The 72,089-nt window shown below is 32.7% G+C and overlaps 2 protein-coding genes and 1 long non-coding RNA gene across 3 annotated transcripts in view; 2 read left to right on the top strand and 1 right to left on the bottom strand.

Annotated features, from left to right (window-relative positions):
* The first annotated feature begins 30,339 nt into the window (after window positions 1-30,339).
* On the top strand, window positions 30,340-30,970 carry LOC107954640 (glycine-rich protein 5). The gene has a single exon (XM_016890255.2). The coding sequence runs from the start codon at window positions 30,418-30,420 to the stop codon at window positions 30,784-30,786; it is 369 nt and encodes a 122-aa protein (XP_016745744.1). The 5' UTR covers window positions 30,340-30,417; the 3' UTR covers window positions 30,787-30,970.
* A 17,968-nt stretch (window positions 30,971-48,938) lies between these two features.
* On the bottom strand, window positions 48,939-50,135 carry LOC121219043 (uncharacterized). Its single transcript, XR_005915561.1, has 2 exons — window positions 49,732-50,135; window positions 48,939-49,214 (listed from the first exon to the last, which is right to left on the bottom strand). It is a non-coding gene; the product is annotated as an uncharacterized lncRNA (long non-coding RNA).
* Window positions 50,136-71,951: 21,816 nt separating this feature from the next.
* The window catches only part of LOC107956147 (co-chaperone protein p23-1), a 603-nt gene continuing 465 nt past the window's right edge, over window positions 71,952-72,089 (top strand). The window contains exon 1 of the mRNA XM_041096494.1: window positions 71,952-72,089. This exon is cut by the window's right edge and continues 465 nt beyond it. Within this exon, the coding sequence (XP_040952428.1) occupies window positions 72,031-72,089 (59 nt within the window). The 5' untranslated portion in view covers window positions 71,952-72,030.

The following is a 72,089-nucleotide window of genomic DNA, read 5'->3' as shown; positions in this document are numbered from 1 at the left end:
CAGCTTCTAATTCAACTCCTACAAATTATGGCGATTTTCCAAAATCACCTTACTGCTGCTGTCCCCAAACAGATTATTACCGAATCAAATACTAACATTAGCATTTCACCTTAATAGCTAGCTTGCCAAGCCTTAATTTAACATATTTTCATTCAATTTAGTCTAATAACGCATAAATGGGTAAATTACACTTTTACCCCTAATATTTCGCACTTTCACAATTTAGTCTTTATTCCACAAAACACAAAATACACAAAGTTTGGTCACACTCCTTAAGGGCCGAATCTTCCTAGTGCCCATATAAGTCCATACATCTCATTTATTTCACCTTTGAGTCCTTCAAAAATTTGTTTTTGTAATTTAGCCCTAACTACTCAAAATCACCAAAAACTTCAACACAAAACATATTAATCTTTAACATATCTTTCACTTTTCATCAACAACTATCAAAAAGCTCAAGCACTCATCAATGGCAAAAATCAAAATCATCATCAATCCACAAAATTGAACCATGGGTTTTTAGAACTCAAGTCAACTACTAAAACATGCATGCATCTCAAGAACAACATCAAACATACCTTGGTCTAGCAAACCACCATAGCCGATTTTCTCAAGCTCTTCCCCTTCCTTTCTTTCCTCTATTCGGCCAAAGGTGTTCAAGAATGAACACACATTTTTTTTTGTTTTCTTTCCTCAACTCACGGCAACAAGGGGGGTATGGATGAGACCATTTTTTTTTTCATCACCCTTCCTTTTCATTGTTTAATTCCTTTCTTTAATTTATTTTAATTATCATGCTTAATATTTTATTTTCCTTACCATACATCACTAACACAACATGTTGGTGACATGTTTCCACCCATAGCATGGCCGGCCACTACATATTAGGGAGGGGGAATTTGACATGCAAGTCCCCTTTTTCTTCCACATGCACTAATAGGTCCTCATGCATTGACCTATCACATTTTAAAATTTTCTCATATAAGTCCTATTGACTAAATTCACATGCAATCGACTAAATCGAAGCTTGAAATTTTCACACATTCATGATTACATATTCTAGATAATAAACATCACATTCAAACCTTTCGGTGACTCGGTTTAGCGGTCCCGAAACCACTTCCCGACTAGGGTCAATTTTGGGCTGTCACAGTGTTTGTCTCAATTTAATTTTAAGACGAGTAATTGACCATGGCTTCCCCAAAATACAAACATTCTAACTTAAATATTTCATTGTATCTGGCTGGTCTACTTCTCAGTAGTCATTGATATCTTAGAATTAAATCCTGAACCCGATGAATCACCAATTACAGAAACACTCAAATTCTCTTCATGTATTCATTTCCAGTTTTTCCTATCTATCGCCTTAATTGGGCTATCTTCTCGATTAGATCCTAAGCCCCTCTAATCAGTTAAATACAGCTTAGTTATTATTCCTTCGCTCCCTCCTTTAGTCAAATAAGGATTTGGTGTTTGGATGACTCTGATATTCGATCCATTAATACGTCCATCCAAATCCATTATGATCATACAACCAATTACCTAAATAGCACCAGAATTGTCATCCTATAACCATTTTCTTGCTTCTGGCGTTGCACTTCATGGCGGTGCTCTCAGGGAGATATCTCACCCGAAATCCACTTCATGTGATCATAGCGTCACCTTTACTAGACAGAATCATTCTTCGTGTCCCAACTTCCCACATAGAAAATAGAACAATGTTAACTTTTCATACTGAAAAACAGCATCCACCGACCGATTCTAATCTAGTGTTATTTTATTTTTCCGTTTCAAAAGCACTCAGACATCCAATCTCACCTTGATTCGCATATTCTCATTATTCCCCTTGCCACCAAAGTTATATCATATTGAAGAAACTAGCCAATAAAATTGCCAATTTGATGTGCCAATCCTTCCGATATCACCCCCAATGGTTAATTATGAATTTGTGCCCAAAATTATGAAAGGAACAACGAAACTTGTAGCGAATCTTCTCCCAGCTCAAATCGATGCAAGATGATAAGATGCAGGTTAAACAACCATGGTGTACCATCAAGAATCATTTTTATGTCTATTTCGTAGTAGAACTAGAAAAACCTTCTCTTCTCTCCTACAATTGTTACAGTAACCCCTCCCAACGGATGCCATAAATCAGCCAAGGTATTCCTAATTGACGGGAAGTGAACCACACTACCCGTCAGAACACGTCCCATCAAACATAATCGTTGATTGTCCTCTACCAAATCTGCTGAGGGCATATTTATTTTGCATATTTTACGTGCTCAAATAGAGTTGTTCTTGAATTAATTCATGTTAATTGGTGAATTTTATGTTTAAATATTGTCAGGAACGAAATTCAGATGCTGTTATCAAAGGCAAGTGAAAAGGGGGATTAAATTAAAGAATGAGAAATAATAGAGGGGCTAAATCATAAATTTGGGACATTTGAGGGAACGGCCAGATTTTTGACCTTGTAAAAGCCAAATTTAGAAAATAATAATTTGAGTTGGGTTCTTCAGAACACAAGGCTTTCAGACTCTTGAATTGCAAACGCGTGTATCACAGTTAGACAATCGGTAAGGGTAAGTTTGCAGGGCATAACGAGATCAACTACGAGAGAATGAATTGGTAGTTAGGACGTTCTTAGCAGCTATAACCAACTTATTGTTTGGAGGAGAAAACTAATTTTCAAGGATCGATTCAAAAACTAGAATCCACCGAGTCTAGGGCTAAGGCTTTATAACTCTGTTTACACAATCCCTGTGAAATCGACCCTACTACTCTTTACAACTAATTAAAGTTAATTTATAGTAGGAATTATTTTTATTTGGTGGTTTCGATGCCCATCAAATTTTGGCACCATTGCCGAGGATTGGAAATATTCTTCTAACTTTTGTTTGTTTTCCTTATGATCAAATTAGAACCGAAGCCTCTAGAATTTGAACCAGAAATAAAAAAATTGGTTTGAAAAATGTGAAAAGAAGGCATTCAGTGCAGTAAATGACCACATCCTGAGTTTGAAATTGTATCTTACACCGATGAAATTTTCTTATTTGACGAACCAGATAGGATGACAGAGCAAACTATACGCCAACTCGCATAGCCCCAAATGAACAACAGCCCCTATGTACAACTTATCTGGTGGGAGGAATGACATTTAAGTCGAAATCGGGTATAATTCATCTATTGCCCACCTTTTGCAGATTACAAAATGAAAATCAGCATACCCATCTCAAGGAATTTCATATGGTTTGCACAAGCATGAAACCTTAGGGAGTAACCGAGGATCAAATTAAACTTCGTGCTTTTGATTTCTCATTAGATGACTCTGTTAGAGAATGACTATTTTATTTAGGATCTATCAATACATGGTCTGACATGTCTCGTTTATTTCTTGACAGGTTCTTTCACAACTCGAGCAGCCGAATTAAGGAGGGACATTGTAGTAATTTGGCAAAAGGAGATTAAATTATTCTATGATTACTGGGAGCGGTACAAAAAATTATGTGCAAGTGTCCATAGCATGGCCTGACTAAACAATCACTACTGCAGTATTTCTATGAGGGGTTACTCTCAATGGAAATGAAAATGATAGGTGCTACTAGTGGAGGGGAAGTTGTTAATATGACGCCTTAGTGAGCAAGGAAGTTAATTTCGACTGTGGCTACGAAATCTTAGCAATTTCGACTATGGTTGCGAACTCTCAACAATTTTGACTGGCAACAGAACCCACGAGATAGGTTTATGGGTTAAGTTTTCTGTCTCTAGAAGATAAAATTGATAAGCTTACTAATGTTGTTCAAAATTTGCTTACAGATAAAATAAGCCCAACCCGGTTGAGTGGAATTTGTGCTATGCTAGATCACCCGATGAACTCATGTCCTATCTTGTACGAGGGTTCGACAGAGCAAGTGAATGTTGTTGGAAACTTTCCAAGGCCACCTTAAAGGCGATATGATCCCTATTCAAACACCTATAATGTGGGGTGGAAAGATCATTTAAATCTGAGTTATGGGCCGAATCCTGGATTCAATCAGCCATACCAATAAAGACAACTTTTGAATCAACAATTACCGCCTCCAAAATCATCTTTGGAAGACATAGTGGAAAGGTTAGCCAACAGTACCAGAAAATTCCAGCAAAAGATTGAAACACATCTTCAAGAGTTGGATAAAGGAATGAGTAGGCTTGCACTTGCAATCAGTCAATTAGAGTCACAAGGAAAATTGCCATCTCAAACTAAACCTAATCCTTGACATAATGTAAGTGCTCTAACATTGGGAATTGGAACATTTTTAGAGTCAGCTAATGACACAACTTGTACCCACAACCCAAAATAGGAAAATGGAAACCCGATTCAGCATCTACTACAGATTTGACTCATCAAAGGCTATTTGCAGTACCGCTTCCATTTCCTAAAAGACTCATCCAATGAAAAAATGAGCAAGAAGAGAAGGAGATCCTTGGCACCTTTCAAAATGTAGAAATAAAATCTCTCTTCTTAATGCGATTAAACAAATTCCATGATATGCAAAGTTCTTAAAAGGATTATGCACGAGTAAGAAGAAGCTCTTAGGCAATGGAGAGGTGAGTGTCGAAAAAAATGTCTCAGCCATTTTACAAAAGAAAATACCACCTAAATGTAATGAACAATGTATGTTTTCTATATTTTGCAAGATCAGTAGTGTTGGGATTAAAAAAAACTACATACGACTTAGGTGCATCTATTAATGTGACGGCTTTGCTTATTTATAAACTACTAAATTTGAGTCCTTTAAAAGAAACATGTGTAATCATTTAGCTTGCAGATAGGTCAGTAGTGCATCCAGAGAGAGCGCTGGAGGATGTTCTTATCAAGGTAAACAAACTTATTTTTCGAACATATTTCTACATTATCGACATGGAGGATGGTAACTCGGTCAATTTTTCTAATATTCTACTTGAGAGACCATTTCTAAGCACCATGCGAACTAAAATTGATGTTTGGAGTGGAACACTCACCATGGAAATTGACGGTGTAGTGTTTAAGTTTAATGTTTATGAGGATATGAGACATCTTAGTGCAATAACAAATGTCTCAAATGTTAATAGAATGGAACCATTGAAAAACTTACATTTTGAAAAGGATAAGTAACAAATCTTGCCTTGCAGGAGTGTAGATCTCGATGTTATGCAAAATTGTCATTCACATGAAGGCCTCAGAATTAGAGCTCAAACTGTTTCTAGAAGATATAACGATTTCGATAGAGGAAAAGACAAACTTGAACGGAGAATTTCAAAGACGCCTCAATCCACCAATGATGAGGGAATCTGAGAAGTGCTTTAAGGATATTGGGAAAAGGTTGAAACCTTTCTACAAGAACGTCCAAGTGTACAAGATGGAAAAATTAATTCTCAATGAGCCAAATGGATAACATTTAAGTTTGTCGAGCTAACAATGTTAATCAAAAGTGCTTTTTGGGAGGCAACCCAAATTTATTTTAATTTATTTAATTTTGAATTTTAGTAAAATTTAGGTTGAAAATAAAATGAATAATAACAAGATTATTATTTAATCCATTTAATATGTTATTTTTTAGGAACGTGGTGAAGGCCATCAATTTTTTTAGAAATCAGATACCGATCGTGGCATGGGCACGCTTTACTCAATACTGTCATTTATTTTATTCATAACCCAACAGCCTAAACCCCAAACACACACAAACACACATACACACACACACCTAACCCAATCCATCTTTCTTCAAATAAACCCAAGTCACCACAATTCTCGCCATCTTGCAAAGTAGCCACTCCCAATGCCGACAACCACATTTAATATACATGGTGTAACACCCCAAACTTGACCTGAAACATTAGGCCAAAATTGGATGAGTTACAGTTAGTGGTATCAGAGTTGGGTTTGTAAAACTCAGGATGTGGTTTTGGGTTCAAAATTCTTTCTGAAAAATATTTTAAGTAACTGACTTCGAAATTTTAGAATTTTGAAAAGTGTATATTTAGATTTTAATTATTTTCGAGTCTGTAAATAGAGAATCTGAGACTTCGACGCCGATCTATAAGTATCCCTACTTTAGCGATGTAAAATGATATAACACATACTGTAGTGTTTGGTTACTCTGTTCTAGTTAAAACTGTGGAAATTCTGTAGAAACCTCAGCTAAAACTTTAGACTTAGGATTGTTGATAAACCTAAGTTAGTTCATAAAATTTTGAAATTATAGATTAATATAATGAGTACATGTAGCCTTGTTCTATGAATACGTGTTGGGTATAATTGAACAACTCAAGTCGAGTCCTCTACTTGGGTAGTGAGCCCAATCTGAGAATATATGAATCTGTAATGACACTCAAATCTAAAGCGATAGTCAGGAAATGTGGGCACTACGGTGCCCAAGTTGTGTTCAGTGATTAGCAAGCGTCAATGAGACCCAACTCGAATATGTGGGTCAATAGTCTACGTTTGAGCAACTCCAGACTATAAGAGGAGTATGAGAGTCATTGATCGGAGTCCACAGTCTAAGAATTCTTCGCAATTTTGTGATGTGTTACTGTGATAGTTTGCGTGAATGAAAAAAGTGTCATTAGAAATATTATTCATTTTTTTGGTATTAAACTTGAGTTACACAGCGACAGCGTGGTGGTCTGTGTGAATAGGAACAATATCAATTTTATGGTTTAGGAATTGATGAGACTATGGAAATGTCAGGGGCGAAATTCTTTTAAGGGAGAGAGAGTTGTAACATCCTAAAAATCGGGTTCGAAGAAATTGGGTTTTGAAATCAAGAGTGGTTATCCCTCAATTTTGAGTTTAGATTTTGGAAATTTATGACAAGAAAATTGATCTGGTTTAGTGGTTAAGTGTTTGGGGTATGTGTGTGAGATTCTTGGTTTGAATCCTATTTCTGAATTTTTTTTTATTTTGCTTAAACCCTTACCTTTAAACGTTGGGTTTATAAGTTAAATTATGTCAATTGATGTCAAGAATGAGTCTGCTGGTTCAATGGTTAAGATTCTGTATACTCTTTGATCCTACTTCCGAATCTCAGGGAAAGCAATAGGAAATATTTTATTTTGAATTTTGTTGTATGGTAGTTAGTTTCAGTTGGTTACTTAAAACCTTTTAGAAACCTTCAACGGGTTTTTCTTTTCATTTTAGTTCTTTCTTTTTCTACTATGTTCCTTCTGTCATTTGTTCTCGATATTTAGTTCTTTGTTTTGGTTTCTTCCTTTCAAAGTAACCTTTCTTTTATTACGTTACGTTGCGTTAATTCTGTACGGGATCTAACTTATCTTTCTAGTTTAATTCGTTGGTCGAGATAAGACCTCATCTTGTTATTTTTCCTTTGAATTTGTATCAGGTGTGTACCGAAAATCCTTGTTTTTGCAAATTTTGGACGCTAAAAAATGGGGCTGTCGACACCACACGATCGTGTGCCAAGTCGTGTGGTAGGCCGTGTGATCCAAACGGGCAAGGACATGGGCGTGTGTCTAGGCCGTGTAACTCACTGTTTATGGTTTAGAAATACATAGCCAGGGACATGGGCGTGTGCCTAGGTCGTGTGAGCCACACGAGCAAGGACATGGGTGTATGCCCTGGCCGTGTAACTCACTATTTATGGTTTAGAATCACATGGGCCGATGACATGGGTGTGTACGCAAGCTGTGTGAGCCATACGGGCAATGACATGGGCGTGTGTCTAGGTTGTGTGACTCGCCGTTTACGATTCAGAATCACACAGGCAGACGACACGGGCGTGTGATCTACATGTAAGTCTGTTATGTTAAACGTAAGTGAATAGAATCTGTCAAAACGTAATGTGCTACTATCTGATGTGTGCGAAATCTACATAAACATGCATGCTCTGTTCTGCTCTGTTCTGTACAACTTTGCTCCATTCTATTATGTTTTTGCTAAATCTGCATTCTGATTTGTTTGAAAAATACTACATCAGCATAAATATGCATGCTCTGTTCTGTTATGCTCTTCTCCATTCTTTTATGTACTGTTCAGTTCTGCTCTACTCTGTACCATTCGATTTTGTTTTGGTCTATTCTATTTTGCTTTGTTCTGTTGTACTACCTTTGATTAAATCTTTGTGATACTCTAGAGCTATCCGTATTGGTTATACAACTGCTTTTAAGTTCTTTGTGTTACTACGAGTTATATAGTATGCTCTGCTTATTTGTATTTTAGTCTGGTTATACGCGGTGCTTGGTAACTCACCCTTTGTCTTACCTTCGTCTATTCAGGAAAACATCTGATTTAGGATTGGACGACGTATAGGAGCTCGAATTCTTTTACACTGAAATAACTGCGAATTGATCTTTTTGGTTTGTAAATTGTATTGGATTTGACTTTCTTTATTTTTTATAATCTAATCCGTATCAGTCAATTTCTAACACGAAACTACAAAATCACCTAAATCGACAAAAATTAATTTTTGGTTTTCAAAATTAAAATCTCGAAAAGAAATCAATTTTCAATGCGTTGGTGTAACTCGTCTAAGTTTGACTTAAACTTTCAGGTCGGGTTTAGGGTGTTACAAGCAGGGAGTATACTTAACCTTTCTCTCTACTATACTTTAATTCTTATACAATATGCTTCAGGACAAGCATAGATTAAATAGAGGGTGTTGAATTAGTAAGTGTGCATGATTGATTTTCTTTTCACTACATGTTTGTTTCTCTTTCGCATGTGTTAATTCTTATGCTGGATTATTTGTTAACTTGTTTCACATTAAGCTTCTAATTCCATTGCTTCATGAAAATTTATATATTTAATTAGATTGTTTCATGAAAATTAACTGTTTATAAATGCTTAGTAAGAATATTGTATTTGCTTGTAAATAAATAAATAAGAAAAAAAAGGGGTAATAATAATAAATAAATATAAAATTACTACTCCATTGATGGCTCAAGTTATGAGCGAAGATTTCAAAAAATTGACTGAATTTAGTAACTGGGATGATGTACTTGGGTTGCCATCTCATCTCGCGTAAAAAGGTTCAAGTGATGAATCGAAAACTTGCAAACATTCCACTAATCGAGCTGTCATGAGTAGGGAAAAATAGTCCATTTAGAGACATGTCAAATTGAGTAACTGGGGTAAGGTGCTTGGGTTGTCATCATAGTTCGTGTAAAAAGGTTTGACTATCTCCCAAATTTATTGTATAATTAATTGAGAATAAATAACTTGTAAATTTTGGTTCAAATTTAATTTAGTGAATGTAACGACCCGATAGTCAGGGGTGACAAAAAGTGAGGTTCGAGACTCTTTTCCCGTGAAACAAACCTGTAAATATTAAAAAATATTTATGAGGTTAGTTTAATAGTGAATTAAATTTTAGATAAGTAATTTTCATGAAATTAGGAGTTATTAAGGTATAGGGACTAAATCGCATTAAAGTTAAAAGTTAAAATATAGATTGAAATAAATAAAAGGGACTAAAGTAACAAGTATACCATTCGATAAATGGTTGTGTGTATGTGGCCGGTCATGGCTAATAATAGTAATTAAAAAAATGAAAATATGAAAGAAATAAGAAAGATAGTAGAAGTAGATAGAATTTATGCATGCAACTAGAAAGAAAGAAAAGAAGAAAGGTAACATTTGGCTAGGGACTTTAGAAGTTCAAACTAAAATTGGTTAGTGCAATTTAGTCCTTTTCTTGTAATTTTTATGTTTTTGGGATCCTGGTACTTAGAGCTACCTGACCCATGTTGTAATTTTTAGTATTGTTCAAGATTTTAGATGTTTCTATTGTTTAATAGTTTAAGTATTAGGGATTAAATAGATATATTTTTAAGTTAAAAATGGAAAATGACTAAATTGTGGAATTAATTGTTGACTTTGAGAATTGCGGAGATATGGTGTGGCTGAGTTTGTGGGTTTGAAAGAGGTTGATCCCTCATTAACTGAAGTTTGGATTGAATCCACTAAACGCATTTTACAACAAGTTGAATGAAACCCGCGTGAAAGCGTAATTTGTGTTGTTTCTCTACTACAAGGAAAAATGTATACCTAGTGGCAGTTAGTGACATGCCACGTACCTACAGAACGAGTCAAATGGGAATTATTCCAAAAGGAATTCCTGAAGAAATACGTCGGAGAACTATATCTCAAAGATAAAAGACAAGATTTTTTGTTGTTAAAATAGAATGAGATGTTTGTGGCTAATTATGAATAGGAGTCTTTGAGACTCAGCAAGTATGCTATTGAATTTGTGCCATCTAAAGTTGAAACTTGTAAACAATTTCTGTGTGGATTACGTGATGAGCTTCAGGTACAGTTTGTATCGCATCAAATTATAGAGTTTTCTGATCTAGTTGAACGGGCAAAGATGGTGGAGCAAGCTCTAGGTCTTGATAAAAAGGTTGAAGTTACTCACACTACTGGAATACAGTTTGGAGCTACTAGCTCACATCCACAATCGAAGTGAGCTAAAGAATTTCATGGTAGCTAGAAGTCCACCTTTAAGTCTAACAAATTTAATAGAACCGTGATCGACCATCGACTGTGTCCACAGGTAGTGTGCGAGGTCCATCCAAGGATACTAATATTCCTAATTGTGAGCAATGTGGGAAAAAGCATCATGGTAAATGTTGGAACCTAACTCGAGCTTGTTTTCGCTGTGGATCTACAAAGTATTTTGCTCGTGAGTGTTCGAGGAATGAGAATGCTACCCTTGTTACTTCTCAGAGGTCTGTACCTACATCTAGGGGTATTGGTGGTTCTACTATCAGAGGTGGTACTAGAAAGGGGAGTGATGTTGTTATTCACTAGTTAGAGGCTAGAGCGCCAGCCCGAGCTTACATTGTGCAGACACGTGGGGATGGTAATGTTACCGTCGTTGTGGCTGATATCTTTTTATTACATTCAGAACCTATTTATGCTTTGATAGATACAGGATCTTCACACTCGTATGTTAATGCTGAATTAGTTAAATTGGGGAGTTTAAAATCTAAGACGTTTAGAATATCAATAATTGTGTCAAGTCTTTTGGGGCAGTCCGTATTAATGGATCAGGTGTGTAGGTGATGTCTGTTAAAGATACAAATATAATCTTCCCTGTTGATTTATTATAATGTCATTTGAAGAATTTGATCTAATTATGGGAATGGATTGGTTTACTGAACACAAAGTGATTCTAAACTGCCAGGAAAAGAAGTTCGAGGTTCAAAGAGTAGATGGTAACATGATTGAAGTAAATGATGTTCGAATGAGTGGTTCAACTAGTATCATTTCAGCAATTCAAGTTAATAAACTTCTTAATCAAGGTTGTGAACCTTTTCTAACTTATGTTATCAACTCGAATTCTAGTGATAGTCAAAGCAGTAAGATTCAAACTATTCTATAATTTCTTGATGTGTTTCTTGAGAAATTATGAGGATTACCACCAGATCGGGAGGTTGAGTTCACAATTAAAGTGTTTCCTCGAACGGATCCGATGTCTATCTCTCCTTATCGTATGACGCCCGCAGAGTTGAAAGATTTGAAGGTGCAATTGCAAGATTTTACTGGACTACGACTTTATACGCCCTAGCATATCACCTTGAAAAGCTCCAGTGTTATTCGTCAAAAAGAAAGATGGCTCGATGCAACTTTGTATAGACTACTGGCAATTGACTAAGTTGAAAATTAATAACCGGTACCCCTTACCTCTTATCGATGACTTGTTTGATAAATTAAAAGAATCTTCTGTCTTTTCTAATATCAATTTAAGATCTGGTCACTATTGATTGAAAGTGAAAGATAGTGACGTACCTAAGACAATATTTTGTATGTGTTATGGCCATTATGAATTCTTAGTGATGCCTTTTGGGTTGACCAATGCTCCTATAGCATTCACGAATCTCATGAACCGCACCTTCTAATCATATTTGGATTAATTTGTGGTAGTGTTCATTAACGACATCTTGATTTACTCAAAATCTAAATCCGGGCATAAGCAACACCTTAGAATCGTTTTGCAATTGTTGCAAGAAAAAAAATTATATGGAAAGCTTAACAAGTGCGAATTTTGGTTATCGGAAGTTGTGTTTTAAGGGCATGTTATCTTGGCGGATCGAGTCAGAGTTGATTCGAAAAAGATTGAGGTTATTTTACAGTGGAAAGCACCAAGGAATATGTCAAGGTTCGCAGTGTTATTGGTTTAGCTGGTTATTACCGAAGCTTCGTAAACAAATTTTTGAAGATAGCTTCGTCAATAACGAAGCTATTGCATAAGAATGTTCAGTTCGTTTGGAGTAATGAATGCCAAGAAAGTTTCGAGAAATTGAAACAAATGTTGACTAAAGCATCGGTTCTAACTTTACAATAATCGAGAAAAGATTTTGTGGTTTATAGTGATGCTTCATTAAGTGGTCTCAGTTGTGTCTTGATACAGGATGGAAAAGTGATTGCATATGCATCTCGTCAACTAAAAACACACGAACGTAATTATCCGATACACGATTTAGAGTTAGCCGTTATGGTTTTCGCTCTAAAGATTTGGAGACACTGCCTGTATGGTGAAAAATGTCATATTTATACCGATCACAAAAGTCTTAAATACTTTCTAACTTAAAAGGAGTTGAATTTAAGACAAATGCATTGGGTTGAACTTCTAAAATATTACGATTGCATTATTGATTACAATCCTAGTAAAGTTAACGTTGTAGTTGACACATTAAGTAGAAAGGCAGTAGTTGAATTGTGAGCTATGTTTGCCCAACTTAGTATCGATGATGATGGAAGCTTGATGGCTGAGTTGAAAATCAAACAGGTATTGTTTGATCAGATCAAAGTAACGTAGTGAGATGATGTTAAGTTGGTGAAGAAAAGAGAAATGGTTTAAAATAGGGCAATAGAAAATTTCAGCATTGATGATTGTGATTGTTTGAGATTTCATAATTGAATTTGTGTTCCAGATGTTGCAGAATTAAAAGAGTTGATACTTCGCGAAGCTCACGATAGTACTTTTGCTTTGCATGCTAGAGGAACAAAAATGTATCGCGACCTTTATGAATTGTATTAGTGGCAAAGAATGAAAAGAGATGTAGTTGAGTACGTAGTTAAAGCTGAACATTAGGTTCCTACAAGATTACTTTAGTCTATTTCTATTCCAGAGTGGAAATGGGAATGCATAATGATGGATTTTGTAATGAGGTTACCTTTATCTTCAATTAAGAAAAATTCTGTGTGGATGATTGTTGATCGACTTACAAAATGAGCTCATTTTATTGTAGTCAGGACTGATTGGTCACTTCAAAAACTTGCTAAAATTTACATTCAGGAAATTATGAGATTGCATGGTGTCCCTATGTTGATTATCTCTAACTGAGATCTGCGTTTCACTTTGAGATTTTGGAAATAGTTGCATGAATCTCTTGGTACGAGACTCAACTTTAGGATAGCTTTTCACTCGTAGATAGACAAACAATCTGAACGTGTTATCAAAATTTAGAAGATATCCTCCGCACTTGTGTAATCGATTTTGAATCAAGTTGGGAACGTTATTTACCTTCGTCTAAATTCATATACAATAATAGTTTTCAATCGAGCATTCAAATGGCTCCGTATGAAGCCTTATATGGTCGTAGGTGTCAAACACCTGTTTGCTGGATGGAATTGTGCGAAAGAATAGTTGTTGGGCTGGAATTGATTCAAGAAATAGAAGATATTGTTAAGATAATACAAGATAGATTGAAAACAACCTTTGATAGAAAGAAATCGTACGTAGATTTGAAACATAGAGATATTAAGTTTGATGTTGGTGACAAGGTGTTTCTAAAAGTGTCATCCTAGAAGAAAGTTCTTTGATTTGGCAAAAAAGAGAAGTTGAGTCCTCGTTTTATTAGACCATATGAGATCATTGAAAGAGTGGGACCATTCGCATATCGGTTGGCATTACCTACGGAATTACAAAAAATGCACGATGTTTTCCATGTGTCAATGCTCAGAAGTTATCGATCGGATCCGTCTCACATTATTTCGACAAAAATATTAAAATTCAACCTAACTTGTCTTATGAATAAGAAGTGGTCGATGTTTTAACTCGCAAGGTGAAAGAATTGCATAATAAACATCTTCTGTTAGTGAAAGTTCTATGGCGTAGCAATAATTTTGAGAAAGCAACCTAGGAATATGAATAGACGATGAGATCTCAGTATCCCCACCTCTTTTTAGGTAAATTTCGTGGATGAAATTTATTTAGGGGGAGAATTGTAAAGACCCAATAGTTAGGGGTGACGAAAAATGAGGTTCGAGACTCTTTTCCTGTTAAACGAATCTATAAATACTTTTATTAAATATTTACAAGGTTATTTTAGTAGTGAATTAAATTTTAGATAAGTAATTTTCATGAAATTAGGAGTTATTAGGTACAGTGTAACACCCCGAACCCGAGGCCGTCACCGGAGTCGAACACGAGGTGTTAACAGACTTCAAACCACTTAAAAAAAAATTTCCCAGACAAGCTGCCAATCTGCGTACTAGTCGCTTTAAAATCATATCTTGAGTTATGAAACTCGAAATCCAGTTCTGTAAATTTTTCCTGAAACTAGACTCATATGCCCATCTACATATTTTTTTCTAGAATTTTTGGTCAGGCAAATTAGTACAGTTTATTAGTAAAAGTCTCCCATGTTACAGGGATCGACTACACTGACCTTTGCGCATTACAACTTGGATATCTCCCTGCACAGAGCTTCAATACTGATTCCGTTTGTTTCTATAGAAACTAGACTCAGAGAGGAATCTATACATATTGGCATGACTCCTAATTATCTCTGGTTAATTTATAATGAATTTCAAAAGTCGGAATAGGGAATCCAGAAACTGTTCTGGCCCTGTCTCACGAGAACCTGAATATCTCTTAACATACTGTCCATATGATCGTTTCGTTACTTTCCTATGAAAATAGATTCATCAAGGTTCGTTTACATAATTTATTCATTATTTAATTCCAATCCTACTATTTTTAGTGATTTTCCCAAATCTACATCACTGCTGCTGCCAGCATCTGCCTTTAAGGTAGACTTTACCTATTTCATAGTTTCCATGATTCAACTAGCCCTTTTTGCATAAATAGCACAAATTATGATAGTGATTAACCATTCCATACCAAATGATTATAACATTATGCTCAAACATATATAAGCCATTTTCGCATGGCTATATACATTAACCAAAATATTCTTCCGCCACTAGTCTATTTTATACATGCCATAAGATAATCCAAAACATAGCAGTACCAAACAGTGGATAGTGATAGTGTGACTAGTTGCTGACGATCCCCGAGCCTGTAGCTTCGCAATGAGATCTATAAAACAGAGGAAACAGAGTAAACGGAGTAAGCATTACAATGCTTAGTAAGTTTTAAGCGGTGTCAACAGATAACAATCAAATTATAACATAGTTGTTCGTATTTTTATTTCACTCTTCCTTCGGGCATACCATCCCTTTACCGAATATGCACATCTCATCATATACAATAGGCAGATAAACTTTCACATAAAAGTGAGCTCATGTGACATAGATATATCGTATGATTTCACATCACCTCTCACACTGATCCGATGTCACATAATCATAGGAATAGTCTCATAGATTACTCTCGTATGCATCACATAACTACCTTATGATTTAGTGCAAATCAAGCTCACATATAAACTTGGAGTACATACCTGTTTAACCTTTCGCATTGAATATATTTATAAGCAATTCTTATTACGAAGTCTTACCCGGACATAATCTCCACACGAAGTTATCGGGTCTTACCCGGACAAAATTCCCACACGTAGTCATCGGGTCTTTAGAGCTCGGATATAGTACGAGCACGAAGCTTACGGACATTAATCAGTGATAATATTCTCGCATAAAGCCTGCGGGGTTTTAACCCGGATATAGTACTGACACAAATGCCCTTCGGGACTTATCACATTTATGCACTTTCGCATCCATCACGTTGGCCACTCGGCCCTGTCACATATATACACTTTCACATTCACACATCGGCCATTAGGCCTTATCACATATATACACTTTCACATTCATCACATCGGCCATTAGGCCTTATTACATATATACACTTTCACATTCATCACATCGGCTATTAGACCTTATCACATATATACATTTTCACATTCATCACATCGGCTATTAGGCCTTATCACACATATACACTTTCACATTCATCACATCGGCTATTAGGCCTTATCACACATATACACTTTCACATTCATCACATCGGCTATTAGGCCTTATCACACATATACACTTTCACATTCATCACATCGGCCATTAGGCCTTATCACATATATACACTTTCACATTCATCACATCGACCATTAGGCCTTATTACATATATACACTTTCACATTCATCACATTGGCCATTAGGCCTTATCACATATATACACTTTCACATTCATCACATCGGCTATTAGGCCTTATCACATATATACATTTTCACATTCATCACATCGGCTATTAGGCCTTATCACACATATACACTTTCACATTCATCACATCGGCTATTAGGCCTTATCACACATATACACTTTCACATTCATCACATCGGCTATTAGGCCTTATCACACATATACACTTTCACATTCATCACATCGGCCATTAGGCCTTATCACATATATACACTTTCACATTCATCACATCGGCCATTAGGCCTTACTATCATTTCATATTCGAATACTCATAAACTTACAATATCACGATTTAGAATTCAAGTATGGGTTTAATCAATAGCTTATGAGCAACTAAAACAAGTTTATGAAGGTTCACAACATAATCTCAAATTCAGCACAAGCTGTTTTTCCTGAGCAATAGTCACTAAATTATTCATAACTGGAGCTACAAAACTCCAAATCACTTTCCGTTAATTTTTCCTGAATATAGACTCGTATATCTTCCATCCATAAAATTTCCAGAATTTTAGGTTTGGCCAATCAATACCAGATTTTTCTTAAAGTTTCCCCTGTTTCACTGTTTGACTAATCTGACCACTCTTCACTACGAATCAAATTTCTCATTTTACTGAATTCAAAATGTGTTGTATTTGATTTCATTTGAAACTAGACTCATTAAGGAGTCTAAGCATATAAATTTTATCTTATAACCATTTTTGTACAATTTATAATGATTTTCTAAAAACAGAACAGAGGATTACAGTGTCATTCTGCGCTGTCTCACACAACTTTAAGTATCTCATTATCGGAAATTCCTTTGCTTACACGGTTTCTTTTATAAGAAACTAGACTCATTAAAATTTAATTTCATGTCTCATTCAGCCTCTAATTCAAATCCATAAATTTATGGTGATTTTCTAAAGTCACGTTACTGCTGCTGTCCTAAGCAGACTATTTCAAATTACCCTTAAATTCCCAAGCTCAAACACTTAAGAACTTACCATTTGAACTTAGAACATATCATGGCCACATCATATCTTATTAAATCAACTCATCATGTCCTATTATAATTGAATTTACTCAACGTTTAATCACTTAAAACTTACCTCGGAAGTGGTCGACGACTAGATATCCACGGCTATTCGTTTACTTTCTCTTTTTCCCTATCCGACTTTGATCCTCTTTGCTCTTAAGCTTTAGTAAAACAATAGATTTGCTTAAGTACTTAACTAATATTATTCACTTAACAATCACATTTGGCAATCACATATCATTTAATCTACATCTAAAACAATAGATTTCAATATGTATCATATTTAATAAAACATGCCATGATTCGATTTCATGCTTATTTAATTTATATCTAATTCACATTCTAAATAAAAGTTTATCAAGCTTCCATCTTCATTTAACTATGTACCATTTAGAACTATCAATACTTTACACCCTTTAACAAATTATAATCAATTGCCAAATGCATCTTTGACAATTTAAACCACACAACTCAAATTCTTACAATTTAAGCTTAGAAATTTCTATTCATGTAAATTTTAGCAACATGGAGTCCATTAAACACTCCAAAATTCCATTTGAACAACAATTGTTCAACCTTCTAGCATAATTTCAATCTGGACAGCAAGCATTATTTAACAACCATTGTTTTCTTTTATTTCAAACATGCAGCAGACCAATTCCTCCACATATTACAGCACATTCAAATCAGCATTTACATGCTGGAACAATTTGTTTTCAAGCTGGAGTTTCCAGCAATCATTTATGCATTTAATTGTCACATTGTTACGTCACTACTAACAACTGAAACTTAGTAAGAATAACATAATATTTTAGCTATTAGACTCAATTTATCAACCCCTAATCGGCATGAAAATAGAACCATTAATTTGTTCAAATTTTGGACAGCATAACGAAGGCACAAAATTGGACAGTAGTAATTTTTACAACTAATCAAAGAGCTTTTCTTTTCTACCACCCGCATCCATGCCTTCCAACCACAATCCATCATCATTTTTCTTTACAAAAAAGTTAAAGATAGAGGGGAGCTTAGAAAACTTACCAACTTAGGATACAACTCTTAAACAAGCTAAATCCTTAGTTTCCTTCAACATGCAAACTGTCTCCATTTTTCTTTTTGTTGCAGCCCTCTTCCTCTTCTTCGATGGATTACCGAGTTACTTGAAATTTCAGCTACCTAACTAGCTAAAATCATAGTTTTTCCTCCTTCTAGCCATCTTCTAAGCCAAAAATTAAAGCAACCAAACTTTCTTCTTCCTCCCTCAAGTCACGGCAATGGAGGAGCAACCTAGCTAATTTTTTTGTTTCTCCCCTACTAACCACTATTATTTTATTACCCATGTTCTTTATTTTATTATTTCTAACATAAAACACTAACATAAAATGTTTATAATACATTTCATCCCATAGCATGGCCGGCCACTACTTGTCATAGGTGAAAATTTGACATGCAAACCCATTATTTTCATAACATGGACTAATAGATCCTTATAGATTAACCCATCACATTTCAAAGTGTCACACATAAGTCCTATTACTAAAATTCACTTTCAATTAACAAAATTCAAACATGAAATTTTCACACATGCATATATACATATAATAAGCATCAAGTATGACGGTTAATTATTTTTATGACTCGGTTTTGTGGTCCCGAAACCACTTTCCGACTAGGGTCACATTAGGGGTGTCACATACAGGGACTAAATCACATTAAATTTAAAAGTTAAATTATAGATTAAAATAAATAAAAGGGATTAAAGTAACAATTATACCATTCAATAAATGGTTGTGTGTATGTGGCCAATCATGGGTAGAATATATTGCATGTAATAATAATAATAATAATTATTATTATTATAATATATTGCATGTAATAATAATAATAATAATAATTATTATAATAGTAATTATAATATATTGCATGCAAATAGAAAGAAAGAAAAGAAAGAAGAAAAAAGAAGGGTAACGTCGGGCTAGGACTTCAGGAGTTCAAACTCAAATTGGTTAGTGTAATTTAGTCATTTTCTTGTACTTTTTATGCTTTTGGGATCTCAGTACTTAGAGTTACTCGACTCATGTTGTAATTTTTAGTATTGTTCAAGATTTTAAATGTTGATATTGTTGAATATTTTAAGTATTAGGGATCAAATAGATAGATTTTTAAGTTAAAAGTGGAAAAGGACTAAATTATGGAATTAATTGTTGATTTTGAGTAATAGGGACTAAATTATAAAAAAGGTAAAAGTAAGGGGTGGAATTGAAAATAGGGAGCTAAATTTAGCTTAAAGTTAAATTAGTATAAAAATATAAAGTTAAATGTGGAGATTAAAATTAGTGTCAGTTTAGGGACTAAATTGAAGAATAACCAAAGTATAGTAGAAAATTTGAAATTCTTGTGAATTGAGTGGCATGTGATTAATCTATTGTAATTATTGCAGTCCCAAAATCTTTGAGTAAGAAAGGGAAAGACAAGCTCGACGTCGAGTAGCTCGAAATATACGGTTTGTGTTTCTATAATCTGAACTAAATTATGAATTACTGCATATTGAGTTGCTTGTGTATGGTAAGTATTTAATGTGAGAACTCTTGTACATTTGGGCTGAATTGAATCAAATGATGATTAAAATGGCTCAATTATGAATATCGTGAAATGTAGTATTTTTATGACCGTTCAATTGAATATATGTGAATTGAGAAAATGCGGTTATTATCAAATTGAATATATGTTTATATGTGATGATATACATTCATGAAATTGAGACATTCGTTGTATCGAAAGTAAAGTGAAGCCCTATTAACTATTTTGGGCTAAGTTGGATATAGGTGACATGTCATAGGATAGGTAGAGTTTAAGGGAAAATTTAATAATAATTTATGTGATTGATTAGGAAATTGTAAAGACAAGAAATGAATATGAGATAAGAAAATATTGAAATAGCAAAGATGAGAAATGAAATATGAAATGATGAAATGAGATGTGAAACTTGAAATGAATTCAAATATTGATCAAAGAGATGAATCATGCCATTGCATGAGTTGAAATATGCAAATGCCATTGTCTTGTACCAAACATGTGGAAACTAATGGATGTGAATACAGAATGAGCAAATTTATATTATTGATTTGAAACATATGTTCATAATATTATTTGATGCATTCTTACATTTTACTTACTTATATCAAGTCTAACTTGTTCAAATTGTAGAAATACCACTGAGTTATACTTAGCGTGCGGTTTTGTTTTTCGTGCATAGGTTAGGTCCCTGCGGTTTTGTTATCGACTCAGCATCCAACAACGATCCTGTACTCAAGTGTGGTGATGTTTATTTTTGTAATGGCATGTACCTAGTAGGTCTTTTTGTCAATGTTATTGATAGGTGATAATATTTTGGGTTTCAAGTGCAATGGTGATCATTTGTATATATATATGATTATGGTTGAAGCTATGCTTTGGTATGTTGCCTAGTTTAATGATGGTATGTCTTTTAGCTTAAATCTTGATAGCTCAAGTAGCTAAAAGTTAGTTCAATATTTGCAAATTTGGTATGAATGAAAGTTTTGAATGGTTGATGCATTCTTGATATGTTTGAAGATATAAAATGTGGTACCAATGAGGGTACATTAGTTAGGCACTTATGACGGTTGTTTTGAGCATGTTTAAACGTGTTTTGAGTAGGTTAAATGATTGGTAATTGAGTTGCTTAGTGCCCAAGTTTTAAGGTACTTTTAGGTGCACACAGCCTGGGACACGGTCTGTCACATGGCCGTGTGACACACACGGGTGTGTGCCCTGAACGTGTTGAAAAATAGTACAAGTGTAAAGTCCACATGAGCTGACACAAGGCCTACAACATAGCCTTGTAACCCAAGTTAGTAAGTTACACAGGCTGAGACACGGGCTGGGACATGGTTGTGTGTCTCAAATCAGTGACTTACATGGGCTGGGACACGGTTATGTGTCCCAATTTCGAAAGTCACAAGGTCTGGGAGGTTTCACACGGCCGTGTGTCCCCTATTTTTAAGTATTTTTGAAATTACCCTAAAACATTCAGAATTGTTCCAAATTAGTTCCTATTTATTCATAGGCTATTTTAGGGATATATAGACTCGAATTAAAGCCTGTAAGAGTATTTATACTCTGATTTGGAGTGAATTAGCAAACCTAAATTAGGTGAAGTAGGCCATTCTACTAACATCATCGAAGGTAGTAGCAGTAGTAGTCGAAGTATGGTTCAATGCTCTGATGCTAATAATTTGAATAGTCTTGTCATGTATCCAATTTCTAGCTTTCAAGTGGAAATAAATAGTTATAAGAGTGTAGACAGTGGAAGACCCAGTTTAACATTGCATAGCATGATTCGTTATTCAACTACTTAAGACTCTAGTATGAAAGTATTAGATTGTCGTGACCTGCCCATCTATATTATAATGTTAATGGTTAGCTTATATGTTTAATTATTATTGATTAATTGTTTTTATTTGTTAGTAATGCTCGTTACTCTAATCCGACGACAGAGAGGGGTTAGGGGTGTTGTAGTGAAATGATTGAATTATATGTTTAAATTTTATGGGCACATGTTGGTTAAACTGAATATTTGAACACTTATTCATTTCTCTCCTAAATAGTTTGCATTCATCATGACTACAGAATAGAGGCATTATTTTTGATAAGTTACTCAATAATTTCTAATGTAGGAACGTACAGTATGCTTTAAGATAAGAATAGGCTAAGTAGGGGGGATTTGATAGCATATTTATTTTGCACATTTTATGTGCTCAAATACTCTTATTCTTGAACTTAATTCCTACTAATTGGTGGAATTTATGCTTAAATATTGTTAGGAATGAAATTCAGATGTTGTAAATTGAAAGACAAGCAAAAAAGAGGATTAAATTGAAGCATGAGAAATAGAAGAGGGGCCAAATCGAAAATTTGGGACATTTGAGGGGCTAGCCAGATTTTTGACCTTGTAAAAGCCAAATTTAAAAAATAAAAATATAATATTATTTCATGTAATTAGTGGGTAGGTAGAACTACCCTAATTTTAGTATATGGTTTATGTATAAATAGGTGGTATGGTACACTTGAAATATCACCCTTAATTACTTGGAATTGAATTGATATTGTTTTTTAATTCTTTCCATTTCCTATGTCAGTAGGTATACTGCCATTTTCATTTTCATTTCCTTTTTCTTAGCAAATTTGTTTAATTATTTCCCAAGTCCCTTCCCCTTTTCATCTTTCTCCATTACCATTAAAGTCACTTCCATAACCAACAAAGCATGATAGATTTCATGCTTCACTAAATTAAAATTAGCTTTAGACCGGCATTCTTTCTGGTCAAGAATCGTGAGAAATTGTATTCGCACTAAAAATCCTTCAAATTAGTATTCACCATCTCTCCGAAATATCGGGATTGACAAATTCTTCCCTTAAAGTTAACTCGATTTCAATTTAAAACGTGCATACAGTTGGAGTCATTTTAGCGTACAGTTGGAAAGACGAGTCGGCCTTACTGTATTCAGATTTCAGCAAACAAGTTAAGGTAGATTGTGATCGGATTTAAATATCCCGAGTGGTTGAGGCCGTTAATTTGATTTTGGTTCTTTAGAACGCAAGGCTGTCGGGGTCTTGAATTGCGAACGCATGTATCACGGTTAGATAATCGGTAAGGGTTGGTTTGCAAGGTGTACCGGAATCAACTATGAGAGGAAGAATTGGCTATTAGGATGTTTTTAGCCGTTATAACAAACTTATTGTTTGGAGGAGAAAACTAATTTTCAAGGATCGAATCAATAAACGAAATCCACCGAGTCTAGGACTAAGGCTTTATAACTCTGTTTACAAAATTCGAATTTATTTCCCAATTTAACTTATTTTTTTATTTATTTAATTTTTTATTTTTGCTATTTCATTTATTTAATTTCCAATCATTTCGAAACTCCCCTAATTTGTTTATTTTTCAGCAGGTCGTTTGTAGTCGTGGGCATATCTATTGCCACGATTATCGGCACGACAAAAATTCTGCTCACGAGAAAAATACGAAAGTTGATCATAATCACCAATCCCTGTAGAATCGGCTCTACTAATCTTTACTATTGTTTAGAGTTATTTTATTTTAGGAATTATTTTTATTTGGTGGTTTTGAGGCCCATCATCTGCATTGCCTTGAAATTGCAATGGCTCCTCTTCCTCATCAGCGATGTTGAGATTTGCCAATTTTTCCTCTATAATCACTATTATTTACAACCTTTGGATTGGTCAACTGAACGAAAAGAACAAAACCCTAATGTACAAAGAAAAATTTGCTAAACTAGCAGACAGAGAGAAAACATGCTACACTAGCAGACCAATTTTTCTGACATTACATTCTACTTTGAATGACTATCTTTGTCTCTTTCAAGGGTTAAATTATTCATTTTGCTACTTCATTGAAGCAAATTTCCTCATAGAGTTGGTATTCAAGTCATAAGGAGATGAGTTTTAACTACAAATATTATATAACTTAAATAGAACTTGAGTATGGAAAACCTTGAAAATTCATAGTCAGCGTTTATTCCTTTAATGGGTTTATAAAACATGAATGATTAGTCATTGAGTTTGTTCTAGTAGATACTTTGTGAAACAAAAAAAAATTCCAACTTACTTTTATGTTCTAGCCAAAAAAAAAAGAAAGAGAAAGTTTAAATTATTAGGGTGATACTGAAAAGTCACTTTTTAGACATCCAATAAAAATGTGTCACTTTCATATATTTAAAAGAATTATTGATTAAAATCATACACAGTCTAACACTAGATCAATTCTTCTTAATAATATTTCAACCTTAATTAGTTTTGATTAATTAAATAAAACTAATGTAAAAAAATAAAATTAGAAATAGTAATAGTAATGTAAGGTTTATAGTTCCTTTCTTTGTTTAACTAGATATATGATATTTGGTATGGTGGGTTAGAATTTAGAATTTATGAATTTAGGGAAAATGTTAGGTTACGATTTATGGTCTAAAAGGGTTTAGGATGTGGGGTTTATAATTTTAGGGTATAGGATTTTAGAATCTTATAAAAGAAATTAATTTTATGAATTTCAGAAATATAAATAGTAATAGGAGTTAATTTGATGGATCTTGATTTACTAAATATATTATTCATGCATTCTAAAAAATGATTGTAACACTCACACCCCCAAACCCGGTCTAGACATTACAGTCTAGTCTGGAGAGATTACAATAGCTTGTTAAGGAACTTTTGATTTAATCAAATTCAGTGTACGCTTAGAGAGCATAAAGTTAACAAGATTTCTCACAAACATTTGGAAAAACTTACATCCGAAAAAATACTCACTCTAAACCCAAAATTTTGTACTCCAAATTGTGAGTTTTGATTGTATCTATTTCGAGAATCATTTCTAGTTTTAAGGAAAACACTCATTATAGTCGTTTGTTTATTTATAGCGGAAAACTTTAGGGGTTACTTAGCTTGCAACAGAAAACTTTTGGAGTTTTAATTTTGAAAACCAAATTTTAAAATTTAACCCATGAGGTTTTGCAGTATCACGTTCGTAGATCAATATCGACAAATTAAACGGAAACCAAAACAAACCCAAAAACAAATTACAATCCCCAAAAGTCTAAAATAAATAATTACGAAAAATCACCAATTTTAATTTAACAAATAAAACCATTCGAGCTCCCACACGCCATCCGATTCTAGTTTACCAATTACCTAAAACGTCAGAAATAAAACAAATGGGTGAGCTATAGAGCTCAGTGTCTAACTAAAACTCAAATTCAGATCCCACACATTACGATATGCAAAACAGAAAATTTCATAACAATTAGTCAAACAGAATTGAGTATGCATGACTAAGCTAATGCGGTATTTTTCATAAAATCATAATGCGGATTTCTCACAAGACGTCCTACCCAACTCCGTTACACACCAAAATAGAGTTCTCCCTCGAACTCATCCATCGATAACACACCAATAGAGTCATCTCAGGTTGCCCGGCAACGTTGACCCGCCACTTCAGATTTCCTAACAACGATGGCTTATCAATATGCAGTTAAACTGCCAAATCAAATATATGTAGTCAAGCCACTATATTGCAGCTCAACTGCCAAAACAAAAAATATGTGGTCGGGCCACTAAATATACAAATCATTAAACTACGAGTACAAAATCTTCCTCCTTTAACATTATCCCAAACCCTATGCAATGTGTCATGGCATGCATGTACAAAATAAAAATGGTGAGCATGTAGGACATGCTGACGTACAGTAACAGAAACAGATGGCATGGAAGTCCATGCTCTACAAAACAGATTTATTAAACCTTTAAGAAACACCTCAATTTTTCCATGAAATCACATGCATGGTTACATAACAGATTCGGAAATACAAATTAACAAAATCATACATTATACAAACTTATACAGACATAGCGAACCAAAACATACCATCAGAACTACCAGTATCATAACATCAACAAAGGAGCATATTCACTAATACCTTGTGTTCAGGTCTTAATTCAATGGTACGGACCCTACGGAGAGGCTAAATATAGTTCACGAAACATAATGGGCCAAAATGGGAATTTTCAGAAAATGGCCCACACGGCGTCACACACGCCCGTGTGGCCCACAAGACCCAAATAGCCCAGACTGTGTGACACACACACGGCCTGTCACACGGTCATGTGTCACACACGACCTAGTCGATAGTCCCAATTTCGATTTTCGCCGATCGTTGATCTCTTGGGTTTTCATTACACACCTTGATGTTTTCTGACGGGAGTTCCAAAAACAAGTATACCAACACCTAAATTGATAGTACACACAAATTAATTAACCCAAAAACCCAATTTGAAACGTTAATTCAACAACCAATGTCAACAGTCAAACTTGAATTACGGAGAAAATTAACCTCTACACTGGCGAATAAACACTTACCGTTCCAAAAATATTAGCCAACAGCAATCAATTCCTCGAAGGACACGGTAATCCACACTCCTCACCCAACTGAAATTGCGAAACATCCATTAACCCTAGTAATTTAACAATAGAAACATTCAAATAAGCTTACAAAAAACTCACTCATGGAAACTTTCAAACTTACACCGAAATACGTACCACACACAATCAATATGAATTAATTGGAAAAGAATTGACAAAACAAATCGAGAATACAAGACCACAAAGAAGAAACTGAAAAGAAACAAGGAGGCAAAAACAAAAAAAGAAATTAACTAAAAGAAAAAAAAGAACAAAATAAAACGTAAGAAGAAAAGAGAATAAGCCTTCTGTAACCAAAAATAAAAAATAAAACAAAAATTGGGAATAGTGGAGAAAGAGAAGCATACGGCATGGGGAGAATTTTAAGGAATTACCTATTATTATTTTCATTTATTTAATAATATTATTTATTATCATTATTTTTTAAAACAAAACTAACCACTAAACCCTCTATTTGATAACTTAATAGATTAATAGAATTCAGTTTTAATACAACCTTATCCATTTATTCAGTACAGTGGAGAATAACAAAAGTTAATTCACATTTGCACACACAGGGATTCAAACACATGACCGAAAGGTAAACTGAAACCTTACCACAAAACTAACAGGCTCATTCTATCATTAGTGGCGCGGAAATTATATTTAACTCTGATATCGAAAGTCAGGGGTTGGAAAAAATATAACAAATAATTCAAGTAAAGGATTTTAAACACAAGACGTCAAACACACATAATTAACACTTAGCCACTACAACAAATTAATTTCTTAGCACAATTCCACACTTTTTAACACAAAAACAAAGCGTGGCCACTCTCATGTTTTACTAATTAAATTTCTACTAACCTAATTTTTGGGATGTGACATGATATGACTTGTTATTATTGAGGACTTAAAAAGTGACTTTTTAATATCATCCTAATACAAGTTGAACTTAAAAAAAACAATTACTTTCTCATGAAGTTGGAATCTTAACATTTATAATAGATTTTTTTATCTAAAATTATATGACTTTTTTTTTATTCTTCACGTTTGTTTTACCATCCATATTCTGAATTCATTGTTGCCTATCCTAACAATGTCATCTTCAGGGTTAAAACTTGCATTCTTATATTAAGAGTGCAATGTGCCTAGTCATTTGTACCCAAATTAAATTACTTTTTATCTATAAAAAATATTAATAATTCGAGTAACAATCAACAAATAATAGCTAGCTAGCTACTAGGAATTTTATACTAAAGGAAGCAGACACACGTTAGCTAGGGGTAAGTAATGAATAACATGAGGGGTAGAGTTGGTTAGTAGAGGCAATAAGTAAAGACGTGAAGTTGGGTGAGCAGCCATTAAAGATGGGATCCATTTACAGCAAAGCTAAAAGGATCATCTCCTTTGCCATCCATGTAACTACTCAAACAAGCCAGCTGTTTGCATCCATTTCTATTGCATAGCAGCATTTGCATGGTCCCAGTTTTGTCAGTGGCGATGTAATCATTTCACTGCCTTCATACTCGTGCCAATTTGTATGCCCATTTCGTGTTTCTTTTCTATATAAAAGATTAAATTCATGAATTTAGTTGAATAATAAATAAAATATTATTGTTCTATATTATTTGAAAGTTATTTTTATATTATTTATATTGAAAATAAAAATGCACACACATGATTTTAAACTGAAAGCCTTATGATTTTCAACACTATACTTTTAATATTTCAATCGAAATCTTATTTTTCTATTAATTTTTTAAAATATATCTCTTACATATTTTTTACTCAAAATGTGCCATAATATAATATTAATGATTAGTATTATATATATATATATATTATAATAGGGATAAATCTCAAAACTATATATAAACTTTGATCCAAGGTGTAATTTGATACATAAATTTTATTTTTAGTGTAATTATACACAGGAAATTCTAATTGTGATTCAAATATATACATAAAAATTTGATTGTGATTCAACTATACACATTTAAAGAAATAAATATATCTTTTTCTTTTCATACTAGATAAAATATATTTGTTGCATATGAAAACATAAAATGATATGTTATATTGATAATTGTGAACATTGAGTTAACTCAAGTTTTCACATATAAAATTGCACAAAATTATAATTTATATATAACCTTACATATTTGACTAAAGTTTATGTATATTTTTAATATTTATTCCTTAAAAATATTATTTATTTGTATTATATTATGTCTGGTGTCGTACTATATTTTATAAAATTATATTGTATCTAATATTAGAATATCTGCAAACTGAGTACAGTGGTTCCATTCGTTTAAGTGCTTTCTAGTCTGCCCCTTGTTGAATGCATATGTAGGTAAAATCACAGGTAGAATGAAAAAAATAATGAAAGAGATGAAATAGCTCACGAGAAATAACTTTTCAAGACTAAAAAATCAATGGAAGATACATGAATGATATAAATAATGTAGGTCAGTATCAATACCAAATTGTAAGTTAAATCAAATGAAAAGGAATATAAAAATTAGATAAGTTTTATTTGTCTTCCTACGAAGGAGATTAATTATATTTGCTGACACACACACATATACTAGGGTGAAAAAATAAAAATGATATAAGAAAAAGTGAGTGAAAGAATAAAGATAATGTAAAGCAGAAGTTAACTAATAATTGTGTTTTTAAAAAGGCTGGTTATTAATAAAAAATAAATATGCAAGTGATTTTTAATAAGAAAAAACTGCTTGAGAAACCCAGAAAAAAATGTATAAGGAATTAATAAAGAGCGGAAATTTTAAATAGTTGTTATTATTTAAAAAAATAAGTTAATTAAAACATAAAAAAGGAAAAATGATGAAAAAAATAAGTCATTACAAAGTTAATATATGTAAATAATTTAAATTTAAATATTAACACGTATTTCCATAAAAATATTTAAAGAAACAAAAATAAAAAGACAATAATTTTATAAAAATAAACTTACAACAATGACGATTTAGCTTAATAATGAAATCAAGACCCTACGAATTTTAAGATCCCAGATTTCAGGTTTACTTTGTGTAGATCATGGATGAATTCTTGATCTATATTTATTCTAATTAATGTCTTTCCTTTTGTAGGCTTTGTATAGATTTATTTAGACGTATTCTTTTGAATTAGAATTATGATTAAATTTGTAACTTCAAAAAATACTTATATATTAATTAAATATTACATTATATTTAGGATATGATTATATTTTACAATTTTATTTATTTTAATAATAATTAACATATTTTAGAAGTAATTGAATTTTTATTATTTTTAATTAAAAATATTAAATATAAAAATGAAGATAATAAAAATAAATAAAGTAATAAAAGACGAAGTTATATTTTTATTTAAAATAAATAAATCTCAGGATTTAATATACAGGAAGAGTGAATTTTGTATCAAACATTTCTAAGATTTGTCCTAAAATAAGTTTGTTAAAAGTTCTTAAATTAAGGGTGAGTTTGGATGACGGTGTATTCACCTGCGATTAGTGTAAAAACAGCGATGGCGGTGAGAATAGATATTGTAACGATACTGTAGTTATGTATCTAATCGCCCATCCAAACCTACACTAAGTTTCTAAAAGACATGATGGTTTTAATGCGGGCGGTGGGAATGATATCGATTAGCATTAAATTCATTTAAAGCCAACATGACGGTGTATTCACCTGCGATTAGTGTAAAAACAGCAATGGCGGTGAGATTAGATATTGTAACGATACTGTAGTTATGTATCTAATCGCCTATCCAAACCTACACTAAGTTTCTAAAAGACATGATGGTTTTAATGCGGGCGGTGGGAATGATATCGATTAGCATTAAATTCATTTAAAGCCAACAACTGCCATGCAAAGTTATGTACTTAAAAGGTTGTCTTTAAAAGGACGGATCTAATGGCAACACAGTACAGCCTATCCCTGTGAGAGAGGTAAGTGAAAAGAAAAAAGAGAGAGATGGCCAAGTGTTTTATGATTCTTGCACTTACTTTTGCAGTCATTCACTGCAGTACGGCAGCAAGGAATGTGCCTGCTGGCACTGGTCTTGATGACCAAAAGAACTTCGTTGCATTTGGTGGTGTTGGTGGCTTTGCAGGAACCGGTCTTGGAGGTGGAGGTGGAGGTGGAGTTGGTGGTGGCCTTGGCGGCCTTGGGGGCGGAATTGGTGGACTTGGCGGACTTGGTGATTCCCCTGGTTTAGGCGGCCTGGGCGGTGCCACTGGAGGTCTTGGAGGTTTAGGGGGTGGAATTGGTGGTCTTGGCAGTGGCATTGGTGGAAGTGGTGATTGCCCCGAAGGTGGTGCGGGTTCCTTGCTTCATCCTTGAGTTATATAAGGATCTGATATCAGTCATATATTTTATATTTATATGTCTAGCAAGCAATCGTCGTGTAATATTTAATTTAGAGATCGTACTAATCGTTTTCGTTTTGCCATATAAATTAGAGATGGATAAATTAATTTAATTAATATATTCTAAGTATGAAATAAAATAATTAAACTTTGTAATATTTCTTTCATTTCTATAAGTTTATCTGGTTAATTTGTTTTAAAGAGGAACTCACTGAAAATTGTTGTCATGCATGAGCCATGCAGGAGGACATCATGATGAAATTCGCCTCTAATCTAATTAAGTAACTGTCAGCAACGTTGGTAGGCTTAATAATTAATATGTATATTTTCTCTTTTACAAAGAACTAAAAGGGAACAGATAAGACAAAGGCACTAAGACATCAATGGTTATATATATATCTATAAAACAGCCGCAACAACAATAGTAAAATATATTTTTTTAACCTGATATTATTAAAAAAATGAAAAAAATAATATTTGTTTACCATAAAACGAATCTTTGAAGACTTTTTCGATATATTTTTATAATTTCAGGCTTATGAAGTTGAGTTTCAGTAGCGGAAATATGGCAATTTCAAGCCGGGCCTTAGAAATTAAGATGAAACATCTATCTTTTCCACACCAAAGACCGGAAACAGAGGAACAATTTGTTCCCCACTCGAGTCGATCTGAATTTATTATTTATTTAATATTTAAAAATATTTTTATTAATTTTATATATTTTATTACTAGAACCATCTGATTGTCCAGCCTTTGGTCGGCTTTGGACACGTATAGTAAGTATCTCTTCGTAAGTGGCATTTCCCAATTAATCTATCTGAAATGAAATGGTTAGGAATCAATCAATTAAAAGTTAATGCTCCAAATAGGTATGATTAATACAATAGGCAAAGTTAAAAATTTTGTATTAAAAAAGTTGAAATTAAATTATTAATTTTTAAAATGATTAAAATTATAATTTTTTCATTTAATTAAACTTTAAAAATAATTAAATTGAATCTTTTAATTTTGGAGATGAACTATAAAGCAATTTTCTCATTGAGCAAGTGGGCAAGGCCCTTACTTGTCTCTCTTTGGCTATCCCCTTGGTTATATATTAATGGAAGAATTTTTTTTTGACACCCCATACCTGACGTAGCTGCCAAGTTCAAATGTGTGACGTCACATTAGGCTGTCGGAGTAATTCATGCTATCTCAACTTATTTATTAAGTAATTAATGAATAATTACAACATAACTCATTAATTCAAGAATTCTATATTCAAACACACGCAATATATGTACATTGACCTTATTTAAGATGTTTGGGGTTATACTGGGTCAAACTCAGAGTTAGGATTGGAATCCAAACTTGATTATTAAAATTCAACTCGGTGTCTCAAGACTTGGCACCAAGTCTCGAGACATGGCCCCTTGTTTCAGGCCTCTAGCTTCAATCTTTTCTTGTCTCGAGACAACTAGCCTCATGTTTCTAGACCAAGCAAACCATGTCTCAAGACATGTTTGTCATGTCTCGAGACCAATATCCAGAAATGCCCAAGTTCATTTTTGTTCTTGATGTCTCGAGACCAAATCATAAATTTACCCACTATGCAAACTTTCAAAATGAATTTCATCTCCAAATGTCACCTAACTTATACCAATACCATACAACATCAATGCACACTCAATTAACATTCAAAAGCTTATTTATATAACTTAAAATCATAGCATTCAATACTTTATATCCTAATACGAATTATGCTACTTATAAAACAAGCTAAAACATGTCGTTAACCATTATAAGTCTAACCATCAAATTCAATATTAGAACCATTATAAGTCTAAGGTGTACCAACACCTACCAAAAGATCCAAAATGACATTTAATCACCAAACTCAACCTAGGTACATGTTATTAACCATTTACAAACAAAAGAAGACAAACTTGATTTGAGTTTAGCCACGAGCCTTTGATGCTTCACAAATCCTAACTATCAAAATACCTATCCAACATCTGCATATAAAAACAAACACATCTATACGCTGAGTATAAATAATTCAATGGTGCTAACATAATTTGAATAAAAATAAAAATATAATAAATAATTAAATTTACTATTAAACCATAATAGTATATCATTCAGTCGAGTTTATAATAGAACCAATATCTCATGACATCATTTCCTTGAGCTTTCATGTAAGTATCATATGTTGACATACGTTCCCAAACACCCAATGCTCAAAAGCTACTAATACGTTCTCATGGACACCCAAAGCTTTAGAGAACTTATTAATGTATGCTCACGGACATCCAATGCTTAGGAGTTAGTGACATGTTCCCACAGACCTTCGGTGCTCTGAGGAAACTATTGATACATTCTCATGGACACCCAATGCTTTAGAGACCTATAACACCCCTTACTCGACCTGGTCATCGGGTCTGAACTACATGATGCTACATCTGTTGCCGAATCAACTTTTATCAAAATACAGTAAATATATCGAACAAACAAACATTTATGACTTAAACAAATTCATAATATGATTCACAACTAAATCCGAGCCTTAATCGAGTTTACAAAAGCTCTTTTGTTGACCCAATCATGAAATAAAACCAAATTGCAAAGTTTTGAAAATCCAGGGCCGACGTTGTGATGCCACCATCTCCACATCATGACGTTACCAAAACAATGTCTTTGGCAAAAGGAAACACAACATAGCATAAGCTTGAATTGACTACAAGATAGCCTTTATAAAGACCTATTTCCTTCCCATTGATAAGAATATCTTATTCGAACTCTCCAATTTCTTCCAAAATTTGTCCACATAAAGCATAAAGGCCTGTTTTTTTCTTCTTTCCCACCATTATAGGCAATCCGAGATATTTTTCTGGGTTTGTCAACACATGAACCCCAAGATTGTTTCGCATCAAATATTTATCACTATCATCGACATTTGCCCCAAAATATATAAGTGATTTATCAAAATTGACTTTTTGTCTAGAAGCGTTCTCATACTCAGTAATTACTTGGTGGATAGTTTCAGCTCTTTCCCTTAATGCATCACCAAAAAGGATACAATCATTAGCAAAAAATAAATGATTAATAGTTAGTCTTCCTCTACCAATTCGGACCCTCTTATTAAATATGATTCCCTTACTTCATCCAAAATAGTGGAAAAACCTTCAGCACACAACAAAAACAGATAGGGACTTAGTGGATCACCTTGACATAATCCTTTTGACAGAACGAATCTCGCACTATTCCCCCCATTAATGCCAACCGTGTAAGAAACTGATGCAACACACCTCATGATTAATGTCACCCAGTCAACATGAAAGCCTAATCGTATCAGTATCCTAGCCAAAAATTCTAATTCCCCCTGTCGCACACTTTGCTCATATCAAGTTTCAGAGCAAAATTCCATCTCTTACCCCGTCATTTTATTTTCATCGAGTGAAATATCTTATATGCAACTAATACATTGTCAGAGATGTGTCTTCCTGTTATGAAAGCCTCTTAAGCCTCATTGACACAACAATTCAAAAAATTACTCATTCTGTTCACTAACACCTTGGCAATAATTTTATATAAAACATTACATAAACTAATAGGCCTAACTTGTGTAAGAATCCTCAGGTTACTAACCTTTGGAGTCAAAATGTTGTGTGTCTTGTTAATATCTTCCATTGCTATCTCACCTCTAAGCACAGTAAGGCAATATGACGTGACATCCTTTCCTAAAATATGCCAAAAATTCTAGTAAAACAAAACCGAAAAACCATCAATTCTTGGGGCTCTAAGAGGAGTCATATCTATGACAACAGCCTAGATTGTTTCCTCTTTAAATGGTTGCATCAAATTTTCATTCATCTCATTTAAAATCCTCTTTTGAACATTCCTATATATTCTCGACGTATCTTCGGCTTTTGAAGCCGTAAATAAATCACAGAAATAGCATGTGGCCATTCTCTTGATCTTGTCTGATTCAAAAACCCAACGCCATTAATCATCCTTAAAGCCTCTAATACTATTACACTATTTTCTCCCTATAGCCACCTTATGGAAACAAGTAGTATTTTGATCACCGTTAGTAAGCCAATTGGTGTGTGATCTTTGTTCCTGACAAATTTCCTACTTGTCTGCCTCTAGATTCAGTCCAAGTTGGATTCCTGTCAGTTCAGCAAGAATATTGTCATCCGAATCTTACACATATAACTCTTTCATTCTGTCCTCGAGTTTTCTTTTTCGGGCCTCCCACTCTCTCTTTATCGTACAACTCCAAAGTTGTAACTTATTTCCCAATCTCTCAAGTTTTACTAGCAAATTTTCTATTACTAATGCCCAATAATCTCATATTTCATTCTCACATGACCCCTCTAGAGACCAGTCTGTATCGAATCTAAAATTGAATTTTCCTTTCCCATACCTTAAATTACTTCGTCCTTTCATATCCACCAAAATAGGGAAATGATCAAAAAATGAATTTTTCAAATGGGAAATAGAAAATTCTGGAAACTTACTTCACCATGTCAAATTTACAACACCCTATCAAGTCTTTCCCAAATATTGTTAGATGCTAATCTGCCTCTCTTCCATGTGAATCGTCTTCCCATAAAGCCCAAATCACTGAGGTCACAATCAAGTAGGACAGTGCGAAAAGCTTCCATATTTTTATCTGCACGGATACGACCACCTTTCTTCTCAAATGAAAAAGTAATCTCATTGAATTCCCCGACAACTAACCACATGAGAGTTTGATCTTGACCCATTTTCCATAATAGGTCTCAAGTGTTACTCTTGAATCGTTCATCCAGATACCCATAAAAATCCGTAAAATGCCACATCAACCCATCTTGTTCTTCATGAATCACCACATCTACATGGTGCTACGAGTAACTTCTTAAACTGACCACATTATGTTGCCTCTATCCTAATGATAAACCACCTTTAAAGCCCCCAGCTCCCGCACCAATACCATTATGAAAACCATATTTCCTCGTAACACTTTTTATCCTTCTTGTAGTAATTTTTGTTTCCATCAGAAATAAAAGTTGGGGACGAACTACTCTCAGTTTACTCATGAGACGATTAACTACCTGTGGCTTCCCTAACCCACGAACCTTCCAACTAAAGGTATCCATTGTGGTCGGCTGCCCTGCCTAGTGGAGCCAATCGTTGTCTCTTCATTGCCATTTGGCACTTTAATTTCTCATGCAACTGAAGCAGTGGATGTGCTTCCTGTTAAACCAAGCTTTCTTTGATAAAATAATTTAATATAACAAATTGAAGTGTTTTTCATATAAGTTAAAATTGACAAAATGATTTTTAAATTTGAAGTTTAAGAAATAAACTTTGAATATTTACATTAAACTCTTAGAAAATTTTGAAATAATTTTAAAATCAAGTGAAAATCATTTTAACCAAGTCAAAATGATTTTAATCAAGTTAAAATCATTTTAACACATTAAACAAGTTAGAATTGCTCCAAGCCAAAAAGTATCAATACCATTTGGCCAAGTATCAATATTTTTGGAAGTATCAATACCCTTTGAAAAATCGAGACCAAACATATATTCTATTTTCAGAAACCCTAAAAATTATTGATACCATTTTTTTGGTATCGATACTTTTTGAGACTAATCGATACCTTTCTTAAAAATGATATCAAAATAGCATTTTGTTTCTTATAAAACCTACAAAGTATCGATCTGGTATCGATACCTATTTCAAAAAGTATTGATAAAAAAACTTTTGGAATCAATTAATAAATCTCAACGGTCACTGAATCAACATTTATTACAAAAATTACCGATATCGTTTTATTTGGTATCGATACTCGCAGTTGCAAGTGAAATAAATGCTCTAGTTTTACATCCCCAACGGTCATATTCACTACACCAACAACTTCAATGGTGGAAAATTTATTAGTGGGTATGAATACCATCTTCCAAAGACCTATAACAACACGAAAAGTACTTTCAAGCAAAAATCATCAATCAAACAACCTTAGAGCTTAATACTTTCACATTCTTCTTACATACATTTGTGAGCTTTATTTCTATTCTCTTTGTCAAGTGTATTTTATTGTATTTGAGCTTTATTTTGCAAACAACTTAATCTTGTGAGGATTATTTCTTTGTTTGGTTATTTGTATCTCTTTGAGAGGGTTCGTGACTTAAGATTTTGGGTAGAAATATTAAGGATTTGTAAGGTTAAACATTATCCTCAATGGTTGAACAAATTAGTGAATTTGGTAAAATCCTTAATGGTGGAAAGCTAAGGTAGTGGAGTAGGCAATTGGGGTCAAACCACTCTAAATTCTGTGTTCATTGTTTCATTTTTTTGTCTTTGCTTTTACCAAAATTTTTAAAGGCCAATTCACCCCTCTTGGAATTTTCGGTTTGTTCTATCGAGCTAACAATTAGTATCTTTGCTAGAACTCTAGAGATTATTTTACAACCAAGAGAGAAGATCCTCAAGATATCCAAGATGGAAGTCACAAGTCAAGAAATTTACTTCATAACATTGGAGCAAAATTCCACATATTGGGCAAAAGGCATTCCACCATGAAACCTCTTTTTTCCAATGGTACCAACTACTCATATTGAAGAATAAGAATAAAGTTATTCATACAAGATAATGACTATGAAGTTTGGAGGATAATTACAAATGGGCCATCCATTCTCATAAAGACGGCCGAAGATGTTCTTGTCCCAAAGGAAAAGAGTGAGTGGTATGATAATGATATCAAGAAGGTGTAATTAAATGCAAAAGCTATGCACACACTATTTTGTGCTCTCTATTCAAGTGAGCACAATAAAGTCTCCTTGTGTGACAATGCAAACGAAATATGGGACAAGCTTGAAGTCACCCATGAAGGGACAAGTAGAGTTAAAGAGTCCAAGATAAGTCTTCTCACCCTTGATTATGAGTTGTTTAAGGAAAAATTGGAAAAAGTAATCAATGAGATGTCTTCTCACTTCACCCACATCATGAATGGTCTCAAAGCTCTTGGGAAGACCTATTCAAACAAGGAAATGGTGAAGAAAATGTTGAATAGTCTCCCAACGTCTTGGGAAGCTAAAGTGACGGCTGCAGACAACTTTTTTTATTTTTGGGAAAAAAAACAAAAATTAGTTGTCAATGAAAATTTGGAGTCGCCACCAATCTTTTATTAAGGTGTGATTGGATCACCTAAAACGACTTTGGTCTACGAGTTTTTAGAAAAACGGGTTCGGGAGTCAGTTACGTTCGAGGAAGGATTAGCACCCTCGTAACGCCCAAACATTGGTACCAAATTGATTAATTAATGTCTTAACATCGAGAGTTAAAACTACGATCCTTAATTAAATTAAATTATTTATTAAAACTCTCTCATTTTGAAACAGAAAACGTTACACCCAATGCATTAGCGCACGACATTTTATTTCTTCAAGATGAGTTTGTCCAAAAGACTTCTGTGATAAAATTTAAAAGAATATTCAATTGTTTAAGATTTATGACAAAATCGCAGCCCAATACATTAGGGCACAATTTCTCAACATCCCAAACATTGAATAGTTCTTCTATTAATTTAAAAAAAGTCTTTATCTCGAGAAATCAACACGTCACATCCAATGCATTAGGACACAACATATTGAATTCCCGACAACAAGTTTTTTGTTTGATTAAAAAAACATTCTCGATAATTAGTTTGAACGAAGAAAATTAGAACCCAATACGTTAGGGCTCAATCTTTTCAAAGATTCTAAATACGAGCATTGCCTTTGTTTTTGAAATATTCCATTTTTTTGTGATTTTGAGTAAAAAACGATATAATGTTTTATTAAATGTAAAATACAATAATAAATACAATAATGGCATGGAAATAATATAAACAAATAAATAAACGAAATTAATGTACAGAAAGAAAATAACCAACGGCATGCAAAGTATCAAATAAATGAACAAAATATAAATAAAAACATAAATTAATAAACAAATGAAGGAAATAAACAAAAATATAAAAAAGGGTACAAAATATATACATTGAAATTATGAAGAATAAAAGACGTAAACATAACTTACACATAAAATTTTTGGTTATAAAACTTATATATATATAAAATACATAATGCATTTATGAAAGCAAAGAAAAAATATAAAAATATACATATATACATAAATTATAAAATATGTGTTAAAAATATAAGTAGGTAGTTAAACCTTTTCGAAAATAAATAAAAAAACATAGATATATACGTATATATATAAATATAATAGAATATTCATTAGGAAAAAATAAATATGTATACATGTACATATAAGATGATTAAATAATATCTACATTATCAAAATTAATTAAATAAAAAATAAATATGTGTATTTATAAGAATATGAGAAATATATTAGTTGAGAAAAAAATAAATATGTACATAAGAAAACAATAAATATACATATATATAAATTTAAAAAAATAATTACATATATAAAAAAATAATTACATTATTTAATTAATTTTAAAATAAAATAAAAATAAAAAAGGACTAAATCGAATTGTAGATAAAAAATCTGGGGTAAATCCGCAAATAAGTAAAGATAAAAGCACTAAATTGAGCGCGCAAACAACAGAGAGGGGTTAGAAGGGAAATTTTCCCTTCTCCTCTAAAACGGCGTCATTCAAGTAGGGCCAAATTGAAATTGAAAATAAATTAAAGATGGAATTTAAAAAAATAAAAAAACCTAATTGTAAAAATATTAAAAGGGCGGAGGGCTAAAAGTGCAATTTACCCCTCCGCTTAAAAACACGCGGATCCTAGGCCAGGTCGGGTCGGTGTCGGGTCGATCCATGTTAAAACGACACCATGTTCAATAGGCTATTTAAGCCAAAAAATAACTAAAAAATTTTCATTTTTTCATTCCTTAAAAAAAACAGAAATCCTCTCAGAAAAACTCTCCCCTTCCTTAGTTCATCCGGCCAGGGTCTGGGCACCGGCCGATAGTCGGCCACCGCACTGGCCGCCGGCCTTCGGCACCAGCACCGCCGTCTGCGGTGGCCGAAAAAGGGGAAAATTCCTTATTCGGCTCCCTTGACCTCTCTAAACTCGAATCCGGGTTCAAAAGTCCCAATAAACCATCAAAGACCACAAGGGAGTCCAGAAACCTTTCGGTTTCCAGCCACCGATCCTCGGGGGTGGCTCCCTCAATCGCCTCGGCGTCGTTTCAGAAACGATAAGGTTGTTTCTTTCCCTTTTTACTTTTATATTATTCATTTATAAAAAAATAATAAATATAACAATAGAAAAAAAATAAATAAAAATTGTAAATATCAACCTTTTTGATCGATTTGCTCTCTGTATTGAACTCTCGGTTTGCTGTGAAAATAATAGCTTTTTATTTGATTTTTTGATCCCTGTTACAATGTATTCAATGGCTTTTTATAGCCATGATAAAATAAAATATACAGAAGCAAATCTGTTGATATCTTTGATTTGCAAATCCTTGATTTACTTGCCAAATTCTGTTTATTTATTGCAGGTGAAGATTCGGCTCTTGGCTGCGGCACGAACGGTCTAGGTGACTACGGCGCTGATGAATTCCATAGAAACCCTAGGGTTTCTGCCACTGTTTTGGGCCATTACTTTTGTATTTTGGGCCTTGTATTCTGGGCCAAATATTTTGTTTTGGCTTTGTAAAAAACTGGACTTTTATTATTTTTATTTATTAAGGGCCAGGTAAAATTTAGGCATTACAACAGCAATAGAAGAATCAAAGGATCTCAACTCACTCTCCCTTAATGAGCTCATTGGTTCCTTATTAGCATATGAAACAAAGATCAACCACAATGCACAAGAAATCAAAGAAGCTCCAAATAAAGTGGGAGTTTTCTTCAAATCAACAACTTGTGAGAAAAATGAAGACTCTAGTAATTAGAATGATGATGAAGAGATGACAATGTTTGCAAGAAAATTCAAGAAGTTCATGAAGTCCAACAAAAGAAGACAATTCCAAAAGAAGGAAAGACTCAAAATTAAATCAACTAAGGGGAAAGATCCCATCATTTATTATGAGTGCAAGAAACTGGGAGACATCAAGTTTGATTATCCTCAATGGAGGAAGAAAGGGTGTAGCAAACAAAAACATAAGGCCAATGTTGCTACTTGGAGTTATGAGGACTCATCCGATGAAGAAACTCAAAAAGTATCCAACTTGTGTCTCATGGCCATCGATGATTCTAAAGTAACTTCTAACTTATCTATTTCAGATTCTTATTATTTTGATGAGTTGCAAGATGCCTATGATGAATTGGATTTGAAATTTGAAGTCATGAATTCAAAACATAAGAAAAATATTTCAAATTTGAAAAATGAAAATGACTTGCTTTCCAAAACCAATCATAAACTTAAGGAGAAAGTAAACAAGATGCAAGAAATAATTAATAAACTTGAGAAGAAGAATTTAGACTTTCATAATTTACTTTCTAAAGTTTATGATGATCATGAAAAGCAACTTGAGTTGCTTAAGAGTGAAAAAAACCCACTCTAACAAAATTCTAGAAAAAAAAAAGAAAATTCAAAACAAAATTTTGTTAAAAATAACTTTAATTTCTATAAACATAGAGGTCGTCAGAACTTTTACAAGAGAAAAATCATTAAAATTATATGGGTCCCTAAAGGACTCATAAATTCACAAGATAAAAACTTGATTTCAAAAAGGATACCTAAAGGGACTAAAATTATAAGAACTAATGCTTATGGACCTAAAAGAATCTGGGTACCAAAAATCAAAATTTAATTCTATGTTTGTAGGAAAAGAAGCATTGCTTTGGGGTGGATTGTTCAAGGAAAAACTTATGGTACCTCGATAGTGGATGCTCAAGACACATGACCGGTGACGAAAGTCACTTTATCAAGTTAATGCCAAAAAGTTGGAGAGAAGTTACATTTGGTGACAACTCTACAAAACAAATTGAAGGAATAGACTCTATTGGGTTCTTTTCCTACATACTAAAGATGCTTTTGTGCTTGTTGATGACTATTCTAGATTTACTTGGGTTCTTTTCTTACATACTAAAGATGAAGCTTTAGAAAAATTCAACACATTTTGAAAAATAAATCAAAATGAAAAAGGTTACTCTATCACTAGTGTTAGAAGTGACCATGGAACTGAATTTCAAAATCTTGGTTTTGAAAATTTTTGCAACTCAAATGCAATTAGCCATAATATTTCTGCTCCTAGAACCCCTCAACAAAATAGAGTTGTTGAGAGGAAAAATAGAACTTTAGAAGAAATGGCTAGAACCATACTTTGTGAAAATAATTTACCAAAATAGTTTTGGGTGGAAGCCAGAAACACCGTTTGTTATATTGTTAATAGAGTAATAATTAAGCCTATTTTAAAGAAAACTCCATACAAACTTTTCAAAAATAAAAAGCCTAACATTAGCTATTTTCATCCCTTTGGATGCAAATGTTTTGTTTTAAACATTGACAAAAATAATCTTGGTAAATTTGATGCAAAAAGTGATGAATGAATTTTTCTTGGTTATTCTTTTAATTCTAAAGCTTATCGAGTTTTTAACAAAAGAACTTTAGTAGTAGAAGAGTCTATACATATTATTTTTGATGACTCTAATCTTCCTCCTAAAAAGGATTCTTGTGTTGATGATGATAATGCAGAATTTTTTAACAATGATAAAGAGGATCAATCATAAAATGACAAAATTCAAGAACAAGTAGAAAATGCTCTAGAAGAACTTTCAATTGAGAAAAGGGAAGTCACTTATCCAAGAGAGTTCAACTATGTGAAGGATGGTATGATTTTGAGAGATCCATCCCAATGGGTAATTACTAGATCTTCTCTTAGAAATACTTGTAAGTATGTTGAATTTATCTTATGCATTGAGCCTAAAAATATCAAAGAAGCACTAAATGATGAATATTGGCCATGCAAGAAAAGTTAAATCAATTTGAGAGAAGTAAAGTATGAACCCTAGTTGATAGACCTAGTGATAAATCTACTATAGGTACTAAATTTGTTTTTAGGAACAAGCTAGATGAGAGTGGTAACATAGTGAAGAACAAGACGACTTGTTGCTCAAAGTTTCACTCAAGAGGAAAGAATAGATTATGATGAAACTTATACTCCTATAGCTAGGATGGAAGCCATTAGAATGCTTTTAGCTTTTGCATGCTTTAATGATTTCAAATTATGTCAAATGGATGTAAAAAATGATTTTTCTAAATGGTTTTATAAATGAAGAAGTGTATGTTGAACAACCACCTGATTTTGAAGATCTAAAATTTCCAAACCATGTTTTCAAACTTTTAAATGCTTTATCTGGTTTGAAACAAAATCCTAGAGCTTCGTATGAAAGATTATCAAAATTTCTTATTGAAAAAGGTTTTTATAAAGGGAAGGTTGACACAACACTTTTTATTAAAAGAAAAGACAAAGATTTATTGGAAGTTCAAATTTATGTTGATGATATTATTTTTGGTTCTACTAATGATCTTCTTTGTTAAGAATTTTCTAAGCTAATGCAATGTGAGTTTAAGATGAACATGATGGGTGAACTAAATTTCTTTTTAGGACTCCAAATCAAGCAAAGAAAGGATGGCATTTTCATAAATCAAGCTAAATATACAAAGGAAATGCTCAAGAAGTTTGTGATGGACACTCTCAAACTACAAGCTACTCCTAGAAGCCCTTCTACAAAGCTTGATAAAGATGAGAAAGGTAAAAGTGTTGATTTAAAATTATATCGGTCAATGATTGGTTCTTTGCTTTATCTTATCGAAAGTAGACTCGACATCATATTTAGTGTATGCTTGTGTGCTAGATATCAATCTTATCCTAGGGAATCACATTTACAAGCCCTTAAGAGAATCTTTAGATACCTTAGAGACACTTCAAATTTAGGTCTTTGGTATTCTAGAGACTCATCCTTTAGCTTTCATGCTTTCTCGGATGCAGATTTTGGAGGTTGCAAATTAGATAGGAAAAGCACCTCCGGTACTTGTCAATTTCTAGGCAACATGCTAATTTTATGGTTTTCAAAGAAACACAATAGTGTTGCATTATCCACCACTGAAGCTGAATATATTTCTACCGGTAGTTGTTACGCTCAAGTTTTATAGATGAAACAACAACATAAGGACTATAGAATTGATGTAGATACCGTTCCTATCAAGTGTGACAATACGAGTGCTATTTGTCTCACTAAAAATCCCATCCAACATTTTAGATCTAAACACATTGAAATTAGACATCATTTCATTAGAGATCATGTTCAAAAAGGTGAAATTGTTCTTGAATATGTAGACACCTTAAATCAATTAGTTGATATTTTTACAAAACCTTTATATAAGGAGAGATTTTGGACACTTAGGAGTAGGGGTAAGTATTTGATCGAGTTGAGTCGAATCGAGTAAAAAATTTTCGATTTAGTCGAGTTGACAAATCCTATTTTAGCAACCGAACTCAATTTGAATTTTTTTCGAATCGAATCGAATTGAGTCAAAAAATTTCAAGTCAAATCAAGTCGAGTTAACGAATCTTATTATTTATACTTAATGTTGCATTTAGATGGACCGATTATTTAACTAGTAGACGAAGTACAATATTATTTAACTACATGAACAATATAATGATTTTGCCTTTTAACTTAATGGGTAAACATTTATCGAAACGACTTAGTTTTGTCTTTTCTTATTTGGATTTTCGGATAATTCAAATTGTGTAATTCATATTCGAGTTAAACCCCAAAACTTAATTTTTTATTCGAGTTAATCCGAATAACTTAATTAAGTCACATAACTCGAACTATTTAATTCAAAATTTGAATTTTTTATCAAATTTTTTGAATCCAATTGGATTTTTCTCACCCCTACTTAGGAGAGAACTAGGCTTGACCACCTTGCCTTAACTTTGTTTTAATTTTTTTTTGCAAAAAGCTATGGAGAGTTTTATATGAGAAGTTGAACTATTTTAACCATATTTATCTAGCTTAAATTGCTTTTATGTTATTTTTGCACTCATTGAATTATAAATTATATGCATTATGCTTGTATATTGTACTTTCATGCATATGAAACATATAGGGATGCATTTAGAGTTATTTTAGGACCCTTAGAACTCCTAAAAACTTGAAACTCTTAATTTTATATTTCACTGCACTTGGAAAACAAAATTGTAAATTGGTATCGATATTTTTGAAAATATCGATACTCGTGAAAAAATATCGATACCACATGTTGTTTTTAGGTACCTGTACCAGGTTTCTTACACATTGAAAACCTAAAAATTTTCCCCCATCGAAATCCTCTCCAAATTTTTTTAAAATTTCTTCATTTTTTTGACAAATCTTGGTCTTTTAACATCTTCAAACATCATTTCCTCAAGATTTTCTCAACATTGCTTGAAGATTTTACCTATTTCAACTCTTTTGAGGTAAAAACCTAACACTTTCAATTTGTTAAATTTATAAAATGTAGGTTGAAATAGTGCTTCTTGATGGATTATTGAGTTGTTTTGGACTCTAAATATTGTGTTTTCTTTTTTCTTTTTTTTTTTTGCAGAAGGTCATCTATTCTTAAATGTTTTCTCAATTTTTTTACCCAAAACTCTTGCCTACCAAGTGCTTGTTAAGATTCCCTAAAGAGTTTTCGATTGAGTTTTAGTGCTTTTAAGTGTCTTTTTATCTAGTGTGGCCTTTAAGAAAGACTTAGAACTGGTACATCATCCTCTCATACATCTAGAGAGTTGGAGTCATCCTTTAGCGAATGTTTTCAAAACTCAAACTCTCTATCTCGTATTAACTCACATTTTGCTTCAAAAGGGTTTAGGAGTCTAGGAAAGTGGATTTAGCCATGTTAAAGGCTATTAATTTTTTTTATCTCCCTATTTTAAAAAATTGGGGTTGGAAGAAATTTTTAAATATTTCTTCACCAACTTACCTTAATCTTGATCGTGCTTTCTTTTCAAATGCCAAACTCAAACATGATGAGTCTGACGATACCATTTTAGCGATCACCTCATTTTTAATGAATACCCTATGTCTTACTGTCGACGAGTTTGGTGATTATTTTCATTTGTCTCTTGGAGGTAATTCCGATGAAAAAGGTCATTTTAATCCTGCACTTTTTATTCAGTCCAGATTGGCATCCAAACTTAATCTTTATGATCGTGTCCTCCATTTAATTCTCACTTGGAACCTTAGACCTATCAAAAAGCATACCAAGCTTCAAAACACCGATTATTGGTGGCTCGATTGCTTTAAATCCGATAGGCGTCTAGACCTTCCCTAATAATGTTCAATGACATTACTAAACCTATTAGAAGGGGGTTGACGAAAAATGTCACTTTTCCTCATGGCAGGTATTTGTCATACCTTTTTAGGAAATTAGGTATTAGTACCCATGGAGACACCCCCGTTACCTTAAACCAAAAAAGTAGTTGCAGGGCCCGTCATCATATGGGATATTATTTCGATGCCAAGACCAATACGTGTATTAAGAGCGATCATCCAGCGAATAATGAAAATGACGACATCAACGCTACTTTTGAAGATGTTCCCACACCCGAGCCCATTCCTCCATCAGCTTCCTCTTCACATGCTACTCAACCCTCTTCCGAGGTTAAAAATGCCATACTCAATGCTATCCATTCTTTGAGCAACCATGTTTGAGGTCTTCAAGAAGAGCTTTGATCTCATAGGGAAGACATTAACTCTAGACTACCTACTTTTGAGTCTCAAATGGCGTCTCTCCTTGCACGTTTTCCTTTGACGCCTACTTTCTCCCTTCCTCATGATGATTAGAGTAGCTCTAGGACTTACATTTCATTTTCATACCATTTGCACCTTCATTTCTATGTTTATGCCTATGTCTTTTTTTTTTATTGCAGTTTGTTGGTTTCTTTGTATTTTGAGATACAATTTTTTTCAGTTCATTGCTCATTCAATTTTATCTATCTCGTGTGATGAACTAACTTCTTTTCTCATTGAGCTTTATTTGATGTTTGATATAACAAAAAGTGGGAAAGGAAAAGGTAAATTAATTTATTATTCTTTGATTATTCTTTAATGATAACTAAATGAAAATTTTTGTGACCAATTTTCCTTAAAGTAAAAATGAATGCCAACTTGAATGACAAATTTTATTTTGGCCTCAAATTTAAAATGACTGCTATTAAGGGGAGCAATTATTCAAAAACAAATTTACCAAATATTTTGTTATATCAAAAAGGGGGATATTGTTAAACCAAGCTTTATTTGATAAAAGATTTTGATATAACAAATTGAAGTGTTTTCGAATATAAGTTAAAATTGACAAAATTATTTTTAAATTTGAAGTCTAAGAAATAAAACTTTGAATCTTTACATTAAACTCTTAGAAGAAACAATTTTAAAATCAAGTGAAAATTATTTTAACCAAGTCAAAATGATTTCAACAAAGTTCGAATCATTTTAACACATCAAAATTATTTTCAAACAAGTCAAAATTGCTCGAGGCCAAAAAGTATTGATACTATTTGGAAGTATCGATATTTTTTGAATTATCGATACCCTTTAAAAAATTGAGACCAAACATGCTTTCTTTTTTCAGAAACCCTAAAAATTATCAACACAATTCTTTTGGTATCGATACTTTCTGAGAATAATTGATACCTTTCTTAAAAATGATACCAAAATAGCATTTTGTTTCTTATAAAACCTACAAAGTATTGATCCGGTATCGATACCTATTTCAAAAAGTATCGATAAAACATTTTTTGGTATCAATTAATAAATGCCAACTATCACTAAATCAACATTTATTACAAAAATTATCGATACCCTTTTATTTGGTATCGATACTCACAATTTCAAGTGAAATAAATGCTCTAGTTTTACATCTCCAACGGCCATATTCACTACACAAACAACCTTAACGGTTGAAAATCTATTAGAGGGTATAAATACCATCTTCCAAAGACCTACAATAACAAGAAAAAAAACTTTCAAGCAAAAATCATCAACCAAACAACCTTTGAGCTTAATACTTTCACATTCTTCTTACATACACTTGTGAGCTTTATCTCTATTCTTTTATTCAAGTATATTTTATTATATTTGAGCTTCGTTTATTTTTGGTTATTTGTATCTCTTTGAGAGGGTTTGTAACTTAAGATTTGGGGTAGAAATCTTAAGGAGTTGTAAGGTTACACATTGTCCTCAAATGTTGAACAAATTAGTGAATTTGAGAAAATCCGTAGTGGTGGAAACTATGGTAGTGGAGTAGGCAACTGGAGCCGAACTATTCTAAATTCTTTGTGTTCATTGTTTCATTTTTTTTTGTCTTTGCTTTCACCAAATTTTTTAAAGGCCAATTCACCCCAATTTTTAGTTTGTTCAATCGAGCTAACACTTCCCAACATCCGTTGTCTTTTTTTCCATCTTCTACTTGGATACGAGTATTTTCATCATCTGATCTTGTTTCCATAAGCCTGGCAACAGATGGCTCAATACCACTAGGACCCAATCCCTTCGTAGAAACGTCATGGATTCCCAAAAATATCCCACCATTGGTGGAGCCTAATTGATTATGATTGAGATTAAGATAAGGATTCATATGCAAATCCCCAAAATTACACAAAAGACCGTCCCTTTCTTATCCAAACTCTGACTCCTTGTTCCATCCGATTCGCACAACCACTGGCTAACTCCCATTGGACCTCTTCTTGTTAGAGCTTTCAACATAATATCCCATCCGAAAATGATGTGTGACAGATCCACCCTCTCCCTCATTGAGTAAAAACTTTCACCATGGCCAAGCTTTCGACAGACGAAACAAAAAAGGTTAAGTTTTTCATATTGAAATTTGGCATAAAACATTCGGTCACCCAACATAACATTCTTTATCCATTTAAGGGGCAATCTCACATCTATATGAATCTTGAGTCTCATATACCACTTCATCCCCAAAGTTGGGACCCTTGTATCATAAACCAAAAAATCTCCCAAGAAAGATCCAAACCGGGGTGCCATTGTTTTTGACATCAAACCCTGGGGCAAATCATGTATTTGGACCCAAAACTCAGCATGATTGAGAGGTACTGTCAACGGATCCTCTCCTGTCTGTAACTTGTGCATCATCAATAAATGGTTGTTGAAAAACCACGACATTCCTTTTAAAACCCTCTTCAGTTCAATGTCATAAAAGAACTTAAACAAATAACGTTTTCACCCAAATCAGTAATAGTAATACCCCCAATAGGGTGCCATAAATCAGCCATGGTGTTTCTCAAGGATGAAAAATGGACCACACTATCTGTCAAACAAGTGCCAACCAAACAAAATAAAAAATCTTCTTTAAGCTCGGTCACTTCCTCTTGAAAGGCCTCCTCCTCCTCATTAGCAAGATTCAGATTCCCCATCTCATCCTCCATAGTTGTACTATCCTGATTTGAAAATCCAGTGAAAAATCGCAATAAAAACTGAAAACCCATGTCAACAATGACAGAAGAAGAAACGTGCCAGAAAACGACAAACAAATTTCTTTACTTCTTCTCTTTGTTGCGTGATTTTTAAGTTTCCCAAAATATTTATACACAATATATATGAAGTAAATTTAAGCTTGAAGAGTGCAAACCTTTATCCCAAGCTATTAACATTTTTGCAACTATGCTTTCCTGCCTTTACGAAGTTCTTCTATGTTAGCTTTGAAACATATAACCACATACCCATTTATTAATATACATTTCAAAGTTCCATAACTTAGCGAAGAATTCATAAACTTTAAGTTAATTCCTCCCCTTGGATTTCTTGATCGAAAAGCTTATAAGTTAATCCAAGGTTTTATCTTTTTCTTCAATTTAATCTTCTTACTTTTGGTTAATGAAAACCCATAAATTTAATAAAAAAATTCTAAACCAAAATGATAAGTAAAACTTGTAAAAAAATATAGGAGAGACTCACTGTTCAAGTTCCTTCTCCACCTCCCTTGACCAAAATTTTCAAGCATTTCTCAACCTCACAAAGAAGCAAAACCAAGGCTCAAGCTTACTCTTTTAGCATGTGTAAATACAACCATAATTTAAATTAGTCTATAGGTGAAAAAGGAAAGAATTTAAATTACTTACCCTTCCTTGCTCCATCCTAATACCCAAAGCATATAAAGCTTCTCACTTTGCAAAGTTACCATCAAGTGAGTGGGCTCACAATATAATTTAATTCTTGGCCACCAATTTTATCAAAACACTTCCGAAATTTCCTCTAATTCGATGCTACAGCTCACGGCATGAAAGAGCTTAAAGTCAGAAGGAATTTTTTTTCTTTCTTGATAGGTGGAGGAGAATAAGAAATGAAGCCTATAGTTTCCTCTCTCTTTTTTTTTCATTAACATATGTACATATATAATTAAATTTAGGGATTATATTTATTGCACTATAATCCACGATAATGCAATAAGAATTAAAAATTTAAAGTAAATATAAATAAATATCCTTAAATGCTGAATTATATATTTTATATGAAGCCCGCAATCATAAGCAAACAAATTTAAAAACTGAACAATAATAATCAGGACTCCCGGCACTCTTACTCTGGTGTGGACAAAATATTTCTAATCACCGGCAAGGGAGCTTCTGATATTGTAAGTACTAAAATCAAACTATTATTAAGAAAAGCAAGCTAAACCTTTCGTGGCTGAAATTTATGAATATGATTTATTTTATATATAGGCATTCAGGAAGTGGAAATGGAAGCAACTACATGAGAATTCAAGGGATTTGGTTGAACTTGATGACCCTTAATGTGACGCCAAAATATTGATATCATGCAGTGGTGAGCTTTGCGAAGGTCGCATCTTTTCAAAGGGAAGAAGACTGTGGTGAAATTGGAGATATTTGAGACGATCGGATGGGAACTAATGAAAGAGAAAAACTAGTGATGATCAGAGGAGAAATTAGACAACATGTTCGTTAGACGATCAAAATTAATTAACATTCACATCCAATTAATTCACGAAGGCGATGAACACAGCCTTGATCGAATGAGATAACAGCCTAAATTTCTTTGCAAAGCATATAATCCTTTAAATTTAATTAAATAATAATGAATAAGTCAATGGCCATGGTTTGTTCAAGCTACCAATAGTGGAAATTAGTGGCAATGGTCATGTTAGTCCACTAACATAGATTTAGTTATGGTTTAACTGCATTAAGATCCTTGGTTAAATATCATGATAAAGACTTGCTTAACCTCTAACCAATTCCTCAAGTTCTAGCTTTTTGCAATTTAATAATTATATATTAATTACTAATTTATTTAGATAATTACTTAATAATTCTACTTTCTAGACTCATATTCATCACATAAACATCTTGATTAAAATTTTTAGACTTGTACGATTTAAAAAATTCAATCTCGAAATTGACTTTTTTGATACTGATAAAAAATCGGGTGCAATGAACATAAATCAAATATGTATCCTTCATATCTAAAAATTTGTTTACATACGGGTTTTGTTCTCAATTTCGTGAATTTCTTTCTCAATTTCTTTTCATCTCTCGCAAATTTTAAAATAGATATTCTCTCATATCTGTTTCTTCATCTTGCTCTTTCAAATTATATCTACTCTGTTGAGAGAAAGAGAAAAGCCATGAAATAGGACCTTTTAAATCTACTAGTCAATCTTACAAGGTCTCACGATGGGGTGTTGAGCCAAAGTGTAGCCTGTTAAAAAACGTACCTTGCCCACATCTTAAGATTCGTTAAAGCCAACCTCATCAACCAAATCATCCTACTATCTATAATACAAAATTACGAGTTAAAAAAATTGAATCCCCCACAATATTATTTATTTTTCATTATATTATTAAGTTAATTTTAACAATAATTATACTTTAATTTAAAATTATTAGTTAAAAATTGTGCTAATTTTAAACATAAAATTATTACTTAGATAGAACTCTAAGCATAAAATAGAGAAAAAAATTGTGATAATTATAAATATAAATATAATTTAATTTATAATTATTAGTTTAAAATTTTGATATAAAAAAAGTTGTGTTGATTTTATTTTTCTAAAAAAATTGTGTTTATTGATATAAAATAGAATTATTACTTAAATAAAAGTCTATGCATTTTAATTGTCACATAATTAATATTAGAGTTATATACCAATTAAAATTTAATTTAGCTTTATAAATAGCATTTGATAATTAGATATATTCAATCAAGTAGCATTTAAGAAAATTTACCGGTACAAAAATGAAGAATTTTTGCATTAATAAGTTAGAAGTATAAAAAGATTGAAGAATTATAAACTAATTTTTCTTCGAAGAGGTAGTATTGAATCATATTCAAACAATGATGATGAGGTAATATGATATTTTAATATTATTTTTATATTTTTTCTATAAGTTTATACTATGTGAAGCAAACTCTCTTAAATTTGGGTTTTTTTTTTGTCTCACGCTACAGTATCACTACAGTTTTTAATCTTACTGCCACCGTTGTTTTTACACTAACCGCAGGTAAACGCACTGCCCATCAGAACCTACGGTGAGATTAAATACTGTAGCGTGAGACAAAAAATAAGCTAAGCACCGCACTGCACCCAATCGCCCATCCAAACACACCCTTAGTTTGGATGGGCGGTTTGTTTATCTCTGGTGAGGTTAAAACCAACGGTATCAGTGAGATTAGTTACTGTAGTGGTGAGATTGGATGTTATAGCGGTGAGATTAGAAATAGCGGTAGGTGTGTGTTTGGATTCAAATGCAGCTTTAGCGGTGAGGTGAGAATAAAAATTATTATTAATGACATTAGATTAAAAATGATATATAATAGAAGTTTTTTAAACTATTTTACTTTTATGAAATTACTAAAAACATATGAATTTATAAATTCATTTAATAAATTATTAAAATGTATATTCCGATATTTTATTATAAATATTTTAATTAATTACATAATCATTTTAAATTATTTATTAAATAAAATGATCATCATTTTTAATTGTTTTTTTATAGTAAGTTAGTTTTTATAACAATGAAAAATATAAAAATAGTTATTTTTTTATAACAATGAAAAATATTATTTTTATAAAAAATATCATTATACTTGGATTAAATTTTATATATTTACTTAATTAATTGAAGGGAAAAAAAAAGAGCCAAGCTCCATATGCCTATATTTACAGAGTGAAAGGACTAAAGAGAGCTGGCAAATTTTCTTTTTAATAAAAAAAAAAAAGAGTCAGGGTTAGTATAGGAAAAATACACTGTCACTATAGAGGCTTATTTCTACTGAAGCATTTTTCATCAATGAAAATTGGGAAGTTCAATGCGATACAAAGTATTAATTGAAACTCACTACAAGTCATCCAAACACTATTTTATACAACAATCGAGAGAAAAAGGCGACTAAACGCACTGAACCATACTCAACTGAGCATCCAAAGGCAGCCTTAGCTGTACACTACGATTTCCAAGTGTTACCCTTTCAGCGTCCTCAATTTTGCAGTGTTCTCAAATTTGACTTTGAATACTAAACATTGCAACTCAATTTGAATCCAATATCACCTTTTGAATTGTTACTTAATCTCCCATCTTGTTGCCTTATGCTTTCCAATTTTTGCAGCTCAGAGGATGTAATTTTAATGTTGTTTTGCGACTTCCTTTGCTAACTTATTCCCTACTGATATTTGGTCTAGCAAGACTATTATTATAGCTGCCACTAATTCCAAATTTTTGTTGCTTGTTAGCCAGCCAAAGCAACTCAACCTCGATGATCAACCCTGGTTGCAATCTTCCAAAATTATTGCCTTTAAAGTTGCTGCAATATCTTCAAGTTTGCTACTGTTACATCCTTTAATCGACACCTTTCTCCTTCAATTTTTGCTGATTCAAATTACCATTGGGTTATCTCTAACTTGCAGCTGCTTTTGACTTTTGCTATTTGATTCTATTTGATATAATTTTTGCTTGTATCCCTTCTTACAAATATGCTCTAATGTAAAGTGTGAAATGAAATAACTTGATTAAGAAACTTGTTACTCGTACAATTCTGCCTGAAACCCAAAAAACACAGATACTCGATGTCCCTATTCTCACGTCCATGTTACTCGTACAATTCAGCCAGAAACCCAATAAACACAAATACTCGATGTCCCTATTCTCACATCCACGGAAAGCTACACCCCACAGACGGTACCACCCCATGTTTCTATTCTCACACCCAGCCCTGATTTTTTTTGGTGAAATTAAATTGTATATTTTTACAACAGTAAGAATGCAATTTTGACATTTTAATAGCCCGTATCTTTATAATTTTTAAAGAGTTGAATCAATATTTTTATCATTTTTGGGGGCCAAAGTGTAATTTTACCGTTACTAATTTAGAATTTAATAAATTATAAAGGATCTAAATTAAAATGTTATCATTTTCAGGGGGCCATGCCCCCCCTAGGTCTCCACTACGCTCCGCCACTGCTTACACCACTGAGTGATTACACCTAGGGGTGTAGCTAAGGGCTAGCAGGGGCCCTGACCCCCCTCAAAAGTGGGAAAATTTCTATTTAGGCCCTTTAAAGATTTTAAATTTTAAATTAGTAAAAGTAAAATTGAACTTTGGGTCCTCTAAAAATACTTAAAAGAATTGATTTAATCCTTTAAAAATTATAAAGATATAGGCTCTTAAAATGGTATTTTTGTATTTTTAATATCGTAAAAGGGTTTTAAAATTTAATTCAGCTCCCTCCTAAAAAATTTTTTGGTTTCGCCCCTGATTACACCCCATTCATGGCTACCACTTGATATACTTATTTATACATGAATGTCTATGTGAGCCTGATAAAAGGAACCCACAAAGGGTTCTCACAGGTGGCTATATGCCCTTACATATATCATTTTTGGGGGCCAAAGTGTAATTTTACCGTTACTAATTTAGAATTTAATAAATTATAAAGGATCTAAATTAAAATGTTATCATTTTCAGGGGGCCATGCCCCCTAGGTCTCCACTACGCTCCGCCACTGCTTACACCACCGAGTGATTACACCTAGGGGTGTAGCTAAGGGCTAGCAGGGGCCCTGACCCCCTCAAAAGTGGGAAAATTTCTATTTAGGCCCTTTAAAGATTTTAAATTTTAAATTAGTAAAAGTAAAATTGAACTTTGGGTCCTCTAAAAATAATTAAAAGAATTGATTTAATCCTTTAAAAATTATAAAGATATAGGCTATTAAAATGGTATTTTTGTATTTTTAATATCGTAAAAGGGTTTTAAAATTTAATTCAGCTCCCTCCTAAAAAAATTTTTGGTTTCGCCCCTGATTACACCCCATTCATGGCTACCACTTGATATACTTATTTATACATGAATGTCTATGTGAGCCTGATAAAAGGAACCCACAAAGGGTTCTCACAGGTGGCTATATGCCCTTACATATATGTATATTCATATAGCGTATATTGGTAGATGTCACGAATTTTTTTATGATGTGCAAGTGTACATAATCGCTAGCAAGTAATATAGTAGTAAATACTAAAGTTATTGTCTCCACTGTGACTGATTGTAAAACATAAATTGTGAAGTTAACAAATGACAACTTGGAAATAAAATATAAAATTTGATTGAATGCAAAGAACTGTTCAAGGCAATTTAATAATAGTAACACATATTGTAATGCCCTAAAATTTTAGTTTTTGAATTGTTAAAATTTGTTAAGTGAATTGATCTGGTTCTTCGGTTAAGTGTGGTGTTTGTGTGGGGGAGGTCCTGTGTTCAAATCCCTTCCCTTGAATTTTTGTTATTGTTGTCCCAACCCCTATTTTGAACATCTAGTTTGTATATTATTTTTGTCCAACTAATGACAAGAATGAGCCTATTGGTTTAGTGGTAAGGCTTTAGCTTTCCAAGAAGTCTTGTATTCAAATTATCATGGTTGTAAAATGAAAATATTTTTGCTATTTCCTGTCAGTGTAGCCCATGTGGTAGAGATTAGGTTAAATTCAAACTTTGGATAATCTGATAAGTTGTCAGAAAATCGGTTTGGTTAGGATTTTTTTAAAAATAAATTAAAAAGGATTTCCCAAAAATCTCTCCCACATTTCCTACATCTCTCTCAATTTGCCGTCCATTCTCCCATTTTCCCAATTTTCCCCTTCCTTATCTTTTTCTTGTATTTTCTCTGTTACCTTCAATTTTCTTTTCTTTCATTGCTGTCAACATGATTTCCAACCGTTATTCTTGTGATTTCAACCCTTCTTCATTTCTTTTGTCATTTTAGTCTCTAATTTTGTTGATTTGGTGTGTGCGATTTGGAGTTCCATAGTTGTGGTAAATGTCGCGTAAGTGTAGTGTTCGTTTTCCTTAATATTATTGTTAAGAAAGATATTCTTGAGTAATTTTATTCGAAAAGGTTTTGTGGGTGTTGACTGCATTTTGGTGTTCTTTTGTGGGAATATGTTAGAGGAAGATCGTGAGGCACCTAACTCTTTTCCGGTGAGTGAAGTGTATTAGGAATCGGTTTCTCTCTAGGTAAGGTTTGAATATCTTAGCAATTGTGGTCGTATTGTTGATTTAGGTTTGATGTGCGATTGTTAATCGATGTGGTTTTGTGGCATTTTAGGGTCTGCAAGTGTGTCAAAACGTCATGTTTCAGAATCAACCAGGTGTGTAACAATAATATAAAAAAACAACGAATGGAGTGAAGCTAAAAAATTCACTACCGACACCATACGGTTGTTTGCTAAACTGTGTGAGCCACATGGGCTAGATTAAATGGGTTGTCTGGGTCACATGGGCGTGTGTTAGGCCGTGTGTCAAGCCATGTGGGCCACACGGGCGTGTGTTAGGTCGTGTTCTATAAAATTTAGTTCGGGTCGTATTCGAAGTGCGATTCAAGGTTAGCCACTTCGTAGGTTCCGTAATGTGTTATGTAATGATATGTAATGTGTTATGTAGTTTCTGAAAGCATGACAGTATGTTCTTATATGTATAGCATGTATGATATATATGCATATGTTATTCGATTAGTGTTTGCATGTGCATTGGGGTGGGATAGTGATATGATGGAGGAAGTATTGACAGTTTAATGATCTACCTTATCTGCTGGTTTCAAACTACATATCTGTTTTGGTGTCTTGACCACAGGTATTTTATATTGGCAAATTACCACACTATGTCTGGCAGCTTAACTGCACTATTTTGAAAAGTAACATTCACTCAATTATAGGTGTTTAGGGTTAGATGGGTATTATTACCCTAATTGGTGTGTAGGGGTGGATGGAGATGGTGTATAGTAGATGGGGGTAGGATCTATATCTGTATTAGTATTTGTATATGTATCTGTGTCTGTAACTGCATCTGTATTCGTATCTGTTACTGTATCTGTATCTATGCTGTTTGTATAGGTTGAGTTACACACTGAGCTTGTTAGCTCACACTTTACTTTTACCCTCTCAGGTAATCAACAAGCCTAGGAATGGATGACTTGCAGGAGCTCAGGTTGGATTCTCTGAAATAAAATGGTTATTAAAAGCCTTTGTGATTATTATGGACTTTTCGGACTTTTTGGGCTGTAAATTATTTTAGGACTTTTTCTCCGTTATTTATTTGCTTTAACGGATTTAGCAACTGCTATATTTCTAAACTGTAAAATTATTTCTTTTACAAACCAAGCCACGTTTAATATTTTATAAATTAGAAGATTTTCGCTACAAAACAAGTGATCACTCAAGTGCTTTTCTATAATAAAATAAATATTTTTAGTAAGTATTTCCCAAAGAAATTGGAATGCGACTTAACAACGTTAATATTGTTCTATTACATGATTTCAAATTAAAAATTTGGTTTTAAAATGAACTTATGTAATTCCTCAAGATTTGGCCATAATGTTCAGGCTGAGTGCGGAGTGTTACAGAAATTGACAATAATAAAATGATAAGCTAGAATAATTAATTCCCACTAGTATGCAACTACTAGTAGTGATGTTGCAGGAATGTTGCAGCAACATGATAGTTTATTAATCCAAATTCGACATTTTATAGGCTTCTCTCGAAGTCACTATGTTCAATCCTTTAATTAATTTAACATATTTTTATGCCAATTTAATGTCAATAATACATTTGCAAGCACTGTTCCTACAAGATTATGCACAACAGCAATATATGTCTATATTATTACAAAATTAAAATAAAAAAAATTAAACATGCACCATTCAAATTTTAAGTCCATTAATCACAACCTTTTGAATTAGCAACAACTCAATTACCCACTAATGTTGATCAGGCAATGGCAAGCATTAAACATGAACACTTGAATGAATAAATATGATATTGCATCAAGCATCTTTAGGAAAGTACCAATCAAGGGTGGAACTAGGAATTCATTAAGTGGGGACCAAAATAGCATAAAAATATTTTTAGAACTAGCTTAAGATTAACATTAAAATTCACCAAAAGTAACAAAAAACAAAAAAACAAAAGAGATAGTGTAACAAAATCATATCACAAAAATTACATATCTCCAAAAAAAAAACATACCTTATTGGATTTCATTTCAGTTGTGCTTGCCTCCCTTTAATCATGTAAAACGTATCAATGATGACATCTGTATTGAGTATTTCTGCCATCTCCTTTTTTATATACACCACCAAATAGTCCCTCAAAAAATCATCTTCCATTCAACTATGAAAGTTCATTTTCACAATTTTCATGGCTGAAAAAGCTTATTCTGTTGTTACAATAGATGCAAGAAGGGTTAATACAAGGCATAGTAGCCTATCAACCAAAGGATACATCAACCCTAAAGGAATATCTAAGATTCAAGCCTAAAGTTTTGTAAATTAAGCTTTAGGGTTGATAGGCTACTATGCCTTATATTAACCCCATAAATCACCAAGAGTAGACCTTCAGACGATCTTTCTCTTGCTCTGAAAAGTCTTCAAGATTGAATTTCCTGACCAAATTAAAAATATGCTCCACATTGAATCACTTATAACCATCTCTAAGATTCAAGGCTGTACTCAGAATGAGAAGCTCTGTCACTTGTTCACTAAATATGTTGTTCAAATCTTGCAATTGTTGATCTATGGCAACTGTAAATATTTCTACTCGATAATGATTTGCCATTGTCATAGCCTTCTTTTGTCTTCCTTGTTGCCATAAAGATTTAAGTACATAAAAATAAGGGGTGTCCATGTCTGGAATCACAATGCCATACCACTCACAAAATTCTTTCACATTCTGCAACAAACTCTCCCAACCATCATTTCTTAAATTCTGAATCAAATTCTTTATAATGGAAGCCAAGTGCATAATATTTACAGTATCTATCCTTCATACTCAAGATCAATTCTGACCTCTTCCCTTCCATTTCCTTTTAAATTTGGCCAAAGTGGGGAAATTGCAGGTGGCGCCCCAACTTTGGTAAAATTACAGTAACGCCCTCAATTTTAGAAAAATTACAATGAAACCCTAAAGGTTTGTAAAGCTTAAAAATTCACCCTAATCCAATCTCAATTTGAATTTATCTCTTATCCTTCTTCAAAATTCAAATAGAATAAAAAAATTCATACCGTTTTTGTCTTAATTTGAATTCAATTTGATTTGTAATAATAATATTTAATATTAAAATTTTGATTTATATATAAAATTTTTATTATTATGTGCTTTCTACAAATTAATTATTAACGCCTCTAATTTTAATTATAATTGTAATTTATTTTTTACGAGTTAACTTTAAATTTTGAAGCTCCGATAATAATATAAATAAATTTATGATGAATAAGTTAATTTTGTTAACTTAACATAAATGTGAATTGCCATGTGGATGATAGGCCAAAAATTAAATATTTTTTAATTTAAAAAAATTAAAAAATATTATATTTTTCTAATTTTAAAAAAATATATTAATTGCATTCGGATATACTCGTGAACTATTATTCTTTTTACAAAAAAATACTAACAGATAAGTGTATATTACCAAAAAAAATTTTAATAGTTAATAGTTAAATGTAAAGGGATAAAATTTGACAGATTTTTTTGTGTCAGCTTCTAAGAAAAAAATATGTTATTAGTGTTTAATATTGAACTAACTGTAGAAGTTAAGTTAAATTAAACTAAATAAAATATGATGTACCCAACAATTTGACTTGTAATAATATTATTTAATATTAAAATTTTGATTTTTATATATATTTTTATTCTATACTTTTTATAAATTATTTTTCAAAAAAAACTCATTAACGCCTCTAATTGATGTACCCAGCAAGTTGGGGTGTATCCTTAATCAATGACGTGACCATCTTGTAACACCCCTAACCTGTATCCATCGCCAGAATAGAATTATAGAGTATTATCGGAGTTTACAAATTAATTTACAGACGTTTCGTTTCATCAAGCATTCAAAATTATAACCAATCAAATTCAAAACATTAATGAGCTAACATTGGCCAATTTAATTTATACATGTCATTATTACCAGAATCAAATCATCCAAAATTACCGATAGAATCAATGGGCAGTGCGATATATCTCCAACAAGCCCCCAACCCAATCGAGCTTTCCATAATCATTTCAATGCATCTAATAATTATACATATTACCAATAATAATTCAATTCCAATAATAAAACACATATTTATATAATGTTCATCACGAAGTAATATTCACTTTAATTAAAATTATACAGAATATAGTTCATACGAACTTACCAAGCTAAATTGAAGAAATACCAAAATTTTGGGACATTTTGGTAATTTTATATTTTCCTCAAATTTTCACCCAATCTTGATCTAAATTAATATTTCGTTCAATTTATTAATTTAAATAATAAAATAATTCATTTCATGCAATTTGGTCACTTTTTGACATTTTACAAATTTACCCTTAAAGTTTCACATTTGTTCAATTTAGTCCCTGAACTTAAAACATGTAAATTAGCTATTTTTAAAATAATCTCATATTATCTGAATATTTACCTATATTTTTCCTTCTCGTCCTCTCCATTCCACATCCTTGGTATATACATAATGCCCTATTTACTTGTTTACTCATAACAAGCTGTTCACTTAAGTCATGGTCACTAAATTAATTATATCTTAAGCTACAGAACTCCAAATTTAGATCTGTTAATTTTATCTGAAACTATACTAACATATATTATTACCATAAAATTTTCAGAATTTTTGGATCATCCAATAAGTACATTTTATTCTTTAAAGTCATCCCTGTTCTGCTGTCTTACAGTTTCGATCCTTCTTCACTAAAAATTAATTATCTACTCGTACGGGATTCAGATGATGTTACCGTTTGTTTCTATTGAAAATAGATTCATTAATAATTTAAAAATATAAATTTAAGCCCATAATTATCTTTCTCCAATTTTTTATTATTTTCCAAAGTCAGAACATGGGAACCCGAAATCATCCTGACCTTGTCTCAAAAAATTTATTATATCTCATGATTTAAAATTCCAATACTTACACCGTTTCTTCTACGAGAAACTAGACTTAATATGATTTAATTTAATATTTTTTTCATCCTCTAATTTTATTTTCAAAATTTATGGTGATTTTTCAAAGTTAACCTACTGCTGTTGTCCAAAACTGTTTTAGTGCAAGATGTTGATTACTAAGTTTATAACTCCTTTATTCCCTTTCTCTATAAGATTTCCCATCACTTTCACTTATTTTCCTTCACTAATATGTCAAGAACATAAGACCTTATATAAGAAAACTCTACTATAACATTATTTCCATGCTTTTTCAATAATATCAAACTTAAAAATGTATTGAAATCTTGATGCTTTTACCTTGTTCTATTAGTTTCAAACTTTAACTTAATTTTCTCTCTCCTCCAGCTTCTATTTCTTGAATCTAACTTGATATTTTAGCTCCCCATAGTCTTCTTGTTATCTTTCTCTCTTGATGGATATAGAAATTCTTTTGATTTCTAAGTGAAAATGGTGAGTATTTGGTGAAAGGACCAAATTGTAAAGAAAGCAAAACTTTCTTTCTTTTTCTCTTCTTCTCACGTTGGTGCATGGGAAAAATGATGGAATGGTGGCTTTTTCTTTCTTTGTTTCCACATATATATATACTAAATAAAATAATAAGATATCATTAAAAAAATCAAATCAAATATTATAAACTAATATTTATTTATTTATTTATCTAAAATATCTCCAACATCATCTTTGCCTTCTAGATTTCTCTCTCCTTCTAATTGACCATTTTGCCCTTTATGATTTTTTAAAATTTCATCCTTGAGTCATCACTAAATTTGATAAAATTACGATTTAGTCCCTCATAATTCTTCACTTATTCAATTTGGTCCTAATTCATCCATTTTCCTTAGTTTCTAGATCATTCCACCCTTAAAATATTTGCACAATTAATCCTTCAACTTTTTCATATTTACACTTTAACCCCTCAAATTTTAAATATTTACTCCTGGGTAACAAAACTTTTCTCACTTTTGTGAATTAGTCCTTTCTTGCATTAATATGTCATAATATACTTCCCAATGTTGGCATAAATCAAAATTTTGCTTTTTTGTCACTTTATTTCCTTATTTTACTATATCAAGTATACCTACTTTCTTACTGTAGTAATTTTCGGGATATTACACATCTTCTTCGTCTATAACTTTGATCAAGGAAAAACCAAGCTGTGAATTTGGTTGGACACGAAACGACTAAATCTGAACCACCGCGTTTGGCTTCAAACTATCCCTGTTGTTCTTCAACACCTTACTGTAATCTCCATTTATGATACATGACAAGCCAAATTACACAGTCTGAGTGTTGATTAACCTGGCTCTGATACCATTAAATATAACACCCTAAATCTAACCTAGACGACAAGGCTAAGTTTAGAATGTCACTATATTTATCTAGAACACGGTTATACCTAAAGTGAGCCTTTTACTACCATAAAGTTATAAACATCCAATATCCCAAACATAGTTAAATCCTAGCGGTTAATAAAACATTACAAAATTAAAGCATAAGTTCACACACATATATAAGTCCAATAGACGACAGAGTCCCACATCCGCTGACCGTTTAATTGTGTGAATTCCCTGAAATACATACAAATAGTTCGGGTGGGTTTGGATGGGCGATTGGGTGCAATGCGGTGCATTTAGATTACCTTTTGTCTCACGCTACAGTATCTAATCTCACCGCCATCGCTGTTTTTACACTAACTGCAAGTAAACGCACCGCCCATCCAAACCCACCCTTAGAGTGTTGCAGCAAAGAATGGAACATAATTCAACTATACTATGTTTCAAAACTCTGGAAATCTTGTGTATCCAAATACAATTTGGTATCATCATTTACGTGATAACCTAAACAAATTCAGGCACAAAAATGTCCGAATGCAGTTGATCAGTTATAGACGCACATAATCCACAACACATTAGCAAATACAAATATTATGGTGATACAGATACAGATGCAATTTCCTAGTCTAACCATTACACACCATATTCGTTCCTCCCCTACACACCAATAGGTATATTATACCTATATATCCCTACACACCTCATAGTGTCGGTATGACACATTGTAGTGTTTACAATCTGACTACCAGATTAGCATAATATATAGGTGATTTGACCACCAATTCAACACAAAATACTTACTTCACTTCATAACCTCACCACATGCAATTTCAGAATATATATCAGTCATATATATATAAGACACAGTTGCAAAACAGTCACACAATTAAATATAACAAATGCCGATATCCGAAATATCTATCTCATTCCAATGTCTAGAGTCATATAACATTCATGATAAATAAATTCATACAAATCAGTTCAATTCATTCGACGGCTTACCCGCATTGCACGTTAATTTCCACACTAACAAGAACTCAAAATTCGAGCTCATATGCCCACACAGTCTAGCACATGTCTGTGTGCCTTGCCCATGTGTCTTAAATATAAACTAAGTGAGTCACACGACCTGGACACATGCCTGTATGTCTTACTCGTGTGACTCTAATACAAACTTAGTGAGTTACATGGCCTAGACACACGCTTGTGTGTCTCACCCGTGTGACTCCTACATCTCATTTCCCACATACGGCCTCTCCCGTGCCCATGTGATCTGCCAGTGTGTCTAAAATTTTGAACTCAGTGAGTTACACGATCCATCACACAGCCAGCATACACACCCATGTAGCCATCCGTGTGCCGTTGATAGTCCCGATTCTGGAAAAGGAAAAACGTAAAAAAATAAGGGTTTCAATACCCACCTAAAGAAGATTGAACGTAGAAGCAACAGAGACACTCTAGAACCTAAAAATAGTTAACAATTGTCTAGTTACACAACTTAATCGAACTTACAAAACTAATTAAATAGTCAACCAAACATATCGAAAACCTCAACGCAAATCCCAAACTCAAAACAACCGTTACCTTCGCACTATAGAACAAATTCACGAGCCTAAGATGTCTAGGTAATAGGTTTCCTAGGAACCTTCTCCTAACGAACACCAATTGAACGTTTAAACAGAGAAATTGAGTAATATACTCAAGAAACCTACTTTGATAAAAAATGACGACAATAAATGACAACGAATGCTAACATAATTTTAACACCAAAATTACCGAATTGACTTCCAATGAAAGAACAACAGAGAATGGAACTCTTATGATAACCGTAGCAAAATTGACTAGTAAAATTTTAGAATTAAGCGACTAAAATTTGAGAAAAAAATAAAATGAAAGTAAAAAAAGAAAAGGAAAGAAGAGGAGAGGGAAAGTTATGTTACTAAAAAAATAAAGAAAATAAAGAAGATTATTTCAAAACTCACTAACTAATCCCGCAGAGTAACCAAAAACATATCATCGCTTTGCTTACGCAAAGACTCGAACACGGGACCAGAGAATAGGCAAATGCTTAACTAATGAACCAGCAGACTCATTCTTGACACAAAATAGCATAGAATTAAACTTAAGGAAAGAACCTGGGCTAAGGTCCAAATAAAAAAAATTACAAATTCCAAAATTAATGCGAATTGGACTTCAAATCACAAATAAGCAAACAGAACACACAACCAAAGAGGCAACACATATTTATTGACACAACTCAACATCAAAACTCAAATTTTGGGGTGTTACAACTCTCTCCCCCTAAAAGAAAATTTCGACCTCGAAATTTTACCTAACTCAAACAAATGCATATATTTTTAACGTATTGAATCTTCAGCTTCCTAGGTGGCTTTCTGAATACCATGATTCTGCCACAAAACTTTTACCAAAGGTACAATCTTCCTCCACAAGACTTTAACATCTCACTCTAAAATTTGAATCGGTTCCTCCTCGAAGGTCAAGTCAGGTCTCACGTCAATTTCCTCTATAGATTAAATGTGGAAAGGATTGAACTGATACTTCCACAACATCGAGACATGAAATACGTTGTGGATCCGATCAAGTTCAGGCGGTAACTTCAGTTGATAAGGAACCGATTCCACCCGTTTCAGAATACGGTAAGGTCCGATGAATCTCAAACTTAACTTGCATTTGTGTTCAAACTGCAGAACCTTTTTCCACGGTGATACCTTCAAAAACACTTGATCACCCACAGATTATTCCATATCCTTTCTTTTTAAATCAGTATAAGACTTCTTTCGGTCTGAAGCAGCTTTTAGACGATCCCAGATCAGTTGAACTGTATTATCCATTTCAGACACCAACTCAAGACCCAAAACCTATCGATCACCCAAGACCAAAAACCCGTCGATCACCGAACTCGGTTCAACACAAGGGAGTACAACACTTACGGCCATATATGGCCTCATAAGGTGCCATATGAATGCTAGACTGGTAGTTGTTGTTATACATAAATTCGGCTAATGGTAGGTGATACTCTAAATTGCCCCCGAAGTCAATCATACAACTCCCCAGCATATCCTCTAATATCTGAATAACTAACTTAGATTGTTTGTCAAACTGAGGATGATACATAATACTGAAGTCCAGTTGTGTACCTAATGCCTCGTACAATTTCTTCCAGAATCGAGAGGTGAAATGTGAATCCCTATCCGAATTAATCGAAATTGAAAGTTTGTGTAACCTCACAATCTCAGACACGTATAGCTTAACTAACCTCTGTAGCAAATAATCGATCATGATTGGTAAAAAATGAGCAGACTTGGTTAATCGATCAACAACGACCCATACTGAATCCTTCTTAGTGGGCATCAGGGGTAATCCACTAACGAAGCCCATTATTACACGTTCCCACTTCTATTGAGGGATCTTGATTGCCTGAAGCAACCTTGAAGGTAATTGATGTTCAACCTTCACTTTCTGACACGTCAAACAATGAAAAATGAAGATAGTTGCTTTCTGTTTCAACCCCATTCACCAGTACAGTTCTCGAAGATCAAGGTACATTTTATTTCCACCAAGATGCATAGTGTAAGGGCAGCTATGCAGTTTTTGTAAGATCGAGTGTAGCAACTCCCGGTCCTTAGGCACACAAACCTGACCTCTAAAACACAGAACCTCGTCACTGTTCAAACCAAATTCAGAAACTTCACTAGACTCAACTTGACGTAAACGCTAAATTAATGACTCATCATTCAACTATTCAGCTCGGATCTGCTCAACTCAAGTGGGCCTGACTTGCAGTTCAGTCAATAAACTCTCGTCATCAAACAAACTCAATCGAGCGAGATCAGACATTGCTAGACGGCTAAGGGCGTCGACTACCACATTGGCCTTACCAGGATGATACTTGATAGTACAGTAGTAGTCCTCAAGTAGCTCCACCCATCTACGCTATCTCAGATTCAAATCCTTCTGAGTTAATAGATACTTGAGACTTTTGTGATCGGTCTAGATGATAATTCTCTCACCGTACAGATAGTATCTCCATATCTTTAGAGCGAACACAATCGCAGCCAGTTCGAGATCGTGAGTAGGGTAATTTTCATTCATGCGTCTTAAGTTATTGAGAGGCATATGCTACCACCTTACCATCTTGCATTAATACACATCCTAAACCGACGTGCAACGCATCACTATAAACCACGAACTCCTTACTCGATTTGAGCTGGACCAGAACAAAAGCTTGAGTTAAGACAAACTTGAGTTTTCCAAAGCTCGACTAGTGTTCCTCGAACCACTTACACAGAGTATTCTTCTACAGTAACTTAGTCAAGGGAGATGCTATCAGAGAAAATCCTTCGACGAACCTCCGGTAGTAACTCGCTAACCTGGGAATCTCTGAAGTTCAGATCTATTCTTCGATTGTTTCCACTCAACTACAGCCTTAACTTTCTTGGGATCGACCTGGATTCCGTCGGTCGTCATAACATGCCCTAGAATTGTAACCTCAGACAACCAGAATTCACACTCACTAAACTTAGCATAAAGTTGCTTCTCACAAATAGTTTGAAGTACGACTTCATTCTTTCAGTATATCATAATATCGTCGATGAAAACAACTATAGATTGATCTAAATACGGTTGAAATACTCGATTCATTAAGTCTATAAATGCAAATGGGGCATTAGTTAACCTAAAAGGCATAACTAGGAACTTGTAATGTTTGTAACGAGTGCTTCAGGCAGTTTTGAACACATCTGCCTCTTTAACTTTAAGTTAGTGGTACCCCGAACGAAGATAGATTTTGGAAAACACAGAAGCTTCACGAAACTAATCAAACAAATCGTCAATTCTCAGGAACGGATACTTATTTTTTATTTTTAACTTATTCAGCTGACAATAATCAATACACATTCTCATTGTACCATCTTTATTTTTGACAAACAACACCAGTTCTCTCTATGGAGACATACTCAGCCTAATAAACCATCGGTCAAGAAGCTCCTGAAGTTGGGCTTTCAGCTCATCCATCTCTTTTGGTGCTATGCGATAGGGTGCAATCGATACTAAAACTATCCTTGATATTAAATCAATATCGAACTCAACCTCCTGGTTCGATAGTACTCCCGACAACTTATCTAGAAAAACATCCAAAAAATTTGGGACCGTCGACGGTCCAAGTTCTGGCAAAGGAAAAGCGCATAAAAAGAAGGGTTTCGATACCCACTTGAAGGAGATTGAACGTAGAAGCAACAAAGACACTCCAAAACCTAAAAACATTCAACAATTATCTAGTTACAGAACTTAATTGAACTTACAAAACTAATTAAACAATCAACCAAACGTGTCAAAAATCTCAACACAAATCCCAAACTCAAAACAACCGTTACCTTCACACGATAGAAAAAATTCACGAGCCTAATACATCTGGGGAATAGGTTTCCTTGGGACCTTCTCTTAACAAACACCAATTGAACGTTTAGATATAGAAATCGAGCAATATACTCAGGAAACCAACTTTGATAAAAAATGATGACAACAAATGACAACAAATGCTAACATAATTTTAACACCAAAACTTGCCAAATTGACTACCGGTGAAGGAACAATAGAGAACGAAACTCTTACAACAACCACTGCAAAATTGACCAGCAAAATTTGGGAATTAAGCTACTAAAATTTGTGAAAAAAAAATAAAATAAAAGTAAAAAGAAGAGAAAAGAAGAGGAGAGGAGAGGGAAAGTGACGTTACTAAAAAAATAAAAAATAAAAAATAAAAAATAAAGAAGATTATTTCAAAACTCACTAACTAATCCCCCAGAGTAACCAAAAACATATCATTGCTTCGCTTACATAAAGACTTGAACACGAGACCAAATAATAGGCAAATGCTTAACCAGTGAACCAACAGATTTGTTCTTGACACAAAAGAGCATAGAATTAAACTTAAGGAAGAAACCTAGGCTAAGGTTCAAATAAAGAAATTACAAATTCCAAAATTAATGCAACTCAAACCTTAAATCACAAATAAGCAAACAAAACACACAACCACAGAGGCAGACACATATTGATTGACATAACTCAACATCAAAACTCAAATTTTGAGGCGTTACTCTTTTTATAATAATTTTTTTCTAGTTGTTGGGGGGGCAATCTAAAATTATTTAATCTTTTCTACAAAGTTTTTAAATAGCTTTTAGCATTTGCAAAAAATGTTGGTAGGGCCTAAGACACCTTCTAGCCCCCATGATGTTTCGCCCTTAGTACTAATAATCCCATATTAGCATTTCATAATTATTCTAGCTAATAAAAGTTTAGCCCATAATCACCAAATTAAAAATAATTAAGAAAAATTCAGCCATGGTTCAAGATAACAAAAAGAAAAGAAACAAAATGTAAAGAGAAAAAGTGAAGAGATTTCAAGCCAAATAAGGCGGTTCTCCTCAATTAGTTCTTCTCTTTCTTCCTCTTCTTATCTTCTTCTTTTCAAACTTCTATTCTTTTGAAAATGTTTTGAAAATAAGGTATTTAAATCCCCAAAAGATGGTAGGGGCTAGGTCAACTCCCCTTTTCATTCTATTTATGTCGTCTTGGGAGTATTTGGGCCTTTCAATTTTCGTGAAGCCCTTATTCCTTCTGATCCTTAGTCATCATCAACAATTGATTAAGAGAAGAGTTAAGCCCAAAAGCTGATGTGGTCTTCTTTAAATGTAATGGCCGGAATCTATTCCGGTTGGGCTTGATGTTATAGTTTTGCTGCCACATCAGCAATCTGTTAGTGGATTAATGGAAATTTTAACTGCAATGATTGATTCGAATAATTATCTTAATTAGAGTGACTAAATTTAGGAAACAAATTAGAATGACCAAAATATGATAAACCCTATTTTAGAGTGTCTATGGTTGTAGTTTACCTATTAAAGTATTAATGAGTTTTCATTGAAAGAAAATAAGAGTTAAAAAAAAGAGTAAAAAAACCTTAATTAAGTATATTGCTGTTAATTCTCTAGCCCAAATATGAACTTAAAGCGAGTTTCGATCACTTATACTACATTTTTAAAATCAATTTTGGAGGTAAAATAGGGTAAAAGTAACAAAATCTCTATATTATATTTCAGAATATATTTTAGTATTTCTATTGAAAAATGGATAAATTAACTCATATAGATTATATGAGTGAGCGAAACAAGCCCTCCTTACAATTGTGTCGTTAAATTTTTTTTTGTGCTTTTATATAAGGTATAATAACAAATCTAACCCTCAACATTCACATATTTATCCAATTTGACCCCTACTCTCTTATTGAAAGTAAATTAGAAAATTTGAAACTAATTAGGCTAAATTGTCAAAAAGGCCTTCGTAACAAATTAAAAAAAATCAATTAAACCCTTTTAAAATTTAAAAATTATTAAAAAATCATAAAAAATTATAAACAAAATTTATTAAAAAAATTTATATATTTTTTAAAATTATAATTTTTTATTAAAAATAATAATATCGACCTAATAAAAGAGTAGGGTTAATTTTTTTTAAAATCTTGTAACTATTAGATTTTAATGGCTCGGTACTATTATTTTTAATAAATATTTTAAAATTTTAAAATCTATATATATAACTTTTTTAAAATTTGTTTTATAATTTATATGATTTTTTAATAATGTTAATATTTTAAGAGGGCTTAATTGATTTTTTTTAATTTGTTACTAAGGCCTTTTTGACCCTTTAGCCTTATTAGTTTAAAAATTTTCTAATTTACTTCCAATAAAATAGTATGGGTCAAATTGAATAAATGTGTAAAAGTTGAGGGCTAAATTTTTTATTATGCCTTATATATAAATATCAAAACAAACATTTAACGGTACAATTTAATAGGGGTTGTTTTGCTTTGCCTAATTTTTCAATAGAGAAACTAAATTGCAATCCGTGTCATAGTAGAAGAGATTTTATGGTATTTTTATAAGAGAATGAAACTATGTAACAGGAAAATAATTTTGAATATAAAAGCAAAATAGATATCCATAAATAATATTTAAATTATAATTAATTAATTAAATTAAAAGTTAAAATTTATAAAGGAGATATCCAGTTTGATTCTATTTTATTCTATAAAACTCTCTTAATGCTTGGTTTTATATTTTATATAGATAAAGATAGAAAATAGGTAATAAAACTAATGAATATAAAATTAAAAAAAAAACATAATTCATAAAATTTTATTTTGCCTAAATATCCATATTTATTCCTATTTCTTTATTTAACTCAAAGTTTAATAGAGATTAAAAAATTATAGATATTTAATTATTATTTTTTCAAAACATCTATATTTCCCTTATTACAATTTTAAAACACCTAAATTATCCTATTAATTTCAATAACTCCCAAATATAATTTTATATTAGATATAGATTACATATTATTACTAATAAATCCTAGCTATTTTGAGTTACTCATCATGACTGGGAATTAATTTTACCCTATACCTAGCCTATTATATATATATAATATTTAGAATTATCCATAATTTCTCCTCAACTCATAAATAAGAGGATAATACACTTTAACGTACTCAAATTCACGTCCTCCTATATTAATAATAATACCCATACCGATCGAGTTAAAACCCAATCGACACATAACCTATTAAATTTGAATTCCATACTCTTTAAATTAAGAAAATTATGATGCCCATATTTTGCAATTGCACTTAAGCTTACTTGATCATGAATAAATATATATTTTATTTAGGATGGGTCACAAAGAGTTAAAAGAAATGATTACATGTTTTATATTTTTAATTAGATTTTTAAATGTATCATCATATTAAATTCGTTTGTAATATTTAAATGTTTCATCTTTCGTAAAAATGCTTAATTAAATTAATAAATTTGTAAAAGAACATTTTGATCTAAATGACTACATATAGACGCACGAACACAATAGTGAAATGAGAGCTTAGGAAGATAGAAATACAATGAGTTAGTGAATGGTAGATGTTTACATATGGCTATCATATATTATGGCTCAACTACAACTACAATTCACAGCTGTAATAAATTAAAAGAATCCACCTTAACAATTTATTACCACCAAAATTTATTAATTTTGCCAACTAATTTATGACTATTATTTATTATTATATTTTTACATAATACTCTAAACAATTACCAAAATTGAAATGATTGAGAAAATAAAGCGCGTTCAATCTCAATAGAGAAAACATTTAGACTGAGGCACCAAATACTTAGCGATCACATTAAACTCCATTGAATTCCCACAATGCTCTCCAATCTAACTATAGCTATCTACTGTGTCCTATAAAAGGAGATCCTCCTCAACCACAGAGGCAAGACATCATAGAGTGATCTACTGAGTTAAGAGTTTCAATTCTACTACTTATTATAGTTAAATATCATATATGGCCAAGTACTTGAATGTTGTGCTTGTTCTTGCTCTAGTAGTGGTTCAAGCTACTGC

This window comes from Gossypium hirsutum, chromosome D07, assembly GCF_007990345.1.
Source record: "Gossypium hirsutum isolate 1008001.06 chromosome D07, Gossypium_hirsutum_v2.1, whole genome shotgun sequence".
NCBI classification, from domain to species: Eukaryota; Viridiplantae; Streptophyta; class Magnoliopsida; order Malvales; family Malvaceae; genus Gossypium; species Gossypium hirsutum.
This window is presented reverse-complemented; position numbering and strand designations above follow the sequence as displayed.

Excerpts from the sequence above, each read along its gene's own strand:
- LOC107954640 (XM_016890255.2), top strand. The coding sequence starts at position 30,418 with ATGGCCAAGTGTTTTATGATTCTTGCACTTACTTTTGCAGTCATTCAC.